Genomic DNA, 72,089 nt, shown 5'->3' with positions numbered 1-72,089 from the left:
TGTCTATGAACTGAGAACTCTAAAACTGTGCACCTCCAAATACACTTTTCCTCCTCTATTGTTCTTGTCAGTTCTTTTGGTCACAGCAGCAAAAAAGCTGACTAAAATGTGCATCATTTATCAAAATCACTTTAACTTATAGTAAATATAGGTACATTTTCTTATAGGAGAACCTATAGCAATAAAGTTGACTTTTGAAAGATAAATGTAACTTCAGCTAATTTAATCCTTTTACCTTTTTTCAAAAGGTTAAAAAAAAAAAAGAATTGATTAAATTTAAGGTAAAACTAAGAACAGTGTTTGAGAAATTTATACTTCACTCCTAGCAATAATACTTGAAAATCATAAAAAATAAAATTCAAAGGTACTGTCTTTTTTAATTTGTTTGGATTTAAACTTTTCTTATACTTCCATCTAATATTGGGGTTGGTGATTATCCAACTACTAGGACTATAATTTATGATATTTACTAAATACTTTTGTATTTTACATATGAGCTAACATATATGTTATGTCATTCAGATAATCTGCATACTATCTCTGAAAATGTTTCATATTTTCACAATTTTTTTTCAGATAAGGGTAATAGTTTCACGTGTATAACCTGATGGTAGCTTAAATATTTCATTGCCCCATTGGAAGCTGACACTCATTTTCAAATGCAGATATCATAGCGGAAAATTTTGTGACATTCAACTAATATTAATTAATAAATACAGGGAATTATAAATTTGAATATTCAAACAGTATATCTTAGAGTATTTTAGTGAGTTCAAAGTAAATAATACTGCAGTGGACTATTTAGTAGTGCTTTGAAGTGGCTTATATAGAGTCAAATGGTTTTATTTTATTTAAACAGTGAGATTGTGTTTATATTTCTAAATTATCATCATGTGACCCAACATTGTCAATTTCTGAGTGTCTCCCATGAAAAACACATCATTTACTGAACAGAAAAAAAAAATACACAGTTTGGTTATCTGTCAAAACACAGAATCATCAAAGTTTGAAAAAGAGCAAATTTGCAAAACACCTGACTTACAGCAGACTGCTTCTAAGTAGAAGCAAATCACCAGAGCTCAATGCTTGATTAGAGCACAGGATGGGTAAGACTTATCTGACCTTAATATTTAGACATTAGTGATGTTTTTCCCATATTAACTATTACTTTTGCTAAAACAATTCAATCAGGCACAGATAAGAAAATTAAAAGTGCAACTCTATTAAAGCAATTTAACATGGCAACTGAAAAAGAATTAACCCAGAAAATGCACTTACTGGAAAAGGGAGTTAATGAAGATGACGTGTGTCCTCATTAACATGTTTTGTGAAAATGAGAGAAAACTGAAATTGTTCATGTATATTTAAGTGTATTTACTTCTTACCATCAAAACAAACTCACAAACATCAATAAGGTGAATTGCAACCACTACTAAAATTGACAACAAAGATATAAATAAATAATGAACTAGATAATTTTGTGATTATGAGCATGTTCAGAATTCAGAATTCAGGAGTTTAAGAATAATAAAGAAAAGATATTTTCATTCAGTTTCTAAGTAAAATGATAAAAAAATTCAGATCTGCAAATGAAAATGTTATGGTTCAGGACAAAATAATCAATGTAATCATAAATCTGACAAAAATCACAGAAAAAGAAATCTTCCACAAATCTTTTTTCCTTTCACAAAAGTCATGTTTGCCACTTTTATTCACCCCAATATAGTTATCTAGTATAAATCAATGAGAAAGAAGAGTGATTGCACTCCTCTCAGGATGAGTGAAAGAGAGTCATCAGGGATTGGTTCTATGTCCATTAGACAGCCTAACACTGCAAAAGCAAGATGAATCTACATGTGATTTAGCCAAAAAAAAAAAAAGAAGAAGAAGAAGAAGAAGAAGAAGAAGAAGAAGAAGAAGAAGAAGAAGAAGAAAAAGAAACCACAATTTCTAGTCAGGCAAACATCACTGAAATCCCTTAGAGTGAATCTTTTCCCTTGAAATATCTGTAAGTGCTTGCTATGTTCTTTGAACTACCTTAAGTTTTACTTTAGAAAAACAGACATGTATTGTAATTCTTTCAGGCAGAAACAATTTTTGTTTTTACTTACATTTTCCTAAAACTAAGTCTGGCAAAAAGAACAAAATTATGTACAGTTGTTAAATGAATGAACAAACTAATGAACAGCATAAAGCAATTAAATTGAAATGTTTGAATTGTTAAAAAAAATAAACAATTTCAACTCTAAAACACCACTGCAACTTAAGAGATATAAGAGGGAAATTCCTCAACTTCTTTTACAAGGATCTTGTATTCATAATTCCAAAACCAACCAGGGAAAAGAAAAAACAATAGGCAAATCTTAAATGTACATTTAGATGCAAAAATCACATATAAATTAATAATAAATTGAAACTAGTTATATATTACATATAAATTAGTAGTAGCTTCAAATGGTGAAATCAAATATATAAGATATATTAGATATTAGTAAAATAGAAAAATAATATGCCAGTAATTAATTATTTTATTTGATAAATTTAATATATATTCATGATTTAAAAAACAGAAAATTCGAAGAATTACAGGATCCTCATTTATCTTTTAATACATACCTGAAGACATATAGCCCGGCTCAGTAGTATACAGCTGTAATCCCAAATATTTGGAAGGTCATTTGAATCCAGACGTTCAAGACCAGCCTAAGCAACCTAGAGAGAACCTGTCTCAAAAATAAATAAATAAATATGTGTGTATGTATATACACACACACACATAGAGAGAGAGAGAGAAAATTATATTTAACAGTTTGAAGGTAGAAACATTTTTTTCTCTAAACTCAGAAACCTGACAAGATTTTTTTTTGCTACATTTTTTCACAATTTTATTGGCATACTTATTCATTGAGAAAAGCTTTTATAAATTAACAGTACAAATATCGATGGGAAGAAAAATAATTTACTTTTCTCCAAAACATATGATTCTCTAGCAGAATTCTCACCATTCTCACATAGATTATTGGAAATAGTAATAGAGTTCATATTTTTAAAATATTCAAAAATAAACTGGCTACCACTTGTGGATATGATGCACTAAAGACCCCCTCAGAAAATGCCCACTAAAAAAAACAATCTAAAACCAGGATATAATACAAAAAACAAGCATTTGAAGATAATTCAGTGGAAAAGAAGCAAAAAGTGCATATTTTTGGGGAGGCTGAAACTTGGATATAGTCAGTTACAGTTTCCATAGCTGGTAGCCTAGAACTGACTGTGAGACACATACACTGGTAGCAAGAAGGCACACTTGGAAAAGATCATAGTGTTTCTGAGGTTGGGAAAATGAAAAGTATAGCTGAGAACTACAAAGATGGTAAGAGAAACATGAATGGGAAAGAGCCAAAGTAGGAATTCCCAAACCCCATAGTTATCTGTGACTGACTCCTGAAATAATGTTAATCTATGCCACCCATCACAGAAGTGCATTTTCAGTAAAAGTTTAGTTAGTATTCTAACAACAAAAGGTGTCTTTAATGGTTCCTTTTTATGAATTTTGTATAATTTTAAATTTACGTAGTCTTTTTCAAGTTTTGATATTGAGGTGACAACTATTTTCTGAAAAAGCTGGTATAAAATTGATAATATTTCTTCCTTAAATATTTATTAGTAAACATCAAGAAAAGCATCTAGGCCTGTAATCTTTTTGGAAAGCCTTTTGATATTTGATTGAAGTAGGAGAGCTACTATAATTTTCTACTTCATCTTCTGTCAGTTTTTTAAGATGTATTTTAGGTAATATGTATATTTCATCTAGTTCTCAAATTTATTGGTAACAAGTCTTCCTTATTATTTCACATCTATAGGATATATAGTGATATATCTTTGCAGTTTTAACATCAAATTTCTAATTACTACAGAAGATAATCTGGGAAAGAATTTGATTAGTTCAATTCTTCTAGCTTTTAAGCCTTTCATTCCAAATGGAAAATGATGAAATGCCATAATGGTGCCATATGTATAATTTTTTTGTATATTATTTGTTTACTAGGTGAGAAAAAGCTTAATAGACATGAATTATTATTTAATTATTATATTTATGATAGCAGTTTACTTAACCTGACGGTAAACTGTGCTCTTTGCTGAGAGACTTTTACCTCCCAAGAGAAATAATTTCTCACAGTTTATTGTTGTAAATTAAAATAAATTTAATGATTTAAATTAAAATTGGAAATTCTCAAACTACTTTTGGAACTGGCAATGATAATTTACAGGTATGTTGTCAATAGGATGATAAGCCAATATATACTCATTTTATATTCACTAAGAAATCAAAAATCACACAAGATCATACAAAGGTTTATAAACTTTAAATTTTTTAACAAAACAAAGCAAATAAATAAGAACCTCACATACAATATATCCTATACATTTTATGAGAACTGCCAAAATCCTTGTATACTACTGTTAACTAAAAAAAAGAAGACTTTAGCAGAATGCAAAATAAAATACTAAAGTTATTTTTAAATGAGAAAAATATATGTTTGCTCCTCTAATTTTTATCATAAGATGGCCCATCACACTTTTTAATTTTTACAAAAGTCTATCAATATCTTGCACTGTTTGGGTTCAAAAACCAATCATCTTATGGAAGAAATGGCCCATTTGGGTAATGGTGTTCCTTTCATAGGTGATTTCCAAACTTTAAGAAGCATGCATTCAAACTTAATGCCCAATTCACACACAGCAAAAAAGCAAATCTTTTGGAAAAATCTGTCTTCTGATGCTCTTGTTTTTTCCTAATCATCATACAAATTACTTCTTTCCAAGTGCTTCTGGGAAGATTAATATGACATCCAATACAAAGTACGTTTCTGAAAGGCATCCAAAAACCAAACTACATCCATCCAGCAGAATGGGCAATGCCAAGTGTGATGGGAGTTGGCACTCAATACCTGTCTTTAGTAATTATGGTAGGAACATGTTTTTGTCTCCAGTGCTCTAACACTTCTGAATAAACATAGAACAGAATCATTAAATGCAGGAAAACTTTTCTTATGCCTTGGGCATCTTCTCATTAAAATCAAGATAGGCCTATTATTCTAAATATTTTTTGAAAAAATCTATTTGGGTTGGGGCTTATCTTGAGTTTTTTGTTGAGATTTTTCCTGCTTCACTCAGCATTTCATATAACCAACAGATCAGTCATAATTTGCACACTTAGAGTAAATATTTATCTAATTGCTCTGGTAAAAACATGTATTGATTGTCCTGTAATAGACAAGAACAAAAATAGTCTCAAGTAGAGTTATTCTTATTATTTATAATCATGTTGTCTTCAGGACTTCTTTAGGTTGAAAACCTCCCAGAAAATAATAGAAAATTATCCAAGAGAGCTTTTAAAAAACTACATAAGTTCTACTTTCCACAAAAAAAATAAAATTTACCTAGATATATGAGCTTTTATTATATTTTATATTTTGAAAAGCTGAAAAATCAATCTTTACTATTGTCAAGAATGAAATGTAATGTGATGCAAATCCTATTGGTCAGGATCCCAACACCTGCTGCTGTTCTACACAGAGCCCACACCTTTCAGTGAATGAAGAGTAAATACCACTTTAACACTTGTGGAAATCCTCAACTTTAGTAGATTTCAATTACTTTATCATTGAATGATATCAGTCATCAATCATTTATTCTTTTTAGGCTAATTATTAGTAGGGAAATGTGAATTTTCATTAATGCTTTAAAAAAAAATCTCCCCTTTTGTGTTCAAAATGCTGATATTTTATTAGGTATGTGGCCTTCTAACAATGGCTTCTGCACTAAGCCAGGCTGGTAAGCAGGCTTGTTTTAATCAGCTTTTTTTTTTTTTTTTTTTTTTTTTTTTTGCTACTGTGACTAATGGACCCTACCAGAACAACTGTAGAAGAGGAAAAGTTTATTTAAGGACTCACAGTTTCAAACATCTTAGTCCAGAGATGGCCATACAAGACTCCATTCCTCGGGGCTCAGCTTCATTACTTGGGGTTTGAAGTGAGGTGGAACACTATGGTGGAAGAGTGTGACAGAGAGAAGTGGCTCACATGATGATCAGAGAGCAGAAAGAGGGATCTCCACTTGCCAGAGACAATTATGTATTCCAAAGCAACGCCCCAATTCCCACTTCCTCCAGCCACACCCTACCACTTCAATTACCACTCAGTTAATCCCTATCAGGGGATTAATTCACTGATTGGGTTAAGACTCTCACAACTCACTCATTTCTCCTTTGAATCATCTTGCATTGTCTCACACCTGAGCTTTTGAGGGACAACTCACATCCAAACCATAACAAGGCTCTGCTACATCCAATGTAAAACTTTCTCAGGCACACCTGTTTCTTCAGCCTCTCCCGACTCCAACACTCTATTTTTTAATTCCTTTTTTACCTTCAAGGGTTAACTATAGCTTAAAAACTAGAGACAGACCTAAGTTTGTTTTAGGTTGTTCAACAAATTTCAAAAACAAGTAAGAGGACCATACATTATTTTGTTCCGAATGTACTAGGAATTGTTCACTATTTCAGAAAATGTCTCCACCAAAATGTCTTCAGAAATTTTGGGTCACCAAGAGTGTACCTGTATTTCGTTAGATTTGTACCAGACTATATAGTAGCTCTAATTTGTTATGTCTTCCAGTGCAATTGAACTTGAGTATTTAAATACTGATATGTGATTTTATTATAAATTAATTTTTATTTTTTATTTTTTGAAAAATGTTATTCACCATAAACTGCCTGCTTTAAAATTTGGAGGGCAAGCCAGGCGCAGGCCTGTAATCCCAGCAGTTCAGGAGGCTGAGGCAGGAGGATCATGAATTTAAAGCCAGCCTCAGCAAAAGAGAGATGCTAAGCAACTCAAAGAAACCCTGTCTTTAAATAAAAATACAAAAATAGGGCTGTGGATATGGCTCAGTGGTCGAGTGCCCCTGAGTTCAATCCCTGGTATCAAAAAATAAATAAAGAAAAAAAAAATAAAGAAAAAAGAAACTAAAATTCAGAGTGCATAAAAGCAATCTCTTGTTATAATAACACAGTATAATTAAGAATAGCTTGAGTAACTCCAGAAGACATAAGCAATTGACATGGTGCTTAGACTCTACTGCATTAGCACCTTGCCTTCCACTCATACTGATTCACTGGTGAATGCAGGAAGAGTTTTCTATGACAAGTTGGTAGAGTAAGAAAGAATGCCAGGCCTGTTATACAGATAATATGCATAATATGCTACCACATTATAACTTCCATATGACCAGGAAGGACAGTAGTGAAGGGAGATCATATCAATGGACAAAACCTAAAATGATATTTCTGATTGTCTACTTTGGGTATAAGGATCATTAAATAAAACCATAGATTAATTGATTTATAATGGTATTAACTTTCTTTTTTTCAATTAGGGAAATGGAGAGATTGGAACATTGAGACCAGCCAGCCTGGATTAGGGACACATAGGGAAACCTCTCCCAATGGGCACAGTCTATACAAATATTTGTTTTTCAGGTGAACATTCACCAGAAGGGCATCCACTACCCGCCTATGATAGCGGAGACTTTTCATAATTAGATGGACAGAATGAAGCAGTCTATTTGTGACAGAGTATCTTTCTTTCCAAACACTTTATGACCATTTTACAGGGGACTGTGGACTCAATTATATACTATTATGGTGGCAGGAACATGGGTTATGGAAGCACTTGACAACATTGAACTCCTTCATCTAAAACAACATAGAATTCCCATTGTTAAGAAATTCAGCTGGGGATGTGGCTGGCGTGCGTGCGGCCCGGGTTCGATCCTCAGCACCACATACAAACAAAGATGTTGTGTCCACCGAAAACTAAAAAATAAATATTGGGCTGGGGATGTGGCTCAAGTGGTGGTGCGCTCGCCTGGTATGTGTGCGGCCCGGGTTCGATCCTTAGCACCACATACAAACAAAGATGTTGTGTCTGCCGAAAACTAGGAAATAAATATTGAAAAAATTCTCTCTCTCTCTCTCTCTCTCTTAAAAAAAAAAAAAAGAAATTCAGTGTATAGTTTATATAACATTATAATATGTTATAAGCATTACACTGATGAGTTCCCCACATGACACCAACATGAAGTAATCTTCCTGCCACCTGATGGAAGGTTAACAGAGCACCATGTATTTCACACTGTTCAATGAACATTCTATATTCTGGAATAGAGTGTTTCAACTTGAAAGAACGACATTCCCAAGTTGAGGCTTTAGTAGGCCATTACATTAGTTGATTATATCAACTGCTTCTTGATGATGCTTTTACACAATAAAATCTATTCATATTATGGCCATGTGCTCATTACTCCATATTCTCTGCAGTAAAATAGTCAATTTATCTAAGGCAACATTATATGGGAACCCCATGTCAGTAAAACATGGCATTCTTTTAAGTCCTCAGAAGAAGTACTGGCTGCAGTTTTATGAACTAGGAAGATAACCCATAATCGAAAGTTAGTGCGTATTGCAATAAAACTGAATCACTACTCTCTCCAAGGTGAGAAGAGGCTCAAGTAATTATTTTGTTTCCAAGTAGCCAGTTGGCACTCCCCAAAGAACAGTGTTCTATTGAGGAGTACATTTTGATGGTAAATGGTATGCTCACCAAGGATATTATGTAGATCAGCCTAGGCTATTAGGTGTAAGAGCAGCCTTCATCCTTGCCACCATAGGTTTATTCATGTAACCACTGCAGTAGCTAAAGAGAGACTAATTTATAGCAATCTGACATGTCATATTATCTCTTTGGTATCTGTGTGCTTTCTCCTTGTGCGAATGCTCTTTGGTAAAAACTAGAAAACATAACCCAAATCCACTAATATTTTGTTTGCTTTCATTATTCTTCATAAATGACTGGTAGTGAATGCTGTGGTATGTTTCTCGGGTACCCATCTGAAGACTGACATCGACTCCCTAGTGTTAAACACTTAGATGATTGGAGACTAGGAAGGAAGTCTCCATACCTAGAAATAGACGAAACATAAAGAGCCACCAGAATACAGCATTCGTACAATTTTTAAAATATTTATTGTTGGTGAATTGAAACATGATAACAAAAAAGGAAAGATACTAGTGGGGGCAATATGGAGACATTTGAGAAGTTTCAGTAAGTAAAAAACTTTACAGTATGTATACAATCAAATGGCTCTCTGTGGATGCTTCTAAAGCACTGAACAAAGTTAATAAAAGATTGAGGGTGATTACTTACAAATTAAAAGCATAGTTAAAAAGGAAAATGAGTTTTCTTAGCAATATGTAAATAGCCTATCATCTTCAACAGCCAGAGTTTGTGAAAAGAGAAGTATTTAACCCAGGAATTATCTATAAATAAATTATAAGAATAGTGACAGAGAGATATGAATCTTTAACCTTAACAAGCATGCTCTACCTAGTTCAGGGTGTTTAATGGAAAAGAGCAATAATTTGTAATAAGTACATTTATTTATTTTGGTTTGATTTTAAATCTTGAGTCTCCAGATCCTTCTGAACCCTGTGATCCTCATAAATGACCTACTAATTTCTGATAATGGTGGGTACCTTCTCCTAAAGATATTATAGAGGATTATGGATTTCAAGACAGAAAGCCTCTTCCTTAGGATTTACCCTATTATTTTTGTGGGATGTCAGGCCAGTAAATGTAGCTAAGCTAAACATAACATGGCCAGTGATGTTTTGGGTTTACTGAGAGAGGAAAGGGAAGATAGCTAAAAAGAACTTCAAGATGTATTAGAGTGTACTGGCAGGATCCTAGATTATGCACATGGCCTAAATCCTGAGGGGCTCAAAGTGAAAACTGGATAAGAAAGCACTTATTGGGACTCTCTCTCATGATACAGTATTGATCACCTTAGTAAGGACACAGGAATATGATATAAACATCCTATAAGGAAGGCATTTGGAAGTTTGAAGAAAGGGATAGCACACAGTAATTAAATATAAATGCAGGAATTGTCATAAAAGACTGTGGAATATAAAATTAACTATACTTTTTTCTGGTTTTTCTTTACTTTGGAGAGGTTATATCAGTATGCTAATACAACAGATACCCAAAACTTTTAATGACACAGTGGGCCCTAGATATTTTGAATTCTTTTTTCTGTTATTCTCTTGAGTTTCAGGTATCTTACCAAGATCCATGATGTATTTTCCACTTCTTGCTCATCCTGCTGAGTAACCTCACTGGTATTGTGAATAAATATGATCTACTATAGGGAACCCTGTATTCTATAATACTTAAACTGTTGGGTTTTACCTTTTCCCAATATATCTGAGTAACTGATTTCAAAGTGTCCTGGTAGCACATTTGACATTTGATCCTAAAGCCTTTTCAGGTTTTAGATGCAGCATATTCCATACTTGGCAATGCTACTCCAACTAATTTACTTGTTGTCATTAAAGACTTCTAGTTTTGAATGATACACTGGGCACAAAAAGGCTCTGCAGGAAATCCAGTCTATAGTATAGACGGTTTTGCCATTGGTGTCTTAAATCCTGCAACTCCTATGATGTTAAAGTACTGATGATAGAGAAAGGTAATATATGATGTTTATAATAACACCAAGAAAATTATCAGACTAAAGACCTATAGGCTTCTTGATGAAGCTCTTTCTGTCTTCAGTAAATAATTTTACATAATTTGAAAAACAGGTTTTGCATGCAACAGACCCCTGGTAATGATGAAAATCTAAACGTGGATATTAGAAGATTATGTATCAAAACTCTCCATAATTAGCTGAATTGCCTCAGACTTACCAAATCACAAAGATAGGTGAACCTAGCAGTATTGTAGAATGGATTGGGCAAAAGAAGAAATAGCAGGTACAGACATAGCTGTAAGGTGGTATATGGCTCTATGACAGTTAACACTATTGCACCAGCCCTCTTTTACAACTAATACCTAACAGCTTCATGGAGGGAGGGGCAATACTTCAGAACCAGCATATTGAGACCAAGTGTCAGTTAAAGATAGATGTCTGTATATGTTCATGCTGACTAAATATAGACTGCTAAAGCCCTACAGCCACAACTGGAATAGTTACAAAAGGTGAATAAACCACCCCCACTTACCACCATGACCAAAGGTATTTTGGTAAAACAACTGAGCAGCCATTTTACAGGTAAAGAGAAGAATCCACAGAAATATCATATATGTACATAAGAGCAATGTTGAATGGCTTGGCTGGCTCATCAGGAGACTAAAAGAAAAAATATTGGAACACAGAAAATGAAAAAGGGTGAGGAGGATGAACATGGGTAGATCTATGAAAAGTGGGCTCCAGGAATGAAGAGTTTTATAATCAAATAGAAACAGCTACTCAAAGAATACCCACTGTTAAAGACATATTAAATTGGATCCACCAATGGTAGCCATTCTCTGTTACAGTCTACTCCAGGACTGGTAAAATGAGTTAATAAGTGCTGTAGCTATGGAAATGAGAATAAAGCTAGTATAAAACCACCTATATGGACTCACAACTTCTAAAGTTTACTTAGCTAATACCGCTGATAAGGCAGTAATAGAGATAATTCTGAGTCCCTAATGTGATATTATTTCTTCGGAACCCAACCAGTTACTCAGTAGCAAGTTAATCACATTGTATCTCTTCAATGGAAGAGACAGACTATGCTTCATTTTCTGAAAGGCTTCGGGCAGAATTATATCAAGTTTTGCCTTTTATCCAAGATCCCATATAACATAACCCTACATTACAGCAAAGAATGTATATGAGCAGCACTACAGGATATTTTGATTCTGTTATCTATCTCATGTTTAGAACCTGCTGACCTGATAGAGTGAGAGAAACACATTTTGAAGAGGTAAATGATCTGCCAACTTGGATATCATAAAGGCAAAGATCAGGAGACATTTTTCAAGATTCCGTGTTTATCATGAATCAATGAAATTTTATATTCCTGTGTCAGAAAGAGGTAAAATAAAACAGGTTTGGTATCAAGAGTGAAAGTAATAGTTGCCACACTTACACATCAAACTCTATGACTCTTTGGGGAGAATTTGTACTTGATCTGGGCAATACGATTTTAGAGTGTAGAGTTCTAGGTTCTTAGAGACAAATGTTTCTCAGAGGACACTAGGAAAGTTTCACTTAACTTAAGCTGTACTAACTTGGTCACATAGGGCTCCTCATATAAGGAGAAAGCAGGCAAAAAAAAAAAATTCCATTGACTTGGAAGGAATAATTGACTCTGTTCATCAGAATGAGGCAGGGAAATTATTAGATTTAAGGACATTATATTTGGTCACTGAAAGTAGATGATGGAACAGTTATGGCTCAAAAAGAGCAACTCATGAACCTTCAAGTAAATTTACAAATATTTTGATCTGATGAATAATTAAATCATATAAAAATTGAGATAAATCTAAAAATGAACTCAGATGCATGCATACATTAGAAAAGAATAATATAATATAAGATCTTAATACCTTTGGAGAAGGTGAAGATTTCTTAAATAAGACACTGAAAGCAAACTACAATGAGAAACACTTTTTAATTGGACCTTAACACATTATCAAGAGATACCAATAATAGAGTAAGAGAGGATGACATAGACGAACAGAAGATATTTATAATACCTAAATCTCACTGGAGACTTAGTTCCAGAAATAATTTTAAGTTATAAAATTATTAGGAGAAAACAGACAACCTGACTAAAGAAAAAATGGAAAAAGTTCTTTGGCAGTTCTCAAAGATGACATCCAAATGCCACACTGGTTTGCAAAAATGTAAATTATAATTGTGCTGTCCCACTGCAAACCCACAAGAATGGCTGATTTTTTTTTCTTGCTGAAAAAAAAAACAGTTCAGTGTTTATAGAGTATAGGAAAAAGTGGGAATCTCATGAACTACTGAACAGTGTGAATTGATATAACCACTTTGAAAAACTGTTTGGCATTATACACTAGATGCTGAACATACCTGTATTATCAGAACATGGAATGTTCTGAGGCAGTATATGGAATAGAAGAGTTAAATCATATCTTACATATTAGAGACCTTAGCCAGCATCAAATTGCACTAATAATTCAGAGGTTACAGGTAACTGCAAGACACAGCATAACATAAATTCCAATTTCCTTGAACAGAATGAATCACTCTTGGATGCCTAACTCCAAGGAATCAGGGAAGGTGCCCAGAAAAAAAGAGAAAAAAAAAACTAGACATAAATGAGTTTCAAAATATTCATGAGCTAACAAAAATCAATATGTGAAATCCTTGGCAACATGTGGTAAATTGTGTCATGTTAATTTATTACAGATCTTAGAAAGAATGATCATAGGTCAAAGGGTCAAACTTTTACAAGGTTTTATCAAAATTCTTTGTAAAATTTCATTTAAGTATGTTGTATAAATTCAGGGTTATGGGATGATTTGGGGGGGAAAACAGAAGATGGTTGGAGTTTGCAGAGCCATTCAATATTTTCTAATACTTGGTTTGGAATTGCATATAGGAATAAGAATGTTTCATAACCTTTTTAGTCCACAAGATTGCTAAGGCTTGAAACCTTAAAGTTACTGGATAACATTAAACATTCCTGATATGTGAAGATGCATATAGATGAAAAAAGTTACAAGATCTCACAGTTCTGTGCAAATAGGCAGGAAAGTGGAAGCCAAAATTGAGGGTAGGAAAATTCAAAGAAGCATTATGAAAGCACAAAATTAAAATGGTGTGTAATGAAGCAAAACCCAGATACAGAAATCATAGTAGGCATCATTTATTACTAAGGCCACTTGTTTTTCTTTGCCAGCTATCCTCCCCCATCCTATGGCCATCAGCCCTGTGCTGGCACTGCCACAAAAATTAGCAAATTATTACACATTTAATGATAATACTAGGAAAAAAATCAAATATATTGTCATGAGTAAGTATAAAATAACATGCTTCTAGAGTATTATATGTACAATCATATAATGCATAAACATGATAGTAATCTTTCAATTTAAAAAGGTAGATATAGGATCAAAATTTGCATAAATGTGAATATAAATAAAGACATCAACAATGCATTTATTTTCCTGTCACCAATATAACAAGACAAGAGATAAAACTCTGAAACTGGGCAAAGTTCTCTTAGCAAAATATCAAGAAGTCCTAATTCATAGCAGGTAATAAACTTTTTATCCAAGAAGTGGTAGTGGCATGGAATTAAGTGGTTTTCATCAAGTTGATGAATGATTTAACTATAGAATGTTACTAAGAAAAACTGGTGTATGATTCAACTTTCAGGTTAAAGTGAGGAAAATTAATCCATATCACATAATAGCAGGTAACTTGTGGTAATTACTCACAACACAGTAATTGATTAGAACTGTGGTGCCCAATAGAAAGCCACCAGCCACATATGGTCATTTAAATTAAATTTAAATCAGTTCAGAAGAATAAAATAAAATTCACTTCTTCAATTTCAGCCTAAATAGTTCAAATCCATAATGTTTGAGTGGGAATAGTGACTTTTATATGGAATAGCACAGTTTAGAAGACATTTCTGTCATCACAAAAGTTCTACAATGACCTGGAATACCACCTAAATTTCAAAATATTAATAAAATATTTAGAAAAGTAACTTCATGAAATGGCTCACATTATAGACTCACAGAATAACGGGAATCAATATATTTTAAAAGATACAAATATATTCCCAAAGCCACACCCCAATTCCTACCTTCTTCAGCTGCACCTTACCACTTCAGTTACCACTCAGTTAAACCCTGTTAGGGGATTCAATCATGGAATGGTTTCAGACTCTTATAACGCAATCATTTCTCCTCTGAACCTTCTTCCTCTCTCTGTCTTTTAGGTGACCATCACATCCAAACCATAACAATAATCAATCAAATTTATTCTGTTTAAAAGTTAAATAGTATGAAAGACGAATGAATGACTGAAGTGAATTGATGAATTGTACATGAATGTCCAGTGACAATATGCTTTAGTGAAAATAAATACAAAACATTTACTCGCATGGCACCTTTTATGAAAACATGTTTGATCGATGGCCATAAATTGCTAAATCAATTATTTGACTCCAAAAGTTTTGTGATTTCTAAATCAAAAATATATTGGCACAAGTAGGGATATTTAAACAGTATTTTACAACATTCAAAAATATTTCCAAAGGAAAAATATTGAACAGGTTATAAAGAGTGTTAGAATCGTTAAGTCAGCATACAGCTTTCACTGAAGAAGGTACTACTTGGATATGTCCCATCATTTTTTAAAGTATAATTGATTTAGAAGTAAAATCAATAACATACACCAAACTAGCAGCTAACAGAATTGCTGAGTAGGGCTCTTTTATAAGTCTTGCCTGTTAAACAGACAAGAAAAAGCTGAACTTAGTACATAATATAGTTACATGTAAATCATATTTTAAATTTCTTAAAAATAGTTTATCTTGGGTAAATTAAGAATTAACCTCTTAAAAATATACATCATTGATTTGCAGATTCAGACCTTGAAAAATTGTTTATTAAATGTTAAACATGGCACATCTTATGTATGTCTAATTCATTCCACATACTAGTTTATTGAGGTCTGACAGATCATTTTTGTTTTATTAAGCAAAGGTATATTTTTAAGTTGGGAAACATATTCCTAATGGCACTTTGGTCTGTACAGTTGTATATTACAGGAAAAATAATTTGAACTTTTAAGTAAGCTGTTCTTTCGAACCATTTTTATTTGAAAGAAATAAGGCCATGACAGAGAAAAAAAAAAACTAAAAGAAAACAGTTTAAATAAGCACATTATTTTCCCTTTGCTCTTCATAGAGAGGCTATGTTTAAAATGCCATGATTTTAATGAACACTATACTTTAGAGTGAAACTGTTAGGGCAGTTCCATTAAATTCAGAACCAACAAGAAAATTCCAGTGTTACTTTCATTTTAACATAATTTCTTTTATATTGTTAATATAAAAAATGCTTATTATAAACAGATATTCAATTGATAATTTAATGTATGAAGATATATTAAATATGATGAGTTAGTTTTATTTAAACAGTAATAAAATACAACTTGGACAAATATCAGATATTTAAATGAAAATTATACTTATTGTTGGCTAGTGAAGCAGGTTGTCTTGGGCATCATATCTGAAATACAAATGAGTTTACCTATTCTAAACCCATTTGTCAGTTAATAGCAAGAAACTTTATAAAAATGCTGGCCCTTGTAACCAAGGAGTTTTATGTCTAAGAATTTACAATTGTAAAATAGTAAAATATGAGCTATAAAATTGTGAAATATATATTTACAAAGACATTAAAAAAAGATAAATTAAGAATAGTAAATGTTTCACTATAAATAAATGTATGATGCATCTGTAAAGCACTCCATTCATCTATACAAAATTTTGTTTTAGAATATTTAATGATATGAAAAATACCCATAATATATAGAAAGTGCAAAAGGGAGAATATTGCATAAATTATATAATCAAATTTAATAAAAAATTATAAAAAAGAAGGAAACACATCTACCACATGTATAAAAACCCATAAATTAAGAAGGTCTAAAAGAATAGGATAGATGACAGAAATAGGTAGATAAATAGGCAGGCAGAAAGTAGTTAGAAAAGCAACTATTTCTTGTTAGAATTACAAGTAAATTTTATGATGAACATGTTTCAGCTTCATTATTTTTTAAAAATGTTTTAAAACTGAAAGAAACATTTTTTTCATAATCTCATAACATTTCCATTGTTTAAACAGTAACAGCTTGAATTTTAAACTTAAATATTTCATTTGAGGGGAATTTAACTTAGTTTCTATTTTGTCCTCTCATCCCTGGATGTGCTTTTAAAACATCATCTATACAGAAATCAACGGAGTATAACCATTAAATAATGATATTGCAATCACATGCCCTGGTTCAAAATAAAGTGTAGGTTAATAAATTCTTCATAAAAATGACACTATCTTCACAGAAGGGCACTACCGGAGATTGCTGGTTGATTAAACCTTCAGCGAGACACATTTGTTTTCTAGTTCTATACTTATTGATTCTGTAGTAATAACTTCAGTGCCGAGTTACTGCTTGCACTCACCTCAGCTCAAGAGCCCTGTTGCTTTTTATCAGAACATTATGTTTCCTACTTTACTTTTCAATTTCCTGGATATATCAAGAAAAACAAAATGAGTCAAAAAAACACAAAAACCTGGCACCTGAGACTCCAATTTATATCATCTAAAAATACAATTAGAAATATAACAAGAGCTTCCATGAAAAAAAAATGCAATTCTAACATATCATAAATTCAAATTACAATTTGTGCTATGGACACAAATCTATTAGTGTTTTCACTTGTACATCTGAATAATATATACTATTTGGATACTTTCACCTTATTTCCAAAGTATCAATCTTCTATGTTTGTTAAGAGGAAAATGTTTCTAAGTGAAGCAATGGCAATTTCTGTATTATACTTCTTATTTTTGGTTTGTGAAAATATTTTACTAATATAATTCTGAATCATAAATTTCTGCTTTCAGCAATATAAGGATTCAATGGTGTAGAATTTTTATTTTCAAATGACATGAAAAAGTAGCCATTTTTCTAACTCTTCATTTAGTAATCTAAAATACAATGGCAAGGTGACAGTAGTAATCATGTTTTCTGCCCATTCTGGTTACAGTCACAAATTAATTTAGAGATACCTTTCAGCTTTTCTTTTCCTTTTTTTGCATTAGGACAAATATAAATTTAAAATATGCTTTAAGTGCCATCAAAGCAGTGTTGAGAAATATAGACAGTCTATTATTTCTAACTGTATTTTAGTCTAATGTTACCTTTCACTTACTACATAAATTTTGAAACTGTTAAATTCAATTTGAGCTTTTTAATTGACACCTAAACCAATATAGTTTAGACCACTTTAAATTAATATATTTCTTAGTTGCCTAGGATACCAATTAGATTTTATAGATTTTATCTTTTGTGTTAATTAGTGTAGGGTACTATAGGAAAACAACTGGATTCAAATATGTAATAGATCAACACAAGGAAAAGTGACTTCTTGCTCCTGTAGTCTAAGGAATTTCTACATTCACAGTTCAAAAATATTTCTATTTCCCAAATCATGTGAGGATCAAAACTGCAGGCAACTTTTCTACCTTTAGTATATAGTTTCCATGATTTCCCTGGGTGCTTCTCCTCCCAGTAGTCAGATGGGAAATAAGCAAGGAGGGATGTATTTAGGAGACTAAGGTAAGTGGGAGGATATTCTTCATAGAAAAGAGTACCATCATATGCAAGGACCAGGATGAAGAATGATTCTTAGGGAACTACAAATAGCCATCACCAAACTTGGCCCTTTGCCCATGTGTAGAATTTTCCCCTTGAGAACCCAAGTGAGACCACTCTATAACCCTCCACCTACAGAAGTCAGCTCAAAGTCCATTAGATTTAAATTTGGTCCTCAGGCTGTACTGACCTCTGAATGAATTGGAAGAAAAGTGATGGGTACTCTTCCACCATGCTCCACATTAGGTCAAGGGCAGGATGGTTATATAAAAACAATCATGAGAAAAAAAAAAAAAAAAAAACAATCAGAAAAAAATGGTAAATGAGAAAACAGAGGATGGTCCCTGGTCTGTGGCAGGACAAAATTTTGCCAATCAGGCACTTGAAATGCTCCTTCCCAGGAACATGGAGAAAGTTCTTTATTATATCTGGTGGTCTGGTTTAGATATAAAGCATCCCCCTGAAACCTCATATGTTGGAAACATAATATACAATATAGCAATGTTCAGAGATGAAATAATTAGATCTTGAGAGCTACTACACTATTCGTGGATCAATTTGCTTGATGGATTCATAATTTGAATGAAATATTGGGTGGTACTATAGACAGGTGGGATGGGGCTGGAGGAAATGGGTCACTGGTGTCACCCCCTTGGGGATATTATATTTTGTTCCTCTCTCCCCTCTCTTTCTCTCTGCTTCCTGGCTGCCATGAACTAAGTTTTCTTCCACTATTCCCTTCTATCACAACATTCTGGCTCTTTTCAGGCCCAGAGCAATAGAGCCTACCCACCATGGATTGAATCTCTGAAACCCTGAGACTTAAATCAACTTTTCCTCCTCTAAGTTGTTTTTGTCAGTTTCTTGGTCACCTCAATGAAAAGCTGACTGTTCATTTGCAGTTGTTCTCTAGGGAGTATGTTCCCCTTTAACCCTCTTCAATGTATCTTGTGGCCCTTGGCTTCCCCTTGGTAAAGTTCCTCCTTTTGTTTTCTCTGGGCTCATCAGAAGTGGACAGGGTTGAACATGCCTTACTTTGAAACTGACCAGTTTAGATGACCATTTTCCCACTGGTGAAATTTCTGTAATTTAAATATTGTTTTATGATCACGTATTCTTTCCCACATTCTATCTCCCTCTTTGTCACAAATACACACACACACACACACACACCACACACCACACACACACATTTCTGCTCTTAGTCTCACTCTTTTTTTCTCAGGTGGGGAGTGCAGATTTAAAAAAAAAAAAAAAAAAAAAAAAACTTTTCATTTTAATATCTAACATACAGAAAATTTGTAAGAGTGATCCTAAAGTTCCCATATTTACATCAAAGTTTTGATTGTTAATAATTTTATAGGCTTAATGTTTCAAGCCTATAAAATGTATATGCTTCTGATAAAAGCCATGTTCTAGTTATTTTTGATTTCAGCAAATGTTGCCAAAGTTTTTTTCTACACATAGTTTTTAAGTCAGTTCTATTAAATGGGCTTTATTTCTTAGCTTTTCTTTTCCTCCATATGTGCTTCATTTCTCTTCCTGGTCCTCCTCCCTCTCCCTCCCCCTCTCTCCAACCCCTGTCTCTCTGTTTCTCCCCTTTAAGGACACATGAAATAATATGAGAGGATGAGAAGACAAACCCTCTTAAGCTGATTTTTGCACAAACTGAAGCCCTTTGATTATACTGTCTTAGTATGCCTTTGGTTCTTAGAGCCCTTTTCTGTCTTATCTCCTGTTATTCAGGGTTCAGAGCAGTTGGGTTTTCCAGCCCTATGATGCTTTAATCTCTGGCTTTTTTTATTCCCTTCAATCTCTGTTTAAAACCCACTAATTCTTGCCTGAGCTTAGCTCTTTCTTATAATTCATGGCTCAGTGCAGCAAATAACAGTCACACATTTATTAACACTGTAGCTTTTATCATCTCTTACCCTAGAGCTCCAGGTCTAGTAGGCACTTGATCTACCTTCCAAGTAATTGCAGGTGAGAGGTTTTGAAATGTTTTGTCCCTGCAAAGCCAAATCTCTACCCCTGCAACTTTCTGTATATATTTTCTCACCATCTACTACAGGATCTCCATTTCATTTTTGTTAGAGCAAAAATTTTCTTTACAGAACATGTTATTTTTTAAAGCAGTACTCTGTTTTGATATCGTAGTTTATTAGTTGAAATCAGCTGGGATATAGTCACAAGAACTAAACAAATAATGATTCAAGACAATGGTATTTTCATGTAACCATCTAGGGACATTCAGATCAATGATCAAACTTGAGGTCACTCTGTTAAGTTTCCTGTTAAGGCAGGAAAAGGGGAAAGCAGTGTAAGAGTGCTCACAGGCAACTTTTGTAGAATGAACCTAGATATATACATTCTACCTCCTCTCACTTTCCATTTGTTAGTTGGTCACAAAAATCTCCAAGGACAGTTGAGAATATAGTGACCTATGTACACATGGAGAAAAAAAAAAAGAGGCAGTTGGGCAGGACCCTGCCTCACTTTGGAATTTGTTGAAAATAACTATATAATTCGTGAGTAACTGAGTAAACTGTGAAAACATAAAAGTCAGTAAGGAAAAAGAAAACTAAAGTAAAATAGTTCTAAGGATGGAACAGCAACAACCACTGATTTAACAGTCATATTGTACTTTTCATTTTATCAATCCAGGGGCTTCTTCCTTTAGTGACTTGCATCTATCTATTCCTTGAATCATTATCCACTCACTTTTACAAAGATGTTTTGATGATGATGAAGATAATTACAAATTAGACTAAAAAGTGTTGTGTTTTATTTCATAGAGTAATTTTCAACTGGCATAAAATGATCAGAAAACAACTATTTTTCAAGTTTCAATAAAACTGATTTCTGATCATTCTGAGACTTATCCTTGAATACGTCAATAAAAAGGCAAATATAACTTTCCCAAGAAAACCAATATTTTTTAACAGCAGGAAGGATTTTCTACATCTGTATAATTCATTTCTATCAGTGTTGTCATGTTTGCTTTCCTAATGTAATTCAGGATTTTGTTATAGAAAGAGAGGAGAACTCTGGACTGCAGAGTAGATGGCATATATTATATCTTTAATACTGAATCTAGGGTATATACCACTACTTTTTCATAGCTGGTATATCTACAACAAGGAGTTATTATATCCTGAATTTGGTCAAGAAAAATTAACTATTTTATTGTGTGAATGGCATTCCTTGTATACAAATAATTGAAGACACTCTTCATTACACATTGACTATGTGTCAGAACTTATTTCATCTTGTGAAACAAAGTTAAATAGCTTCTATTATTAAGACTATAGAAAGGAAAATTGCGACTCGATGTAGTCTCATTACTTACCTGAGAGCCAAAAAATAAATGAATAAAGTAGTTATGGTGTCTGCAGAGATACAATTACAAACACCCACTATATGATCCTAAAATTCAGTTATAACAGCTAGTATGTTCTCCTACCTTATAATAGCAGATGTTTTTATCTGGTATTTAATCGGTGTTAAAAAGCTTCTAGGAGTTTTACATTTATTAACGCATTTAATGAGGAACTGAATGAGGCAAGTAGTGCTTTTGTTATGGAAGAGGAAACACTGAGTTGATTGGTCATGTGTCCATATAAATAGTGAGGGTGAGGGGCTAAAATTCAGGTGATTTGGCTCCAGGGTCTGCATATTTAAATAATTCTTTATGCAGGATCTCCCAATGCTGAACTTCTATTGAAAGGAAAGTTTATTAGAGGAATAATAAACACACTGGTATGAACAAGAGCAAAGTCTGCAATATATGTTTTAAAATTTATTATATTCTTTGCCTTTTTGTTAACTGTTACTGACAAAATACATAATGTGGTTCATCTGAAAAATAACCCCATCTATGGATCTACAAACTTCATATATACATGTATATACATATATATGTATATATATATATATATATATATATATTCATAAAAATATACATATATTCATATATATATATTCATATACATATATATTTGTATATATAAAATCATGGCTTAAAGTCTATTTTATTCAAAATAATTAGTATTAATCAATTGGATATAGCATTCCCTCTCTATACACATGTTCTATTCTGAAGAATCACTAATATAAATTTGAATCACCCAATATAAATTTGCTCATGAAAACAAAGTAGTGGAATATCCCTTTTTCTTATCCATTTATTTAATCCAATATCTTAAGAAAATTAATCATAAATGAATATAATCTCCTTATTCTATATTTATGGAAACCGAGACATTGATAGATTAATTAAACAGATGGCATAGGTAATTTTAAAAACAATTCTCTTCAGGGCCAGGATGTACCATAAAGTTATAAAATTATTTTGTTCCCTTAGGTGAAGTTAAAAGAGAAAATTAAACAAATTCATTATTAGTGTTCCCTTAAGATGTCAGTTACCAAAATGGAAATGGGATGGGTGACTGCATGTGCCTTACTCAGTTCTTCTACTTAGAATCTTTATAAATGGTTTACCACTCTCATTAATGAGCACCAGCTAATTTTAAAGCACTTATTTCCTATTGGATGTAGTAGGCAACATGAGTTGATGAGATAGATTCATACCTAAAGCCTATATTAGAGGAGAAGCGGTTACTAAGCCATAAAAGCATTTGGTCTTCTAAATCATATCCAGGGGTTATACTTGGTTATATTCCATTCTTTTTACATTTCTATCACTTATTACTGTTGCAAAACAAGTAATACATGTAAAAGAAGAAAAATGTTCCCCAGAGAGAATAAAACATTTTAGTATGCACTCTTTTGTTCTCAGGATACTTCCTTTAGGAAACATTCTTCCTCTTAAAAGAGTGTGAATAGCAGGCTGAGAAATGGTTAATGACAATTTATCTTATTGAACTACTTATCCAATCTAATGACAATGGCAAACACTTATTTCAGAAAACTTAACACATTTCTTTGATTCACTTTTATTATATCATTAATAATTATGAATAGTTTCTGAATGAGGCATGGTTATATCTTTTGGTTAAAACAAAAGATATATTTCTTGACCTGTTCTCCCAGATGCAGCATTTTCCAGTTTATTCCATGCTTTCCCCAGTCACCTCTCTCAAGGTCAAAAAAAAAAAAATACAACAATGAAAAAATAGAACAAACAGCAGCTAATGGCAGGAGCAGTTCATAAAAGCTGTAATGGCAATTCCACACAGGCAGCAAAGGAATGCAACATTTTCACTGAGCACTACCTGACAGATTCAATAATCAAGGGAAAGCCTTAATTGATGACACTTCATTAGCATAATGAGTCGAAGCTGGGAAAAGAGAGTCCCTTATTAATTAATCAAGCAAAGCACGAACGGTTTCAGTCTCCTACACTCTGCCATTTTCCATTAATCAAGAAAATGTGTATTAAACTCATTTGAAATCTCGGCATGTGGATTATCATTCCAAGGAAGAGCAATGGCAAAAAGGTTTGCCCAGCTGTACACATCTGCTCTGGATTCACTTATGCCTCCAATTCAGATTTACAAGACTAAAACCATGCACAGAGGGCACAGAGATAGCACTTCTCTAAGACATGTAAATCACCAGTTCATTAAGAAAGCAAACAAATCCCCATCAACTTCACTAGGAAAAACAGATAAAGAAAAAATGAATTAACTTCATTTGCCATTGCTTTGCATGTTGTCCAAATGTCTGTACATGCAATGTCATAAAATATAAACATTTACAAAATATTTATAATAACCTGGTTAATGACCATATCTAATTTCATATTTATTGTTTTAGGTTCTATATATTTCATTGGGACATAAAAGAAATTATTTTCGGGGGTGGGCTCAGGAACAAAAGTGTCAAGCTCCTTAGGTCCCCAACTAACCACAGACACAGGTGTTGAGAATCAATGCTAATGAGGTTAACAAGCCAAGATCAAAACTGTAGAATCCCTACAGCAGAGTGGACTTGAAGAGAGACTGAAACTGGGACTTTATTATTGTAAGGTCACTTCCCTGTGATGTTCCATGTAATCTTCAGGTGAGAGGTGGCTGTCAACACATTAATAAGCTAAAGAGAACTAGAATGGAATTTTGGAAAGAGAACACTGTAAAGGAAATCTATATCCTTTGGCTCTAGTTTTGATACCCATTACTATTATGTAGATTAGCACAGCCCCTTGATACCTAGGAACTTTGGTTTTCTCCTAAACAGTAGGATGTTTGGACTAGAGAAACTTCAGTCAATTATGATCAGAACTCATTAGGAAAAGTTGCCATTTAAAGTTAAGGGTCTGATTTATTCATTCAGCCAATTATGGACACATTATGTATTTTTAAATGATGGTTTAAACAAACTTCTTACTTGCTTTATATTTATCACTACTAGGGACTCCATGTATAGTACACTAATTTTGCACAGAGTGAGAGCCTAACCAAATTTCATCTTTCCTTCTCATCTCTTACTGTGTCTCTCTCATCTATTACTATGTCAATTTTGCACTCTCGAGGTACAGGAAGGCCATTCTTTGTGAAAACCAAGGATGACCAGTTGTGCAATGCCTAAGCTATATGACCATACATGGCAGCTATGTAAACCCAATCATCTAAAACCAAGGTTAATTGGCCAGTATGTCTTGTCTATATATTTCATATTTGTGTATACCTATTTCCATTCAAGACAGATTTGAAGCATTACTCAAATTTAGTGGTTCCAGTCTAAGTGGAAGAAATAAAAACTCTGATCAAACAGAACACAATTTTATCCATTGCCTGTTTATCAGCATTATTTTTAAGTGCTTGATGATCAAAAGAAAAATTTGTTTGACAGAAATGTAACTCATCTAAATATTCAAGTGGGTGCATTAAGCCTAGTAACAAGATAAATTCACATCCGAAGTACTTGTGACATTCTAGAACTTAAATGTAGTGATATACAGATCACCAGTAAAGAGCCATTACTGCTCCAGGGGCTCTTTCATGTGAGCCAAATTGGTCCCAAGTGCTGAACATTAACTGTTTGAGCTCTGAGTGGAGACAAGCATTACATCCTTGCAGGGAAATAACCTCTATCAATTTGAAAGAGCTCAGCTTTGTGGTGAAGATGATTTTATAATAATAAATTGTATTTTGCAACTTGAAGATAGCTGAAGCCATCACCTGTAATGTAAGATGATAACCAGGGACTATATGTTCTCAGTAGCTACTTTTTCTAATAAAAATTTTATTGATTTTTCAAGCTCTCAAAGATTCCCTGTTGTCATAAAGTTGGCTTAATGTATACAACAGAATCTATTCTATGCATACAAAATGAAACCCTCTCTCAGGTATAGTGGAAAAGGAAAACATACCTGTCATATACAGGTACCAACTGTTTCTGAGTTGCCCCTATTGACTTTCCAGGAATATTTTCTGACCTTTCCTTATTTTGCAATATGTTCTTTCTATTTATGAGGATCAGCAGTTAAAAAAAAAAAAACTTCAAAACTGATTTAAAAGCGAGGATACATTATATGCCAAAGTCAAAAGTGAACATAATGAAATGCCAAAAAAAAAAAAAAAAAAAAGGAGAGAGACCAGAGGAGTGACAGTGATTCTTTTTATTAGATAATGAGAAACTTTCCATATCAGAAATAGATGCTTATTTCAATAAATATCAAACAATTGCATTTTGGTAAAGAATAAGTCTTTCTTAATATTGTGAAACGTAGGTCTTGAAAAGGGAAGAGTACGAAATAAGGCTAAAAGAACTGCTTCATATAAAACAGATCTAACTAATATATGAATATTTATATATTGCTCATATATATATGACTTATATATGTATTTATTACATACACATGTAATATATATTAGAGAGAGAGAGAGAGATGGTTAATTTAATGAATTTAAATTTTTCCAAACTCTAAAGCAATGCATTTATTTTAAAACACAGACTAAGGTTTTGAGAGGTGCTAAGTTTAAGGTGTTGTCCAGAACTTTGCTCTTTAGAAAAAAGTTCAAAATATTCATCAGTCGGAACTCAGTTCTAGTTTGAGGATAATGCACTACCCTTCTCAGGCCCCTCAGGATACTATTGTGTGTGCTGTTGAGCGATGCCATAAGGAATGAAAGACATTTAATAACATCTAAGTACAACTGAAGAGAATGAAAAGTATACAAAAGTTCCAAGAATGTTATTAAAGAATGGTAACTTTGGGATAATCTTACCATGTAGAAGTTATAATATACTTAACTTTTATTTGGTATTTTACATAAATGTGTAAAAATAGTGGGAACATAGGAAAAATGAATGAAGAAACACTTTACATAGTCAATGAGACAGAGACAGATATAGATGTCTGATTTCTAAGTAGATGTTCTTCTGTATATAGCATTAACTCAGCATTAAACAAAGAATAATAAACTGAATAGACTTAAAAGAAAAAAAAGGATCCCCTTAATAATTTCAAAGCCTTTTATTTATGTAATCGCAAGACACATTCTGTAGTCAATAGTAAGAGGCAACATTTATCATTACCACTTATCATCTTTTAATATTTCCTCAGGATTTTGGAGTACATTGTACTAAAAAGATACTTGTAGAGGAGAAAAATCTCAGGATATAGAGACCAAGTGATGCTCCTGCAACAATATAAACAAGTAATAAGGACATAAGCTAAACCTTATCTTCCAAATGCTAGATCACTGTTTCATGCTGATTCACTTTTATTGCTTTGCTGAGGCCAAAAAATGTGCTCAGTGATCTTCAATTAGAAAGTTCTAAGCTAGTTCATGCTATTTTAAAATGATTATTGAGAAAATGACAGGAAATTGGATTTAAATTCTAGATTTTTTTTAATCTGTTGAGTTAGAAGAACAAGGAATTACTGTAATTGTAAAAGACATACAAAAATTAAAGTTTGATCTATTTTAATAAATACATTTATAAAAAAGTGATTCAACATAATTATAATAGAATCCTACATCATTATAACTAAACATTATTTTATTAAGGAAAGTTTGTAATTTTTTTTCCTTGGATTGCATTATAATTTGAAATTATTGTTATAATTAATTATATTAAGGAAACTTACAAGGAATTCATATTTTAGGAAGCACTTATTCTAGGAAGTTTCTACATAAAGGGTCAAAAATGAAAACTAAACAGAGTTTTATGAAGATGCAGCTGATCATTTTTATACCTTAAATATTTCAAAACAAGAGTAACTAACATTAATTTTAAAAATATAGAACAATTGAGAATATCAATATTTATGTAAAATTTTTATATGTACAAATGTTCCTGAACACCCAAGTCAGGGAAATACGAAAAGTTTAGAGGACTCCAAGAAACAGTGCAAGAACTAGAATGCTTTATTATCCATAATGGGATCATCTTCACTCTAGGCAAGCCTAAAGGCAAGTGCTCTTCCTCTAATGTCTGTAATTCCAAGTCATCTCACTTTCCTCTGGGAATTTTACAAAGAGAATTATTCAGAATTCTACATCAGGTTATAGTTTGAAAACAGTACCTGAGGATGTTACAACGTAAAGAACTGAAAGAAACTCAGTGCATTCATCATCATTTAGGGTCTTTATTAACGTGTTTAGTTCTAATGCTCCGAAAATGAATTAAGGATATTTTATTACAACACTTTAAAAATTTGAGTTTAGAGTTCATTTGAAGTAGAGAAAGAATATCATCTTAATCAGAAGCCATGACTAATAATTTGATAAGTGTACTCATGGAGAAAATGGCATACAATTTGAAGACAAGACTGTTCCAGGAAATTGATAGGCACTCACTTGCTCATGGACACTGGCCGAATAGGAGTGGGTAACTGATTTTTCAAGATATTTTTATGCTACTAATGTATAGCAATTTTAATTAGTGGTTTGCCTTCATTGGTGCCTTTCCACAGTCCTTTATCACTGCACTCTTCCACGGAAATGACATAAGGCTGATCAAAAAGAAATGTCTAAACACAATCTTTATTTTCAGGAAGAAGTTATCTCATGTATTTTAATTTGTGAATCCTTCCACTTTGTAACAAAACATAAAAATCTATGATCACTTTTTGTTTATCCATCTGTGTATACACTGAAACCATATTATACCTTCAAAACTGTTAAATCAATGAATATTGACAATAAGTAGAAGCCAACCAATTTAAATTCTGCTTACATACTTCAAATTGGAAAAAAAAAATCATGGCCATCTATCAATTCCAGAGGGGAATCCAGTAGGTTAAGTCAATTATAACACTTTGAGTTTCTTAAATAAAAGTTATGTAATGGTAAGTAAATGTTAAAAAATACAAAAAATGAAAAACAAATCTGATATTTTGATGACTCAATAGGGTGGATAAAATATTGTCTGTCATATATTTGGATGAATTAATAACCACTGGAATATGTAATATTTAATCACAGCCATATGAGTTCATTTTGAATTTTTTAAATATTTCTATGCAAGGTCTTCCAGTTACAGTGATAACATAGTATCAAAAAAATAAAAAGAAAAGAAAAAAGAATCATTGCTATCATAAGGAGAAAAACTGAAATTTTATTATCAAGGGGAGTATATGAACTCACACAGTTTTAACTAGAGCATTAAGAAGATTTTCTACTAAAGGTAAGGGTGGTAAAATCACCCTTCCATTAATAACATCACTGGGCTCCCATAAATGCATAAGAATGCTCACAAGTGAATAGAAAGCTGCAATGACTTCTCCAGACCCAATCTGGGAAGGAAAGGAAGTAATTTGTGTGTGTGTGTGTGTGTGTGTTTGTGTGTGTGTATGTGTGTGTGTGTGTGAATTCATCAAAAATCATAAACTAATGTCTCTCCTCTTACTTCTGCCAGTTCCATAAATGAAATCTCTACTTTCCTGAAAATGTGCTGCAATTTTTATTGTATCCTCTGTTTTATTTTCCAAATGAAATCAGTCAATAACTCCTATTGATGTTCCTCCATCCCATTCATCTATATCGTTCTGATCCCATATCTGTCTTAGTTCAAACTGTCTTTATCTCTGTAGAGAAAGAGAGAGAGAGAGAGAGAGAGAGAGAGAGAGAGAGAGAGCGCCAGTGCAATGGGCAGTTGCAGAATTCATGTCCTGAATCCAGGACGTACCTGACAGGTTTAATTGGAAGAGAGATTCTTTATCCAAAGTAACAGAGGGAAGATTTTTTTTAAAAAGTGCATAGTTACAAAGCAGATGAATTGACAATCTTGGTGATATGAAGGTGAAAGGGTACATGTTTGACTATATCTAATTTCTCAGTGGAGTACAAAATTTGGTTCTTGGTGGAAGGCAATGTGGAAAAAAAAGGGCAGGGATAGAGCATTCAGGAGAGAGAGAGAGTGTCAATAGTTGATTTGAAGCCTACTGAGTGTTTTACACAAAGCAAAATACCTATAAATCCTAACAAAGATGTGAAACAAACTCTTTTTTGTTTCCATTCTTTTTCAAATTAAGCAACACATTCTTTAGAACTCCACTTTGACCCCCATGTGTTAAAAAGATGAATCAATGTGCTAAAGGAATAATTGCAAATAATGATATTGTTAATGGTTCATGGTGATTCCCTATACACAATCTCTCCCCTGTCGTCCTTCTGTCAAAGACCATGGAGTTACAAGGAAATTGTATACAAACTACCACCATATTTCTGAATAATTTTATCTCTATTTCCAATAAGAAACATTGCAACTCAATGCAATCTCTACCTTGGGCACTTTATGTACTGGCCAGATATTACACTCTTCTCTGGGTCCTTGAAAATGAAACTTTCTAAAAACTCTGAACATAAATAAAACTCTTCACATAATCACACATGTGAGTCATATATCCTACTTTGGATCCTACATAGACATACTAGCATCAACTGAATTCATCATGAATATAAAAGGTGGTAACTATTAGACTGAAATAGAAGGAAAAAGTAAAGTAAAGCCACTATATTCCTAGAAGGAAAATAGAATAGCACCTGGTAAGAAGGAGCACAGACGGGAGTCTAGTTCTCATGAACTTGGATGTAAGGTCTATTCAAATCTATGAGGAAGCATGATTTGATGCTAAACCAATAATTTTGATATGCTGTCTCTTCAGCCTTTCCATCCCTATAATGTTATAATATTTTAGAAGTCTAGGTTGTGGCTCAAAACTGTTGACATTTTCCTCTAGTAACATCTATCAATGTCTACCAGGTGAGAGTACTACTAGCATCTAAAAGGTAGACACCAGCAAGTTTACTAAACATCCAACAAGGCCCAGGACAGCCCCAGAATCATCTGGCCTGAAATACCAATTCAACCAGCTACTCTCTTCTAACTAATGGTCAACCAGCTACCATTCTAAGATCACTGAGGTGAACTTGGAAGATTTACTATTGCCATGTACTCAAGGTTTGTCTTCCTAGAGTTATGTTGTATTTTGTGTCTTCACATAAACCAAGGAGGGACAATCTCTTTTTCATGGGGCTATTTGGCCATTATTTCAAATGTTTTCTCTTTCCAGTTATCTGAAGAGTGACACATTTTTGGTCATAATTATTTATTATTATTATTATTATTATTATTATTATTATTATTATTAATTATTTGTACCAGGGATTGAACTGAGAGGTACCATTGAGCAATATCCCCAGCTTTTTTTTTTTTTTTGAGACAGGGTCTATTTAAGTTGCTTATGTTCTAAGTTGCTGAAACTGGCCTCAAACCTGCAATCATCCTGCCTCAGCCTCCAAAGCTGCTTGGATTCAGGCATGTGCCACTGTGCAAGGTTTGGTCATATTATTTTGATTCCTCTCTGAAAATCTATTCTATTTTCTTCCTACTCCATTTTCCCCACTTTGTAGCTTTCTATTCCTGAAATAGTCCCACATTCAAGTCTTTTTATATAACTTCATATTTTGTTCCAATTATTACTCATTCAGTCACAAATAAATCCTTTTGGTCTGAACACACCCTTCCACTGTTTTTGCCATATACCAAGATGTTCAATGAAAATTGCAAATACTATGTCTTTGTATCCCTGGGATATTTCACTAATTACTGTAGATATCACTTCAACACTTAATGAAGAACTACTTTGAACTAAAGCACACAGACCCATATCTTTCCCCGCCTTCACATTTCAGAGATCATTTGTCAAATATAGATTTTAATCATCAAGAAAACAAAAATACACTTCCACCGTTGCTTACCAGTCCTGAAAAAAAGTCAAAAGACTGCAGTTCCACAGTCACTTTTCCAGAAGCACAAAGGACAATGTATTTATTTAATTATGTTATGATAGAAATTCACAGTATTTAGCTGCTTTCAACTCATCTGCATAATAACAATCACAGAGAATCAGTTATAGCGATGAAAACACATTCACTCAGGAGCTATTGTTCTTTCTTCCTGCATCATATATCTCTATCCATATACATGCTTTAGATTCAGCACATGCTCAGATAATCCTCTTTGTGACAACCTCCACAACATCTCTGAGCAGAAATAAAAATAAGAAGAGAGCTTGGAAACACTTTATTTCTCTTAGTTTATAAAGAATTGAAAATGCAAAGCAGTTAAAATTTAAGGATTTAGAACTCCTGATAGGCATAAAATCTTTTCCAACCATACTATTTCAAATTCTAGAGGGAAATAATAATGCAATAATAAATTAGTCTGTAGCATGTGGAGTAGCTTTAGAAAACAAGTTTACTTTTTTCCTACAATATGCCATTGAAAGTATCTCTTCCTGATGAACTGTCCTCAGTTTTTATTGCACAATGTTAGGTTATTTACTGCTCTTTCAAAATGGACCAGCTTTCATCATATATTTCCTGCATATTTTATTATGAATAATAAAATTCATTTATGTGAGTAGAGTAAAAAATCCCACATCTTTCATGATGAACTAACTTTTGCATAGAGGCATGATTCTCTTTTTTCTTAAAAATACTAAATTTGATTTGCTTATTTTAATTATGTTTCTGCTCAGCTCTAAATTTATATTATCTTTTGACATTATGCAATACATCAGTTAGCACTTTTGCAAGTAAGAAATATTGTCGGAAATAATTATCTTTCTATCTGTAAATAAGTTTCCAAAATTTCCACATACCCAAGTAACTAAGAAAATCTTTCAAAAGAATGGGGTGTGGGGGGGATATCTCTCCCTAGAGATATTTTTTAAGCTTTCAATTGCTATGTGCAAAGAAAAAAAAAACATTTTCATCAAAATATCTTAGCATTGTATAAGACTTTGCAGAATATTTCCATTTTATTTGACTTATATACTTTTGTATTCTTTTCTTCATATATTTTTGCCCATTTTTATGTCAAAACAAGTGCTGGTAAGGTGGTGATGCAATGGGAAGATCTGGATCTTACTGTCTGGAATAAAAAAGAAGGCAAAATATGCATACAAGTGTTATAGGGTAGTCTGAGATGTCACAGCACCAGTGCTAATGGTTATAAATAAATTGCATTTCCTTGAAAAATGATTCTACTTGCCCCAAAATTTATGCAAACACTGAAGTCAGTATCACATGGATACCATAAAGTCTCATGTACAATCTATGCAGACGTTTTGTGTTCTGTGGCAGCAGAAATCTAGGCAAGAGGTGCTGAAGAGGGCTAACTGATTAAAAATTGGTCTTCTCTGGATAAGACAGAAAGTCTACTTTATTACAAAACAGAACATCCTGGATATGTTCCTTATTCTGATCAAAATAGACAGTTCTCAAATTTCGTGGAGTTTTAACTCTTAACATCCCAAGAGCTAAGAAAGTAAACCCTTTGTTAGTTTAAGTCATGTTTATCAGTAATTCTGGAATAATGCTACCACTTATATTTTTTATTTCCTTAAACAAAGACAAGCAAGCTGTATGTTTACTTATTTTGAATAGCAACTCTATATAGCATAGCAAAATATGAACTTCAAAACTATAGATTAATAGTTATATAGCAAATAGTGACAACTATGGTTAATTAAAGCAAATGAACAAATGACAACAAAACAGGAATGCCTCCTTTATAAAGGATTCAGTGTAGGTCTTAAAGTCAGTGAGACTCAGCCCAGTCTCCTAACCAGACCACAAACCCTATCACAATGCATGATAGATTCTTATCCTATACAGACGACCAGAAAAGTTGACAGACACAATTTCAAAACATTTCCAATAAGGCTTTAAACAAAAACAATGTGTGTCTCATTTGGAGGAGGGAGAACAAAACAGGGATTTCAATAATTAAAATAATTATGATTTATTACATTTGACATGTTTCTCTCAAGGCACAAATTATCCTGTAAAACTAATGAAACAGCAGTTAGAATGTACTGGACTTGAGTTTCCCACTATGTTTTAGACATTGACAAGTGGTGGTTTGTCTTTGACAAATAACATGGAAAAGAGGAAATGTTGCTGGTAATTCTTAGTTACACTATTCTCTCACACACACACAAAAAGATATGTATGTTTTAATCAAATTCAAATTATATTAACATTTTAAAGTATGTATGAATTTAGGTTATTCTTTCACAGTGGACAACCTTCTTGAGAAATTCATGATTGAGACAGGAAGGAGAAATAAGGTCCTATCAGACAAGGACAAAGCCAAAGCCATCCATCTGTGTCTTAGAGGATCAAACAATGCTAACTGGAGTAATTAAACGGGTAGGAAAGAGAGAAGGTCATTATATGAGAGAAAATACAGACCTGGAGGGAATTCAGTAGGCTAAGGTGAAGGTAAAAGCTAGGTTTTGTTTTTCCTTGTTTTGTTTATTTCTACTTTTTAAAAAGTCAGAATATAATTTCTATTATTGAAGATATGCATGTGATTTCAGTAATTAGCTCTAAATACAAAGACCTAGTCACAAATCCAATGGTCAGAATATTTTTTCAATACTCCAAAGCAACATTTGCCAAATATCCTTCACTGAAGATCATTGGCCCCCAAAACAAGCATGCTTTTAAAGTCTTAGCATGCATTCTACCCAAGAATTAGGAGGAATGGGCTATTTCTGTATTACTGCCTAAAAATTCCACCCAGTTTTTAAGTTTACGAGTATTCTATATCTATCTTAGTAAACAACATGCCCTTAATTCCTGAAATGTGTATTTTTGCTACTAGCACATCCAGTCATTACCATCTTAATCTTAATGCTTTTCTAGATTGACAGAGGTCAGTTTTAACTGTTTTAGTCAGCTTTTCGCTGCTGCCACTAAAAGATCTGACAAGAACAACATAGAGGAGGAAAAGTTTATTTGAGGGCTCTCTGTTTCAGAGGACAGCCAGCTTGTCCTCTGGGTTCAAGGTGAGGCTGAAAATCATGGTGGAAGTGTCTGGCAGAGGAAAGTGGCTCAGGAATCACTTCACAAAGCAGACAACATAAACCCTAAAGGCATGCCTCCAAGGGATGCACCTCCTTCAACCACACACCACCTGCTTACAGTTACCATCCAGTTAATCCGTATCAAAGGATTAACACACTGATTAGATTAAGACTCTCATACCCCAAACATTTCACCTCTAAACCTTCTTGCCTTGTCTCACACATGAGCTTTTGAGGGACACCTAATATCTAACCTATAACAATGAGCAAAACCATTTACAAGTGGAATTGCAAATATTCTTAGAAGTGAGATGATTTTAAAAAAGGGATAAATAACTCATAATAGCCATTACTTTATGGTTTGAGTAAGTGATACATGTATGTGCAAAGTCCCTGATTTCTAACTTTACACTAAGCCAATCAAAATCTAGGTAGCAACCAAACAAAGCTTACAACTCTAATTCTTCCTCTTCTTACAAAAAAGATTTCCAAGCAATGATCTGGAAAACCTCCATACTAACTGTACAAATTTGAGGCCCAGCACTGTATTTAATAAAAGTTCTTCCCTAAACATTTTTAATGACTCAACATTACCTTCACAATACTCAGAAAGACACATATTATGATCCATGCGGCTCCATCCCTTGTCTGGCTTCCATCCTGTGCTTTGGTCTTACTGAGTTACTCCAGCTTTGCTTTACAATTTGGACCATATTCTACCCCCCGCCAAAAACACTTCTTGTCTTCCTGAAATATTCTTATACCACCTCACCTGATTCATGCACACCTAACTCTCAGAGTTTAAGGTAGATGTCATCTCTTCCATCAGTCCTTTCCCTGACCTCTTCTTCTGGGTTAGGCACCTCTTAAAATTGTTTCTTATGCACTTTGTCCTTCATCATAATCTTGGTTATATTTTATTTTTTCTATGAGTTTGCACTTCCAAGTATAACAGGCTGCATACTAGAGGCAGGGAGTGTGGATTATATCTATGTATTTTGAATTCTCAGTACCATTTTTTGGTCATTATTAATTGCTTTATTAATGTCTATTGAATAAATAAAGTAGAGCTATCCAGATAAACATTGTTTCTCCCTCCCTTTATAAGACCTTTCTAAGGTTGGCATAGGATTGATGAGTTATTTTCCCTCAGTCTTCGACTTGAGTTTTTATTCACTTAATTTGTGTGTTAAGAAAAAAAAAAATGGTCTTCTTGTCTGACTTCTTAATTCAGCAGTACAGTTTTGACAATGCAAGAGCCTGGTAGTTTGCTTATTTGCTTTTATGTGCTCTGAATGGATTTCATTGGTTTGTTCTGCTCTGTTTTCTATTGTAAGCTGAATCTTAATGAGAACTTTAAAATGTCATAAAATATTGTGTGTGTTTGTGTGTCTGTGCTTGTGTATGTGTCTGTGTGTGGATGTACATATGCACATGTGTATGTGCATTCACATATGTGTTATTTGTGAGGGGAGAAAGCCCAAGGTTAATGGGTTTAATATACATTATTCTTTGCTTTTTTCCTGGACTAGTTTATGCATATTATTAGATGTGTATTTTTGTAACAATATCTGAAATTATTATAGAATAAACTCATAACTCTGGGGGTTGTTTACACATTTGACATAAAATGAAAAGCAAAACCACCAAACATCTGTTAGCTTATTATAAACAATCTAAAGCAATCTTTTACAATAATAATAAAGTCTTGCTCTTGTGTAGCTTTAAAAAATTCTTTTGCCATAAAATGTCTTTTAATTTTAGTAAAAAAAATAATAATTATTAACTATCTCTACCTTAAAAAATGATTGCATAAAGAGGCATTACAATAGTTTTCCAGAGATCAAATTGATGGTGTTAGAACACATTTTTTTTGTCTGAATATCACCCTTAGAAAGGGTGCTTGGAATTTACTAAATTAACATTTCAAACAAAAAATTTATAAACATTTGACTAAATTTCCAAAGATGACTGCCTGTTAAATTGTGCTTCAATTGATTCGAATGGTTTTTATCCTGTGAATGACACAGGATAGCCCAAGGTACTGTGATGTGATCATAAAAAGAAATCAAAAGAAATAATTTTATAAGGAAAAGTATAAAGAAAATTAGAAAATCTTTAAATGGATAAGACATAGCACATGAGCAGATGGAGGTACAAATTTCTAAGTTCTCCCAAAGTCCCCACGGAAAGCTTTCTACTCACGAGAGGGTCAAGCGATATAAAGAAGCCCAGTTTTGACCTTCTTTTGGATATTTAAATAGTTTTGCTCTCAAGTTCATCCTACCTCACTGTGTATCTTGACTGAAGATTGGCCATGGGGCTTGCTCCTCTATCAGAATACATAACTGGAAAAATACTAGCCAATACCATTTTTCCTAAATGACCAATTGAAGCAAGAATTAACTGCCAAGGTGGAGAACACCCTAGGGTGTTTCTTGCTGGGCTGTGTGGCACTATCAGCATTTGAAGCACAGTGTTTGGCATTCCTGGATCCTGCCCAATAAGCCTAGTACTAGCCTTTGGTCAGTGTGCAATGAATAATACCCGATTCATATTTACAAATGCCCTAGTTCAGTATCATTAAATAAGAAGCCTGAGAACTCTTCCTATATCAAGTGTTTTAGGAAATGTTTTCCTTATACAATCCATCATTTGCTTACCTATAAACAAAAGTTTTAATTTTGACATCTAGAGACACATATAAAACATTAATATACTCCATTCTCTCTTAGGACAACTGTTTAGAAATTAGAGTCAGAACTTGATATCATTCAATATCCCCAGTTCCTTTCATCCTTCCAAACATAGCATAACTTCTTTTATTTTTGCATTCAGATCATTTTGGTTCAGATACATTGCAGGTGATTATTGTGCCTCTAATATATACAGATTCCCAGTGTGAACACAATAGGCCACACTATGTGACTAAGGCAAAATATTTAGGAATATTATTACCTCCTATGTTTTGGATGATATAGGGCTTCTACTGATAAAATTTGCAATAAAGTTTATCTTTTATAATTTGATCCACTTAGCTTCTAGTTCATCTATCTACTCACTTTAATTTGTAAAACTGTGAAAATAATGTTATTGTCTTTAATAATATATTAATGATTTATATGTATAATAAGTTATGTTACAAAATAAAGTGTCAATGACACCTACATAGCAAACACTGAATAGCTTTCATTTTCCTTTCCTTTCTCATTTTCACCTTTTATAATATGTTTTTATATCTATTTCACTTGTTATAATATGTTTTATAATATCTGTTCAAGAGATAAAGATAAAAAAATCCATGATACCACCAATAATTCTCTCCAGATTCAATATGATCTATTAACAATATACTTAGAAATGGTGATTAATTCACTATTAATGTGACAACCTATAATTCGTTCAGTGTGTGATCTTTTCATATTGTTTTAAGTAGATTACAGTATAATTCATCTTAATGACTTACAGAAATCAAATACATTATATCTACACTATTCACCTCTTCTCAGAGTTTTGCAGTGTTGTGGCCATCAGAATAAAGATTGTATTCCATGGTCTCCTGGTAACTGTATATGGACAAGGGACTAAGTTTTGCATGTGGAATATAAGTAGAAGCAATATGGACAATTTTCATATCACTTCCCTAAAAGATTTTTGTTTTCTGCTACATCTCTAGTTTCCTTACCTTGGGCTAAAAAGGGATAAATGCTGCCTAGTTTAACTATACAGGGAGGCAAATACCCATGAGAATGAAAAAGTATTCTATTCTCCAGGTCCCTGCTTGGCCTTGTGGAGCAGAAATGTCTACCTCTACACTCCATGTAAATGATAAAAGGTTCTGTCTTGTTTTTATCTTCTGCATTTGGGGTCCAGTTTTTAAAAACAGATTAGTTCATATCCTAATTATATCTTTCATGTTCAATGATGAAGTTTTAAATATTAATTTTTTTACCATATTTGCTTCAAATATTTTTATTTATTAAAAATAGAGATGCTGCCAAATCATTCTTCTTCTAGTCATTATATTTTCCTTTCTTCTTCCACAGAGGCAATCACCTTTCTGAAGTGAGGTCTGAACCAGACCAGATCTCAAATACTGATAAGAGGACCACTTACTGCTTTTACTCTAATTTGCTGTTAAACTAATGAACTAGCTGTGAAAAACTAGCACCTAGAAAAGACTACAAAGGAGTGTAACACAGCTTCTCAATGCCTACCTACATGTTCACAGAGGTGAGCTGACAGTTTGGTGAGAAATGTAGTCTACATATAGGGGGAATTTGCTATGATGAAAGCTCCCTAAAGCTTTTAAACTACTAGGATTGAGAACAGCATTTAAGTACTCATGATCTTCCTGACACACTAAAGGAAACTTTTTGCAGCATCATAATATATTTACTCATTACTGCATCCTCAGACTTTAAGAAACCTTAGGCAAGGCCTGTCACCTACATGTTGCTACTATGTTCAATGGCATTTTAAAAATCCAGCATTGAATCTTTACAACCCAGTAATGGCATGTGGGATGAAGAATTGTTTTACCAACACCCAGTTATACTGCATTATTACTTTGTAAACATTTTTTATTATAACTTTTTAGTTAGTTACACATATTAGTTGGGTTCATCCTGAAAAGATCAGACATGCATGGAATTAGATTTCAGTTCACAATCCATCCTTTTCCCATCATCTTCCCTCCCTCCCCCATTCTCTTTCTGCTACTCTGCTAGGCTTCCTTTTGCTAATTTATTTATTTATATTTGATTGGTTCTTTTCACTTATACATAAATGCCGCAGTCCGGCTGCAGCAAAATAACGGGGAGGTGACAAGGAACTTGTGTAGATTGATACAGCAGGAGTGGGAGCCGTTTATTGTAGGACAGGAGGGGTATATATACATTACTGAATGCACACAGCTTATCTTAATTAACATAAACTAAATATAGCAGTCAACCAATAAGGAATCTCCACACTTAATGGCTCGCTGGCATTACTTCACAAACCACTCTCTCTGAAAAATGCCAGGCGCCATCTTGACTTGTTTACAGACTCTAACATTTCCCCCTTTTGTTTAATTTAAATAACGACCATAGTGGTTTTTACACAAACACCATAAATAATCTGCTACAAGCAGAAGGGGAGGATACAAAATGCCACAATACCAAGCCAATTGATGGCTCCATGCAAGAAGCCCTTGGAAAAATCATACCAGCAATGACACCGTTTGCAAAGATACCAAGTTACAATTTGTTGTAGATTACAGTTTGTTGTCTCAGTCCAGGTAAAGCAGTGTCTCAATAGATTAACTCACAGTCCAGGTAAATCACAGTCCAGGTAAGTTCTGCAGGCAGCTAGCTTGATCAGAAGTCTCGTCCGGTTCTCAGCAACACTGGAAATTCTTCCACCCTCGTCCTCACCGGCACTGGGATGAAGGCAGAACTTCAGCAATGATGCTAAAGAAAATCCTGTAGCATTCCACTAAGAAAACAACCTTCTGAACAATTTAGTACATTATCTCAAGGTTTTATACATTTGAAATAGCCTTAATAGTGCTCATTACTCATTAGCTTCCAGGTGTGGGAGAACCACTGTAGTTACTGGCCTTGGAAATGGTCAAACTTCAGGGACGTGGGGCCTTCTGCCTGCAGCATCCCAGGCAGCCCCAGATGGCCCTGGGGAGTGTTCCACACTCAGACTGCTTCCAGGCACAGGGAGCAAGAGCCTGGGAGACTGTGCCTCTAGGTCAGGTGTGGATTTTGGATCTCTGCCGCTGCTAGGAAAGTCCTTGCTGCGTCATGACCAGCTCGGGCACATGGCAGCCACTGCGCTGATTCACGCACCCTCCAGTAAGGAAAAGTATTCAGTAATAGCCTTTTGCTGCAACTTTTTTCCTGATAATCCTTCCTCCTCTGAGCTTTCTTCTTTCTGACTAGAGTTCCTGGGCTTCCATCAACACATGCCCTAACTATTCTTGGTTCCACTGGGGTGCGTCTTTCCCTTATCAATTTACTTAACACCCCTTCCATATTTTCATCACAAAGACAATAAAATACACTGAGACAAAACAAGACACAAACATACTGTATCAATCTTCTCCATTTTCTCGAAATGGCCATTTTTCCTCTCACCCTATCTAGGGACGAGCAGATTTGCTCCCGTCCTATCTATGGACGGGCAGCTTTATTTTTCCTGTCACTTACCTCCCGAGGGTCCCGGGGCTCCCCATACAGGCCACCATCTGCCGCAGTCCGGCTGCAGCAAAATAACCGGGGGGTGACGAACAACTTGTGTAGATTAATACAGCAGGAGTGGGAGCCATTTATTATAGGCAGGAGGGGTATATATACATTCCACACAGCTTATCTTAATTAACATAAACTAGATACAGCAGTCAACCAATAAGGAATCTCCACACTTAATGGCTCGCTGGAGTTACTTCACAAATCACTCCCTCTGCAAAATGCCAGGCGCCATCTTGACTTGTTTACTGACTCTAACACATAAAGGTGAAATTTCCTGTGGTATATTTATACATGTACATAACATGAATTTTTAAGAATTCATTTAACATTTCCCCCCTTTCCCATCCCTCCACTCTACCTCTTGATTATTAATTTTCCCTATGTCTTTGTAGTATCATATCCTTCCCTCCTCTTTTCCTGTATTTTACTCTATCTTCCATATATGAGAGAAAACATTCGACTTTTGAATTTCCAAGTCTACTTCATTTGACTTAGCATGATGTTCTCCATTTCTATCCATTTACCAGTAAACACCATAACTTCACAGTTCTTTATGGCTGAGTAGAACTCCATCTTAGATGGGGTTCTTAATTCATTCTTCTATTGACAAGAACTGGGTTGATTTTATAATTTAGGTATTGTGAATTGTGCTTCTATAAACATTAAAGTGGCTGCATTGCTATAGTATGCTGATTTTAGTTCTTTGGGGAAAAAAACAAAGAGTGGATTAGCCGGGTCAGATGGTGGTTCCATCAGTAGTTTTTTGAGAAATCTCCACATTGTTTTCCAAGTAGTTTTATAGTCTGCAGTTACACCAACAAAGTATGAGCCTTTATCTCCATATCCTCACCAGAATTTATTATTGTTCATATTCTTGATCATTACCATTCCTACCAGAGTAAGATAAAATCTTACTATAGTTTTGATTCACATTTCTGTGATTTCTAGAGATTTTAAACATTTTTTCACATATTTGTTGGCTATTTGTGCTTCTTCTTTTGAGAAGTTTTTTTTTTTTTTTTTTCCCATTTATTGGGTTATTTGTTTTGTTTTGTTTTGGTGTTAATTTTTTTTAGTTCTTTATATATTCTAGATATTAATCCCCCATGGGAGGAGTAGCTGGCAATGATTTTCTCCAATTATGTAGGCTCTCTCTTCATGCTCTTAATTCTTTTGCTGTGCAGAAACTTTTTAATTTGGTGGCATCCCACTTATTGATTCTTGATTTTATTGCTTGGTTTGGGGGTCTTGTTAAGGAAGTTGGTGACAGCATCAATATGATGGGGTACTGATCTTATATTTTCTTCTTGGTATTTGTAAGTCTGATCCATTCTGATTTGACTTTCATGCAGGGTGAGAGATAAAAATCTAGTTTTTTTCCTTTTTCTTTTTTTTTTCTTTTTTACATACAGCTATTCAGTTTTCCCAGAACCATTTGTTAAAGGGTTGTCTTTTCTCAAAAATATATTTTTTGCACCATTGTCAAGTATCAGGTAGCAATAAATTTGTGGTTTGTCTTTGTGTTATTCATTCTGTTCCATAAGTCTTCATGTCTATTTTGATGTCAATACCATGCCATTTTTGTTACTGTAGCTCTGTAGCATAATTTCACATCAGGTGTTCTTATGCCTCCTGCTTTGATATTCTTAGTATTGATTCATCTCTTCTATGTCTCTCATTCTTCCAAATGAATTTAAGGATTTTTTTTTTACAAATTTTATGAAGAATGTCTTGGTATTTTGATGGAGATTGAATCTGTATACTGCTTTTGATAGTATGGCCATTTTGACAATACTAATTCTGACTATCCAAGAACATGGGAGGTCTTACCATCTTCTAAGGCCTTCAATTTCTTTATTAAGTATTCTATAATTTTAATTGTAGAGCTTGTTTACCTCCTTGGTTAGATTAATTACCTAGTATTGTTGTGAAGTCATTAAAATGGGATTTTTTTTTTCTAATTTCATCCTCAGCTGAATCAATATAGGCATATAAGAGAGCTATTGATTTATGGGTGTTGATCTTGTACCCTGCTACTTTCCTGCACTAATTTATAAACAGTAGAAGTCTTCTATGGAGATTTTTTTGATCTACTAGATATATAATCATGTCATTAGCAAATAGAGATAATTTGGTTTCTTCTTTTCCTATTAGTATCCCTTCAATTTCCTTTTCTTGCCTGATTATTCTGGATAAGAGTTCAAGGACTATATAGAATAGGAGTGGTGAGAGTGGACAGCCTTGTTTACTTCTTTATTTTAGAGAAAATGCTTTTAGTTTTACTCCATTCAGTATGATGCTGGTTTTGTGTTTGTAATAAATAGCCATTATGAGCTTCTTCAGCAATTTTAACATGGATTGGTGCTGGGTATTATCAAAGGCCTTTTCTGCATTTCTTGAGATGATCATGTAATTCATTTCCTTAGTTCTATTTAAGTGGTAAATTATATTTATTGATTTTCATACATTAAACCAACCTTAAATCCCTCAAATGGAACCCACTTGATATATTATCTGCATGATGTGTTTTGAATGCAATTTAATAATATTTTATTAAGGACTTTTGCATCTATGTTCATCAGTGATGTTGGTCTATAGTTTTCTTTCCTTGATGTGTCTTTGTCTGGTTTTGGTATCAGGGTACTGGCTTCATAGAATCTATTTGGGAGTATTGTCTCCCTTTCAATTTCATGGAATAATTTGAGAAAGACTGGTGTTAGTTCTTACTTAAAGATCTGATAGAACTCAGCAGACAATCCATCTCATCCTGGCCTTTTCTGTTTGGAGAAGTCTTTCAACTGTTGTTTCCGTTTCATTATTTGATACTGGTCTGTTTAGGTTTTCTGTTATCTTCCTGTCTCAACTTGAACGGGTCATATCTTCCTAGAAATTCATAATTGTCTCCTACATTTTCCAGTTTATTGAAGTATAAATTTTCAAAATAGTTTCTGATGATCCTCTGGATTTCAGAAGACTCTGTGCTGATATCTCCTTTTTCATCTCTAATTTTATTGATTTGGATCTTCTCTCACTTTCTTTTGGTAAGTTTAGATAAAAGCTTATCAATCTTGCTTTTTTTCTTTTTTTAAAGAAGCAACTCTTTGTTGAATTGATCCTGTGCACTTCTTTTCATTCTCAATTTCACTAATTTTGGCTGGATCATAATTATTTCCTTTCTTGTTCTGATTTTGAAATTAGTTCATTTTTATTTTTCTAAGTACTTGAAGTGAAGCATAAGTCTATTTATTTTTTAATGTGGGCACACAGTGCTATAATTATTTAGAGCTGCTTTCATTCTGTCACAGAGGTTTTGGTATATTCTATCTATGTTCTCATTTGTTTCTAAGAATTTCTTGATTTCTACTCTTGTTTCTCCATTGATCCATTCCTCATTTAAAAGAGTATTGTCAAATCTCCATTTGTTTATGGTGTTTCTATTACTTTTATTGCTGTTGGTTTCTAGTTTCATTTCATTATGATCTATTAGGATGTATAGGACTGTATAGATTTTTTTTTGTATTTACTAAGATTTACTTTGTGACTAGAATGTGGTCTATTCTGGAAAAGGTTCCATGAGCTGCTGAGAAAAAGATAAATTCAGTTGTTTTAGGGTGAAATAATCTGTAGATGTCTATTAGACCCATTTGATGTATACTTTTATTTAGATTATAAATATCTTTATTGATTTTACATTTTAATGACCTGTCTATTGGTAATAAGGGTATATTCAAATCACTCTGTATTATCATGTTGGGGTCTATTTGAGATTTAATGTTATGTAGTATTTTTTACATGAAAAAATGAGTGCAATGATATATGGGGGATAAATAATTGCTATCATTAATTAAGATATAATCTTCTTGTTGGATTATTCCCTTTACCAGGATCTAGTGGCCTTTCTGCCTATTAAGTTTTGCTTGAAATCTGCTTTGCTAGATATGAGAATAACTACTCCTGCTTGTTTTTATAGTCAGTTTGTCTGAAATATTTTTTCCATCCTTTTATTTTCAGCCTTTATGTGTCTGTGCATATGAGTCTCTTGCAGATAGCACATAGTTGGATCTTGTTTTATGATCCATTCTGATAATCTATGTCTTTTAATTGGGAAGTGGAGACCATTAACATTCTGTGTTAGTATGGATATGTGTTTGTTTCCTACTATTTTGATTTTTTTGCTATGTTTAATACTTTCTTGATTTTCATTTAAGAGACTACTCTTCTATTGATATTTTTCTGTTTGGGAGCTTTGAGGTTTGTTTTTTGGTTCCTGTATGCAGTTTATCTTGGTTCTTTGTGGTACTGGCTTGGTGGTCATGAGTTATTTTAGTTTATTCTTGCCATGAAAAGTTCTTATTTCCCACTCAAATTTGAAACTGAGCTTTGCTGGATATATTAACCATTCCTGGCAGTTGTTTTCTTTTAGCTCTTGGAATATGTCAATCCAGAGCCCCTGATTTTAGGATCTGAATTGAGAAATCAAACATGAGCCTTATTGGTTTGTCTCTAAATGTTAGCTGATGTTCCTCTCTTGAACATTTTACTGTCCTTGGTTTATTTTCTATATTAGGCATTTTGATTGTGATGTGCCTTTGAGAACTTCTCATTTGATTAGGTTTATTTGGGGTCCTGTATGAATTATGTGTACTCAAGTTTATATACCCTGTGTTCAAGGCCGGAAGTTCTGTCTTCAAGGGCTGAGTTTCTACTTTCTACAAAATCTAATCTGTTAGTGATGTGTTAAAGTAAATTTTTAAATGTGATTAACATATGATATGTTTATTTCTAGGATTCTGATTAGTTTCTTTTCAGTGGTGTTTCCATTTATTTATTGAAGTGGGAGATAGTGAACTTTGTAGGGAGATTTCTTTGCCTATTTCCTCATGTTTTTGGAGTTCTTGACCTGCACACCAATTGAGATGGCTGCCCCTTGCTCTTTTGTACACATGTCCTTTGGTGTGTAATTCTCTTATTTGTTCTAGGGCTTCCTCTTCTTTTTGACATTTGAGTAGATGGCAAGGGGTAGGACCTGTTTCTGATTATTCCTCCTTAGGCCCATGTAATTGGTTTGAGGTCTTTGCCTTCTCAATTCTTGGAATTCAATTAATGTTAAGACTCAGGTGGTGCTAGATTGTGTGGGTTTTAAGTTTCACTGTTGCTTATTTGATATGTGTTTCTTGGCAATAGGATTTCTACTCTGTAATCTTGAAGTGTCCCAATCTCTTTCTAGTCCCTTCTAGAAGGAGGTGGGAGGCATGAGTGGCATTAATGTCAGCAACTGAAATACAGACTTAAGATAAATGTCTCACTTCTCAGAGGAGGACATACAATCAATCAACAAGTACATGAAAAAATGCTCACCATCTCTAGCAGTCAGAGAAATGCAAATCAAAACCACCCTAAGATACCATCTCACTCCAGTAAGATTGGCAGCCATTATGAAGTCAAACAACAACAAGTGCTGGCGAGGATGTGGGGAAAAGGGTACACTTGTACATTGCTGGTGGGACTGCAAATTGGTGCAGCCAATTTGGAAAGCAGTATGGAGATTTCTTGGAAAGCTGGGAATGGAGCCACCATTTGACCCAGCTATTCCCCTTCTTGGTCTATTCCCTAAAGACCTAAAAAGATCATGCTACAGGGACACTGCTACATCGATGTTCATAGCAGCTCAATTCACAATAGCAAGACTGTGGAACCAACCCAGATGCCCTTCAATAGACGAATGGATTAAAAAAATGTGGCATTTATACACAATGGAGTATTACTCTGCATTAAAAAATGACAAAATCATAGAATTTGCAGGGAAATGGATGGCACTAGAGCAGATGATGCTAAGTGAAGCTAGCCAATCCCTAAAAAACAAATGCCAAATGTCTTCTTTGATATAAGGAGAGTAACTAAGAACAGAGTAGGGACGAAGAGCATGAGAAGAAGATTAATATTAAACAGAGATGAGAGGTGGGAGGGAAAGGGAGAGAAAAGGGAAATTGCATGGAAATGAAAGGAGACCCTCAGGGTTATACAAAAGAACATCCAAGAGGAAATGAGGGGAAAGGGAAAAATAATACAAGGGGGAGAAATGAAGGTCAGTAGAGGGGGTAGAAAGAGAAGAGGGGAGGGGAGGGGAGGGGAGGGGAGGGGGGATAGTAGAGGATAGGAAAGGTAGCAGAACACAACAGTCACTAGTATGGCAATATGTAAATCAATGGATGTGTAATTGATGTGATTCTGCAATCTGTATATGGGCTAAAAATGGGAGTTCATAACCCACTTGAAGCAAAGTGTGAAAGATGATATATCAAGAACTATGTAATGTTTTGAACAACCAACAATAAAAAAAAAGATAAATGTCTCATGTCTACTTTGACATTTGTAGCACTAATTGCTTCCTATGTAGAAATGGTGGGGTCTACATTTAACAACAGTACAAACATGATCAAGATCAAGTATTCAGCAGCAGGTGTCTCCTATGCTTTCCACTATATTAATAGTCACAACAACTTGAATGGGGTAGTAATTGCACAATCTATGTAATTTCTATTCTTTAATGGGATTATAGTTTCTTAAGTAAGAGAAAATAGGGTACGAAGGCAAGAAAAATTTTGCAATGTTTGAAAAAGTGATCAAAGAAGAGGAAGGATATGGGGAGCAGGTGTCAGTTGTAATGCAGAAATGAATAGTTAATTGAAAGTAATTTCAAAAGGGAAGAGGAGAAAATAGAATTTTGGGGCTGCTACTGAAAGGAGAGAATTAAGAAGGGAAGATAAGTGGGCCTAGAACCCAGGTTTGAATAAACCAGCAAATCTAAGATCAGAACAACTTGAATCCCCATACAATTTTACCCTACGTGAGTTAGACACATAGATTTTGAAAACAATCCATATAGAAAAAGCATATATAATCATACATGAATATTCATACACAAAAAATCATGCAAAGTGAAAAACAGTAAGTAATAATACAATGAACTCATGTTTGAAAAAATTGGAAACTAAAATTTAAAAAGAATAAAAATGTGAATATGAAGAAAAAAAGAAAAGAAAAATTGAAAAAGAAAAAAAAAGAAACAATCTTAATGAGAGACAGAGGGCTTGTTTCCACTTCAGTGGTCAAATCTGTTAGCAGGAATGAATTTTAAATCTTTATATTTATTTTTGGCTCTGCACTTTTGGCCACTGTCCTTGTGTTCCTCACCTAACTGCCAGCCAGTTGTAGTATCTCTTAGCTTCCAATTTCCCAGTACTGAGTGGGATTGATCGTAGAGTGCTAGTGAATTGTATAGTGGAGGTGAATTCTATAGTGGGGTTGATGTAAGGTTCTACGTTGACGTTTCTGGTTGTTGGGGTTTGGAATTTACAGATTTTCGCAACTCTATTGGTCGATATTTAAGATATGGGTCACTCCCCCTATTGGTATGAAACTTCCCATCTCTGCTGGGCTTCTGGATCTCTGGGGCTTCTACAGGAAAAAAATAAAATAAATCCATCTCTAGAGCACAGGAGCTAAGTCTCTATAGGTTTCACCTTCATCACTATGGATATGACTTACCAGGTATCTGCCCTTACCAGATACACTTACATAGCCACAGTGAGTGTCTTTACAGTAGCTCATAGAGAGTGCCAGTATGATGGGATTTTCTCCCTTGGCATCCAGAGGCTGATAGTCCATTAAGAGGTGCTCTGTGCCTGTGTCAGTTTCTCTGGTTCAGGTACTCTCTAGAAATTTTTTTGTTGGCTTCTTGTAACATCCTTTATGAGTTCCCACTCTTATCTCTGTGTGAGCTGCACCAGTCAGCTTTTAGTGCCTGGAAACATTTTCCTCATGATGCCTGTGGAAGGCTTTTGGTGCTGTGCTCACAGAGGGCTTGCCACCCCCATGGAAGATTTTCACCCCAGCAGACTGTTCTGGATTTGTTTTCACTGAGATACTTACTCTACCAACTCTCTGTCCATTAAAATTAGTTCTCTTCGGTAAACTACAGGTTTCCCCAAGTTGATTTTTCTTTATTATTAATTTCTTTATCTGCCCACCATGAGTCTCTTTTGTCTGTGATCCCTGATCCTTTGGGATAGAAAGAGGGAAAAGGAGCTGGTGGCCTGAGCCCATGCATGCCTATGGTATATTTCTTATGCGTAAGTTATGGACTTTCTGTAGTTCTATATTTTTTTTCAGTTCAGTATTATGTTGCAGTGAGGTTCCTTTTTTATTCATCTTCTTGAGGGACAGTCTTCCTGCTTTGTAAATCTTGTGAGTAGGAGTTGCTAGGTGGTGCTTCCTTCCTCTACTTCACCACCTTTGACCTGTAAATAACTTTTAAATTACATTAAATTCATAGTAGAATGCAATCCAGTCAAAACTAGAAAAATTCAGGTATAAATGCTGAGGAGTTTAAAGATTTTGCTATAGAATTTTTGCAGTGATTTGGGGCAGTGTGCTTTTTATTATACATAAACAAAAATATAGTAATAGAAAATGTGTGCCACCTTAAGAATGTAATCATATTAAACTAGCTTGTTACCATCACAAAGCAGCCATTTTTCAAATAAAGCAGCTATGTTTACTTCAACAGGAATAAACACTAACAACTAGTATGAAAATAGACCATCCTTTAATTACTAGTTTCTTAAAGAGTTTTAGGCTTGTACCACCTTTTCCTATATCAACAAGTCAATAGCCCTACATATGCACACTTACAATGTGTGTTGTTATGGTTTGGAAGTGCGGTGTCCCCAAAATCTCATGTGTGAGATAATGCAAGAAGATTTAGAGGAGAAATTATTGGGTTATGAGAGTGAATTACTCCCCTGATGGGTGGTAACTGAAGGCCTGGCTGGAGGAAGTGGGTCCCTGGGGGCTGAACCTGGGGTATTTATTTTGTATCTGGAGAGTGGAGTCCCTCTCTCTCTCTCTCTCTCCCTGCTTCTGAGCATCATAATGAGCTGTTTCCCTCTGCCACACATCCAGCTTGTAGGAATGGAGCATGCTGTCCAAGGACTGATACCGCTGAAACTGTGGGCCCTCAAATAAATTTTTTTCTCCCCTAAAATTGTTCTATGTCAGGTTTGTCAGTCACAGCAGCAAAAAAGCTGACTTAAACTGTAGCTTAAGCTATTCTCAGAATACAATGGTGATTAGAGTTTGGTCTTAACCTTAAAGTCAAAATATCTTTCAATTAAAATATCCAAAAGTTTGTCTCAGTAATTTTGTGTTATCTAGGAATTCCCTTCAAAATAGAACATGAGGTAAGGCTTCAGACTCAGAGCACTTGTTGGGTGAAGTGATCTAGATAAGGGAGTAGGAGGTCAGTAGAAGGAAACAAGCCAAAGGAAAAGCTGGAGTAAGGCTCCTTTACTGATCTGCTTTCCACATGGACAGCTGTAGCTGACTCCCACTGGGGATGCCCAGCAAATCTTTGGAGAATGTGTCCCGTAAGCTTTTGTCTACTTTATAGAAAAAGGGAGTATCTTTTATCTTTCTTTTTCCTGTGTCTTTAACCTCAAGCTAAAAGCAATTTTAACTTTATTCATTAAATACTGTGAATAATTTACTGAGCACTAAATATCCACAACTTTTCTAAATATTATTTAGTATACATTTCATATGAACAAAATAATAGTAAATTAGGTAAATATATTAATATTAGAAACAACAGCATTAGCCCTGTGCACTGGCTCAGGTCTATAACTAATGACTGGGAAGGCTAAGGCAGACCGATCCCAAGTTCAAGGGCAGCCTTAACAACTTAGTGAGATCCTCTGTCAAAAGTCAGTGATCTAGCTCAGTGGTAGAGGGCCTCTGGGTTCAATACTCATGACCACAAATGTGTATATATATGATTTTCCAAGTCCATCCAATAGAACGTGGCAAGGCCAAGACTTGAAAATAGATCTTTCTCAGAAAAATATATGGCACAATGAAATTAGTATTACACAACATAGCTTATCAAAGAGCTATAAAGATATAAAGTAGAGAAACCACCAGGGATAGTGCAGTGCCCCAGGAATGGTACTGGGAAAGATGAAGCCACCTGCATGTCTGAAGGAGTAAGGAGAAGTCATTATAGGAAACTGGAAGAAGAGCCACACAAATAGAAAACAGCATTGAAAGGAGTAATAGCCTTCAAGTTGTAGAACAGAGTATGTGTAAATGAAGAACAATGGCACTTTAGCTTCCTGATGCAGATTAAAGCAGGGTGGGAATGAGTAGATAAAGACAGATGATATCCAGTAGAAACACAGCACTGGGTTCTAAAACCATATTTTTAGTCACTGGGATATTAGATCATTTTTAAAAGGACATTATGTCACCTGTTTGTTAAAAAAAGATTGATTCACAAATTAATATATGGAAAATTAAGAAGGGAGTTAATAATTCAAGTAGGGCAATCAGTTGGATAGTCCTGATGACAGGGAGGGTTCTGAGGACTTACAATGGTTGCTGCAGTGTGTCTGATGTTATCATGGTTGTGTGTAAAGGTAGGATCAACAGTACTTGCAAATTAACTGCTGTAAATACAAGGAAAGGGAGAGTCATATTTGCAGAATTGGTGACTTGTTACTGGAAAAAAAAAAAGACAACTTCAAAAACCCAGTAGAAAAAAACAACCCAATTAAAAATTGTTTATATTCTTAAATAAATATTTCTCAAAAGAAGACATACAAGTAGCCAGTAGGTATATGAAAAAAAAAAAACTGCTGAAAATCACAAATCATCAAGGAAATGCAAATCAAAACTAAAAGGATGTATCACCTCATTTCAGTAAAAAAGGCTATTATCAAAATGGCAAAAGATAACAAGTGCTAATGAGGATGTGGAGAAGAGGGGGACTTTGCACACAATGTGTTCATATCCAAAGAAAATGATATCAATCTGTCTAACAAACATCTTCACTCCCATGTTTATTGCACCATTATTCACAATAGTCAAGATATGGAAATAACCTAAGTGTACACTCCCAGATGTACAGATAATGTGCTACACATATACAATGGAATACTATTTAGTCATAATAAAGAATGAAATCCTGATATTTGTGAAAATATGGATGAAACTGGAGATTGTTAAGTGAAATAATTCAGGTACAAAAAGACTAGTACCACATAATCTTATTCCTTTGGGGGTAAACAAAAGTTGACTTCAATAATTAGGGTTATCAGAAACTGGAGAGAGTAGGGAAAGAAGGAGGGATAAGTGGAGTTTGACCAATAGGTACTCATAATTACGGAAAATTTAGAAGTTCTGGTGTGCTATTGCATGGTAGGGTGATTATAATTAATGATAATGTATTGTATATGTCCAAAATCTAGAAGAAAATATTTTGAATGTTTTCACCACAAGGAACTGATAAATGTTTGATGAGATACACATGTCTAAAGTAATTTAAACATTTTAGAATCTATGCTGTATCAAAATACCACATGGTTACCCATGAATACATACTATATGCACATAAAAATAGTTTAAAATTTAAAATTGGAAAAAAAAACAATTGAAGATGAGCAGGCTAAAGAAGGAACATAATTATTTAATTTGGGGACAGCCTATATTTGAAAATCTAAAGAAAATTTCTAAGAACAATTTCTAGCAAATGATTGGAAACGCAGAAATGTATTCTGAGGGGAGTTCAGGATGGAGGACATAGATGAAGAAGTCACCTATAAAGAAATGGTATTTGTAATTTTAAATTAGGTTAAGAGAGAAAGCATTCAATACAGAGAAAAGTGCTTTAAATAGTATGTACAATTTGAAAAGTTACATTTACTTGAAAGAGCAACAAATGTAACATTATAGCTAATAACTTCAAAATATAAAAGCAAACAATAAAAACAAAATATAAAATGAATAATTCATCTTTAGAAAATGATAGTTTCACCTATTTGAGCCATATAATAATCAATCAAATGATCTTTAAATTTATAGATAATTAGACTGAAAAATATAAATGAATGTAATCTAATAGAGGTAAAGAAAAATACTGCACCAATTCTGTAGTCCATGGATTTTTTTCAAAACATTTGGGAGGAAAAAAACAAATGCCAAATGTTTTCTCTGATATAAGGATGCTAATTCATAATGGGGTTTGGGTGGCACATGGGAGGATTAAATGAACTCTAGATAGGGAAAAGGGGTAGGAGGGGAAGGGAGAGGACATGGGGGTTGAAAAGATGGTGGAATGAGATGGACATCATTACCCGAAGTATATGTAGACAAGAATGGTGTTGACTCTACTTTGTGTACAACCAGTGATATGAAAAATTGTGCTCTATATGTGTAATAAAAATTGTAATGTATTCTGCTGTCATATATAACAAATTAGAATAAATTTTAAAAAAATAAGAAAAAAATATTTGGGAGGAATAACCAAAACGAAACTCGGTATATTTGCTTTCCAAACATCACATCTTAAAACAAACAAAACATAATTACATTCAAATAAAGTATATGTAAGCAGAAAGATTCTAAAACTTGGGCTGGGGTTGTGGCTCAGCAATAGAGCACTAGCGCTCACCTAGCATCTGCAAGGAAGTGAATTCGATTCTCAGCACCACATAAAAGTAAGCAAATAAAATAAAGTTATTGTGCCCAACTACAACTAAATCAAATATTTTTTTAAATTCTAAAACTTTAAGAAAATACCATGTGAAATTATCTTTCAGAGTTTAGGACAGGGGAATATATTTTTTTAAATCCCATAAGCACAACCTGTTACAAATTATTAATTAGGCTAAATTTCAGTTGTATATATCAAGGACATTATAAAGGAAATGCAAGGAAAACCCAATAACAAGAATATAGTTGTCACATACTGAAAAAGTTTAATATTTAAAATATGTATTTTAAAACTACTATATATTAGGAAAAAACTACAATGTTAGAAATATTGACAACACAGGGGAAATGTGTATGATGCTCTTACGTACTACATGACAGAAATATGCAAAAAGAAAAAATCATCAGCAAACAGAGAATACAACTACAGTGAGTAACCACTCACACCTCAGACAACCAAAATCAAGAGTCTGACAATACCATTTGTTGGCAAATGTGAATCTAAAGATAAGACTATTACACTATTGATGGTTACATAGATTGACACTACTTGTAACATAAACAATGTATGATTGCCTGCTATGAATTTGAGCATATGAGCCAACAATTTAACTTATAGATTCATGCACTAGAAAAATGTTTGCCTTTGTGCCCAGGAGACATGTAGAACAATATAAATAGGGATATTACTCATAAGAAAAGAAAATGGAAATAAGCTAAGTTTTCATCAATAATGCAATAGGCAAATTGTGCTACAGGCATAAATGAACACATTGGACCTGTAAAAATTATATTGCGATGCTAATCTTTGAACACAGCAGTATTGTGCAGCCGAGGTCACATGTCAGTGTGTTGACTGGTAGGCACACCAGAGATCCCAACCAGTACTTAAAGAGGCTCACTCATTTAGAGTGGTAACACAAATATCAGAATATCTAAAAATAAACTTAAGAAATACTCATGTTAAATATGAAGAAAATTTTGAAATATTTATGCATTATACTCCCATAAATAGAAAAATAGCAAATAATGTGCTTAAATAAAGATAATACTATAATGATTTTGATTCTCCCTAAATTAATGCATGAATTCAATACCATTTCAATTGTAACACCAACTTTTTTGTTTGATATTGGTTATTGATTTTATTCAAAATAACAGAGAATTATAGTTTAGTTAATTATAAAAGAATAAAGTAATTATTACTTTATTATTATAATTAGTAGTAGAGGCAATTCTAGTAATGGCAATGTTCACATGTATAAATTATTTTTAAGTGCATATAAAATTAATAAATAAAATAGTCTAATGTATTATTAACTTAAGATGATAAAAAACAGATGTGTGAAATAAAGCAGAATTTAAGAAAAAAGTTAAATGATTTTGAAGATTTAGTATATTTTATATGTAGCTTTCTATTCCCATTTGAAAAAGCTGACTTTACAAGAAATGTTGAGGGAAATAAACTAGACCACTACTTTCACCTTGATATTAAATTCATTATGGATAATTTAATCAATAAATGTGATGAAATTAAATTAAAAGTGACATGAAAAAATATCATTTTATAATTTTTATTCATCCAATAGTAAGGCTCTTTTTAAATATTATACAATGTCCAGAAACCACTGAAATTAAAAAGACTAGATCAATTATGATTACATTTAAAGTTATCTTCATGAGTTATTGAAAAATATTTCCTACTTGTATGACAAATTGTTATTAATTGTAAAAGTAGCTACAAAGCAAGGATAATCAATCACACAATATTTCATTTACTCAATTTTTTAAAAATATCCTCAGCTATCAGTCTGCAAATAGTTATTAAGCATCTACTGTATGAGATACAGATGTCAACATGAAAGATAAAACTGCTGCCCCAAAGGAACATTCATTATAGAAGAGAAAGACAAATGTTAAAGTCACACATAAAAAATAAATGCGATAACCCTAAAGTACAGGAGGAATAAGAACATGTAATAATGTGATAGGAACTTGTGAGAAGCAAGAATGTAGGTGGGCTTGAATGTGCTGGAGACTTTTGGGTTGGTCTTAAATAATGAAAAGGAATCATGGCTGTAGACATATGAAAACAGGGAGTGACCAATAAGTACAAAGGTATCAAAGTGTGAAGACCTTCATGGAGATGAAGGATACCTATATAGATAAGTAGAGTAAAAAGACATTAGTGGAAGAAGATGAGGTCAGATATATAGACCAGGGCCCAAGTGGATGGAGCTGTGTACATCTCTGAAAGGGGTTTACCCTTTGACTGTTGCAATGGGAAGGTAATAGACACTGTCCCTCCCCCAAAAGAACTATAAAAAACTTCAAAACCAGAAAATTTTTAAAAAGCCCAGAAAATTAAAAGAAGGTTTTATTAAAGTCAATATTACCTCCACTTAGTTCACCAATCAGAGCATATTAAAATACAGGCAGCATTCACCTTACAGTATGCTTCTTTAAAGGACAGAACAGGTGATCTTCACTATCAGGGGGAAAATTTACAATTGTGTCTCATCACTTATTGCCGCAGTCTGGCTGGGCACAAAATCAGGAGCCACCACACAGCTTGTAGATTCAAACAGCAACTCTTTATTCCCAAACTCACACCAGCCGTCTACAATCACGTTCTGGGGAAATCCACGTTATCTGCCCAAATCCACACCCACTGGGCTTCTGTCTCCCAAAAAATACTGTCTGAATCCCGTGAGAACTCAAGGGGAACTCAGGCAGCAGGATATGCCCTACTCCCATCAGGAATAACCTTAAACCTGGAACCACCCTAAACCCGGATAGTCCTAAACCGGGAACATCCTAAACCCGGATCCACCCTGGTCCTTGAGCAAGGTCACCTTAGATGCAATGTCACTGCAAAATGTCCTATTTCCACGAGTCCTTCCACTAAGCAACATGGGGTACTCTGGCAAGGAAACTGTCATACCTACTTGGCTAATGGCTCCCAGCAACTTATTTGTCAAGACATGAAAAACTGCCTTACTTTTACTTAGAAATATATAGAAAAAATTGTAGAACTAATATTTTACTGCACTGTAATTTAAACTGTAAAGTAAAACATTAGAAACTTAAAAAATTCAGATTTAAAAGGTCTTATTTCTTTGTAAAAAGCTTTTCAACAGTTTGAATTATGCTGCCTCTTCCTCTTCTAATAATATGAGTTGGCAAATTATCATACTTTCTAGGTTTGGATCAGCTTTCATCTTTTTATTCTTTCACTTTCAATGCCTGAAAATATCACTGAGAATTGTTTTAATGTGAAGTTTGGGTTTGGTTTAAACCGTTTGGTGTTTGTGTTTTTTCTGGTATCCTTTTCTGTATGACATTGTCACCCACTTTGCACATTTACATTAAGCTTGTCTTCAATAATTTTGGGGACATATCCTAAAGTCTTTCAAATGGTGGCAGTGTCAATATTCCCAATAATAATACTTCTATAACACCTGTTTTGTTTCTATGTTGTATGTCCATCATTCTTGGTTAATTTCTTCTTTTGATTACCCAATCTTAGAAACTGTCATGTAGGCTTATCCCTGGAAGTCAAAGAAGCATTGCAACTCACATGCTTTGTGTCTTGGATAAACTGAACAATAAATGCACAGTGGTGGATCACCAGCTGACTCTATGAATAGTGATGCCACCTATCATAATGCCCCCATCTATTAGATATATAGTATTTTGTGGACTGACGAGCTTAGCAGGGAATTTTTTTACTTTAAATATTTAGACACAATTAATGGAGAGTGGTAACTAAAATTTAAATCATTTTGTTGCCAACTGGCCAACTGGAGTTACTCAAGGAAATTGAAAAGTGTTCATCTTGAGATACATTTCTTTCTTTCTTTCTTTTCTTTTCTTTTTTTTTTTTTGGTTTGGTACTGGGGATTGAACCCAGGAACGCTTAACCATTGAACTAGATCCCCAGCCCAAGGCAAGGTCTTGCTAAATTGTCCAGTATGACCTTGAATTTGCAATCCTCTGGCATCAATCTCTTAACCTCCTCAGTACCTGGGATTAAAGGTGTGCATTACCACACCTGTCCTACTACATTTATCTACCTTTATTTCTGTATTTTACATTTATTTATTTCTGATTCATGGTATAATAAGTGCAGATATTCTGATATATTGGTATGAATAATTTCAGCATAAATTTCCTAAAATTGTTTCTAAAATAGTTTCTCCTATGTAACCTCAATATCATTAACAAAACCAAGAATGATAACCAAAACACCTTCATATATTGCATTTAAAATAATTTCTGTAGTTTTTTTTTTAAAAAAAAGGGCTAAAAGTTCACATATATTTGTGATAATATATCTTTAGGCTTTTAATAGCTTCCTAATTTTTGTTCATGATAATTTTTTGAATGTTCAAGGTCGGTCACCATGGAAAAAGACCCACATTATGGATTTGTCTGATTTTTTTTGTTGTTGTTGCATTGAAAAAGATCCTTATTAGATCCAGGTTAAAACTTTTAGGCAAAAATACCACATCACATCACATTAGAAAGACACAATATTAATTTGTCCCACTGTTAGTGGTTCTAGGTTTAATTACAGCCATATCTTTGCCTACTCGGGTTAGCTTTTCCTTTTCGATGAAAAGTAGAGCCCATGCTTCTCAGCTCAGTAAGTCTGAACAAGTCAATTATTCTTGTAAAGCAGGGATAGAAAAGCATGTAAAAATTACAAAGAACATAATTTAAAGGCATTCAAGAGCTCTGAAGTGGTGAGAGCTAAATAAATTAAAATTTTGAAAACTGGTCAGAAGTAAGCTGATCATCAGCAATTGTTTGTTGTTGCTTCTATTGTTTACTCTAATTTACCCTCTCCTGGGATAGGGGAAGGGTGGCATTTGATTTTTCTAGAGGCAGGTTGGGAATCAAAACCTAGGCCAGATGGAGGAAAACTTCTGGGGAAAGAGACATCTAGCAGAGCCTTTGGTAGTCACCAGGACCTCAGGTGATGAAATTGGAGATGTGGGGAGTCTGTCAAACACTGACATTCTTTTCTGCAAGCAGAGGGCTGAATTCAGCAATTGTGTAGGAGAGAAGACATTGAAAACAGAACACTCTCAATGAAATGTTTTTATAGGGTCCTGAGGAAACAGCTGCTGGTTAAAAAGGCCCTGAGACAAAGAAAAAAAAAAATCAAGAGATGAAAGCCCCAGATGGGGCGTTGGATTGTCCCTGAGTGTGCACAGTATCTTTGCATATGGCAGTATGGTGCAACACTGAGTGCAGGTAGAGATGAAGAATCCACTGTTGACCCTGACAGAGACCATCGTTGGGTATAGAAAAAGAAGGAGGAATTTTGGTATTCACAGGAGGTTGGAGTGATGAAATTGACAACTTCAAGAACCTCAAACACACAGCCCATCTCCATTTCAAAACATTGCCCAAATTATAAAACTCTATCTTGTAGAAGGCTAAGAAGCTCAACTGAAAAGCTCTAAAGGTCAGGACTTAAGTCAATATTTCAGAGCTGAGCAGACAAAGACTCACTAAACTCACAATCAAAACACAAAAATAACATGAGCAATTCTGATGTAGAGTTAATCCCACAGGAACTGTAATCCAGCTCCCACTCAGTTTAATCCTTGAATGAACTGAGGTGATGTCACCTAAATGACCCCAGCAAAGTCCCCTGCAACACCCCCTCTCCCATTTTCATACAGGCCTAACCTGCTCTGGGAGCTGTTAAGGCAGAAAACCAAACCCCAAACTGTCTCAAATGAGAAATATCCAAAATGGCCATGGGTGGCCTCCCAGGGCAACTTAGAGAGACTCTTCTCAAAAGAAAAATTTAAAAGGGCCAGGAATGTAACTCAGTGGTAAAGCTCCCCAATACCCTGTACTGGAATACTGGAATAAAGACAGAGAGAGAGAGAGAGAGAGAGAGAGAGAGAGAGAGAGAGAGAGAGAGAGAGAGGAGATAAAGAATAGTTAGACCTTATGATATTGGTGTAAAGATGGACAAAATGAACAACTGAATAGTCATTGCAGGAAAAGACCAGCACATGTACAGTTTCCTGATTTATAACAAAGGGAAACTAAAGTACAGTGAGGAAATAGCAACCTTTTATGTAAAGTCTCAGAATAATTAAAATACAGGAGAAAATATATCTTAAATTCTGTTTTTGGCCTCATCTGTGTAACAAGATCTAGAATAATTCTTCAACTGTAAACATCTATAATACGCTATGAAATATGTAACAGTTACTTTCAGGCAATGAAGGACCATGATCTTTCCTGAGAGGAAAAAATTAAATAAGCAGAGCTCTGAACTTGTCCAGGCTTTTTGCTGGGAGGCAAATTCAAGATTGCAGAAATAAGGCAGCATTCAAGGTCTAGAAATTTGACTTTGTTAAAGAGAGTGAAGTTCAAGGAGATGATGTACTGGGTTGTAGACAGATGCGGCTGCGTTAAAATGAGATCAAATAGCATTTTGAATAATTATTATTACCAAGAAAAAGGAATGCTTCATCATCATAAAGAGGTCAGCTCATCAAAATTCAGAGGAACCTCAATGTATATGAACACAATAAAAATGCTTCAAAAGACATGAAGTAAATTTAACAGGGTGAAAAGAAGAAATAGAAAATTCCATTATAGTAAGATTTTAACATACTTCTGACACAATAAATAGAACACAAAGAATACAGCATTATTAATACTTAACTTTTTTGACATGTATAGAATCATACAAACAAAAAGTTCAGAATTCACATTATTTTTGAGTGGACATGTAGAAATCACCAATATTCATGAAATCTTGAATAGTAATAGATTTCTCAATAAAACTAAGAATAATGAAATAGTAGATGAATATTCTCAGAGAACAGAGGAAAAATGAAAATTTAATAACAGGAGGATGTGGAATAACCTAAATTATTTAAACATTTGAACTCCACTTCTGAAGTTCAAAAGACAAAAAACTTTAAAAATTTTTGAGTGAAGCGCAAATGAACCCACAAATGTGGAATGAAGTTAAAACTGTACTTAATGGGAAATGTAGAACATTAAATGCAAATATTAAAAAATAAGAAATAAATTGATTAATTATGAAATACATAAACAACTTTATGTGATACAGATGCTCTGAAAGGCAAGTGTTGCCAAAAATAACTCAAAAAGAAATAAAAGACCATTGTGGCTCTATATTTACTTAAAGAAAGTGATTTTTTATGAATCAAACATTTCCATAAAGAAAGTTGTAGATTATCACATTTTTTTAACTAATTTAAGGAGGAATTAACACCATTTTTATCACTTATATATAATAGAGAAGAAGGAAACACTTCTCACTTCATCTTGAGTCCTGAACAAGATTAATAGCAAAACAGAAAAGAAATATTAAATAACAAAAACACAAAATAATAACCCTTATGAATTTAGATGTGCAAATCCTTAAGAAAATTTAACAAATGGAATCTAGCATCTGATTACACCAAGTCTATGTGAGATAACTCATAAATTCAAGATTGGTTTAGCATTGTAAAAATTCATAGTAATTCACATAAAAATTGATGATAAAATATTAAATTTTCAATAGATGTAGGAAAAGAATTTCACATAAATAAACACATTTAAAATTAAAACTCTCGTTCCAATACCACATTCTTTTGATTACTGAAACAGTTAATAGTAAGGCCTTCAGATTTGTTATTTTTCAAACTTGTTTTGATAGTTTAAAATTTTTGCTTTCTTAAGTATATTCTAGAATATCAGCTCCTAAATGTTTATCAAAAAAGACTCCTGGAATTTTGATTAATTGTTATTGCACTAAATTTATAGATCTATGTGGGAAAAATTGACATCCTAACATGTATTATTTTGATTGATGAATACTATCTATCATGTCATTTATTTAGGTCTTTCAAATTTTTTCTTAGCAATGTTTTTAGTTCAGTGAACAGGTCTTGTTTTATTCTGTTTTTTTACTGCTTCAACCAAAAGACCTGACAAGAAGAATTAGAGGAGCAAAAGTTTATTTGGGGGCTCTAGGTGAGGCAGAACAACATGGCAGAAAAGTATGGTGGAAGAAAGCAGCTCAGGACATAATGCTATAGAAGAAGAGAGGGAGCTCTGTTCAACAAGAACAAAATACAGACCCCAAAGTTATGCCCCCAAAGACCCATCTCCTCCAGCCACATTCTACCTGCTTTGAGTTATCAGTTAATTCCACTCAGTGGATTAAAACATTGATTAGGTTAAGATTCTCATGACACAATCATTTCAACCCTAAACTTTCTTACATTATCTCACAAATGAGCCTTTGGAGGATACTTCACATCTAAACCATAAGACATTTTGACACATTTTTCCAGAATTACCCTTAAGTATTCATGCTTTTAGAGCCTATTAAATAAGGTATTATGTAAAATTTCAAGTTTCAATTTTTTGTTTCCAAGATATAGAAATTGACTCTATATATGTTGACCTCGTGTTCTGCACCCTTTTATATTAATTTATTATAACTTCTGGTGGTAGTTATTTTTCCTATAAGGTTTCTTACTCCTGTGTGTGTATTTTTTCTCAACTAAAATTTACTTCTTTCTTTCTCATATGTGTTCCTGATATTTATGAACAGATAACAGTAAATTTGCATTGATATGACAGGATAAATGACAAATTTTCTTTATTTTAATACAAAAACACTGTACAGACCATATTAAACCTGAGTAACATGTCTCTGTGGCTTTTAAACATTTTGAATTATTGTAGCCCAAAGTAAAACATATTTTTTATATTGCAACCCAGCATACACACATATATACACACACAAAAGAACGCATAACTGAGACAAAATTTTCACAAAATATTTTCATGAAAAATGTGTTATCCAATATTTTCCTTCCTTTCTATAATTAAAAAAAATTTCCTTTTGCAATACTAGGAACTTAACCCAGGGCCTTGTGCATACGAGGCAAGCACTCTACCACTGAGCCATATCCCCAACCCATTTTAAATTTTTTGTTCTGAGGAAGGACTCTCACAAAGTTGTTAGGCAGGCTTTGAACTTGTGATGCTCCTGCTCCAGCCTCCCATATAGCGGGGATTACAGGTATACACTACCATAACTGGTTCTTTATTTATAATTATATTGAATTGTGTGGTGTTTTATTCCATTTTATTTTCAAATATTGCTAAAAAAATTATTCAAATATTCATAAATGGGTCTCCATTCACTCCTCAAAAAATAAACTATTATGAAGTATAAATATTATAAATTCTTTTCAGAAATGACCCAATAATGAAGATAAAGCATTGTAGTGAACATAAAGGCTACAGATGTATTTATTCATTTACAGTCATCCAACAAATATTTACTGTGCACTAACTGTATTAGTTTCCTAGAGCAGGATAATAAAATACACAAATTTTATGTACTCTCATGGTTGTCAAGGTCAAAGTTCTAACATCAAGGTGTCACCAGTGCTAATGCGCCCTCTGAAGGTTCTAAGAAAGAATTGTCTCCCTCTACAATCTGGTAGCTCCTAGCATCCCTCTGCTGGTACAAACATTACTCCAGTCTCTGCTGCTGTCTTCACGTAGTCTTCTCCTCCATGTCTGTGCTGTCTGCTTTCTCATAAGGACACCAGTCATCAGATTTTGAGCCCACCTTCAAATCAGGACTATTTCAATTGAGACCCTTTACTAACTGTATCTACAGAACTCTAATTACAAATAATGTTACATTCTGAGGGACTGAGGATGTAGATTGATGGAAGAGCACTTGCCTACCATGCATGAGCCTGTAGGTTCAATCCCCAGTACTATAAAATAAGAAAAATTGCACTCCAAGGCTGCAAACAGACATGAGATTCTTGGGAATATCACTTAAGGCAACCCACTACACTTGTACTAGTCTGAGTCTACAGTAATACATAGATGAGAATCTTGCCCTGATTCTAATAACCAACAAAGAACATGTAATAAAGGAGTCTCTTACTAAACAACACTCCAAGAATTATTCTAACCAGGAGAGATAGAACTCATAACTGTGTGGAGAAAATAGAATGGCCTTCCAGGACAGGCAAATTACTAGCTCAATGAACTAAGAAGCTCAAGTAGACAGGTTGTGTGCTGAACAAAGCACTTTAGTCACGTTGGGCTGCTGTAACAAAATACAAGTTCCAGCTTAAACCACAGATATTTACTTCTTATGGTTCTGGTGATGGGGAAGTGTCCAAGATCAAGAGTTGTCAGATTCAGGGTCTGCTGAAGGTACTCTTCCTGTTTTGTTTTCTATAAAAAGAGTAGCATGCAATGTCTTCGCTTCATATTCAAAAGTCTTCATTTTTCCCACTCATTGAAACTTAGTGATCCAAATTCTTATTTGAATTGATTATATATTTTTTTTAATTTGGAGACCACTTTATTTGCTGCTCAGGGATAAAGTACAACTTAATGTAGCCTCCATAATTTTCTGACCTTGATGACAATGTTTCTCAATGGTTTCCTGGTTGTTTATATCTGTTTATATTATTGTAGATGAAATATTTCAGGCACTAATGACATAATCTTTAAGAACTATGTTTCTATCATATAAAGAAGAACTCAAAAAACATGGTATGCACTTTCTAAAGGCATTTTATGAAAACTCCACACCTGTCTTCCTGTTTGATGGGCTCCTCCTCCATCACTTACATCTCTGTTCTTAAATCCTTAAGGAAGTATTATTGTACAAAACTTTTCATAGGAAAGACTTTTGTCATGGACAAATAGTTAAATTGATGCCAACTCTTCCAAAGCCAATGCTTGTTGATGCTTTCTCCCTAGCTGGCAAAAGAACCTTTTGCACAAATGCTAAGAGGTTTGTTGGCTCTACTATGCACTATAATTCACCCTGTTATGGAGGAAAACAGCTGTTTTGTGATCATGTTCTGGACATTTGCCATATTGGCATACTGAGTTAAAAATCCCAACTTGCCTCTCAGCACTGCAGTTTAGTCTCTAGGCTATTGGAAAATAGAACAGAGAATCTTTGGACTTTGTCTTTTCATTCAATGACTTTGGTTCTTCCCTCTAATTTTTAACGTGTTTTGTTATTTATTAGTGGCCAAATTTGTAACAATATTTTGCAACAAAAATATTCCCTAGAATTTCAGTCTCCAAATCAAGATATTTAAAGATAACCACAGTCATTATAAGTGAATCCCATAGACTGCAGTCAATGGTGACATATAACTCCACAGGCTCACGAAGACTGTTTTCTTTCAAATCGTGTGCATAACTCAGTGCTCTGTGTCAGCAGTTGGTCTGCAAGCAATCTGAAGTCAATAAAAAGCCCTCAATACTAGTTATATTACTTGCAATGTACTCAAATACAGATTGCTGCAAGGGAAACATCTTTGAGAATTCCCTTACCTCCACAAATGTAAAACCTCATAAAATGAAAACTATGTTTAAAAATTTTAATCTTAAGGGGTTTTAACATTAAGTACACAAAATGCTATTGGATTCTGTATAATTATTCTCCAGAATAACATAAGTATGTATCCTGAAACAAATCACATGGAGTAGGCCATTGATATTCAGATAGTATCTCATTCTCTTAATAATGGTATGTACATTTAAAAAGTAATATTGTGATGAAATACATGGGGAAGAATAAAAAAATACTTTTTTTTGTAAAGACGCATCAATTTCCAGGTTCCTTTGGATACAGTTACTGAACTGATGTGAGATTTTACTAATTTAATCATTACTCTATGGAATAATCTATTAATAACTCACTAAGGATCATCAAATTTCATTTAAGGCAGTTAATGGTTTATCAAAGGGACAAAAGTGTTATTTCCACTCTAAATGGACTCCCTGGGCATGCAGATCTGCAAATCCATTGTCTACATGAGAAAAACATGTATATGTGTATGTTTTTCAATTGTTCAGTATAAGTAATAGGTCATTCCACTAAAACTCACAATTTCTGTTCTGCTCTTGCTTCTTTCATACTCAAAGCTTGGGTTTGTTTTTAGGATGATACTATTAAGATTTTATTAATTAATCGTGATGCACTTTAGAATGTATTTAAGTTTTCAGAGCATGAAATATGTCCGCAAACTGATTATTTTCAGACATGGATGAAGAACACCCCGGTTTTCTTGCAATTGTAAATCATCATTTTTCTACAGGAAATTGAGGTACAAGTCTCAATACTGAATATTTGTAATGAAAGAATAGTAAAAAGGCCTTCATCCACTTTTCAGGAGATATCTTCTTACAGAGAAGATCTGAGCAGATTACAACTAATGGCACCAGAATGGGTTCCTTAGATGCCACACAATTGCAGCGACAGAATTATCTTCTTGTGTATGTACACAATAGCAAATTGCAGGCATAATCTCTAAATCATATTTCTAACACTTAGAGAAGAGGATTACCAAGGAAGAGATGGACTTAAATCTGAAACAATACCATCGATTGTTAAAGATGACTTGAATACAAGACACTAATCAATAGTTATTAATTTTTAAATAATTTCAGAAAATTAATTCTGCTCATATTTATTTTATGTTGGATGACTTTTCCTTTCTTTAAAAGTCAATTGCATGTAAATGTGGCAAATATTAAAAGGATAATTATTTCACAGGCAATATTCATCAAATTTATTAATAAAACATTTTAAAGCAAAATATTTTGTGTCATGAAAATAAAAATAAGTCCAATAATAATATGAGGTGAGATTTTTTTTGAATATATATTGTCCCCCCAAATTCTCTAGCTTAAAGGCTTTCTGTCTTATACCTGAAAATATGCCATTCTAAAAAGGGACTTTACAATATATTTATGTTTAACATAAAATATCTAATGCTAAGGCAAACATAAAAAGCAGTACTAGCAGTTCTTCAACTCCCAACATGAGCTGATGCTTGAGACAAGAAATGTGTTTGCTTTATGCAGTACTATTCACAACCAAATTATCCCAAAGTGTTTTACAAAGCAATTAGTTGAAGACTAGGATGAGAGTACGCAGGCAAACACAGGAGCCATTAAGACACTCAGCAATAGCTCACACACTGCTTTGGACATAAGAACCTATTTTATCAAGAGTGGAGATGTTAGTTCAATTACAGAGTAATTTAATAGAATAATTGGAATTCTTTTGGGTCTGGTTTTACAGATCATCAGAAATGATACACTAACTCTATATTTTAAAAAATATGAAAATATCCAAGAGTGAATTAAAACTTGCATTTTCCCTCAGGTAATTTATTTACAAGAAATGATTGCTGAGGTTGATTTATAACAGAGAAAGACTGTGATTCTTTTCAAAAAACAGTTTAAAGGATTGGTAAAGAGGAATTTTGTGGATTCCTTTCTTTTTTGTACCTTTTGTTTTGCAAATGTTTTACTTGTTTTTCTCTGAGCTTTGTTTACTCAAGTAGAAATCTTTTTCTGTCTTTTCAACATACTTAATCTCTATCCTTTTTTTAGGCCACGGGTTAGATTTAACCTCTTCCATTAAAAGTTCATCAGCTGAAACACTCACTCTACTGATTCTGTATCTTGTTTCTTGTACTTACCACTTGGCCTTGGCTCAACGTACTTTTGACCATCATTTATATATCCAACATGAAATCAATGAGGGCAGCAATAATATCTATCATTTAATTCCTTTCCCAATACTTTGGGCAGGCAAGTGTCATGATCAAGTGTGTGGTTTCTGAAGCTCATGTAGATAACAGTCTGGAAGATGCATTGGCAAGAGCAGATGGCAAGCATTCCATTCTTATCTAAGAAATCATCACATCTTGATGGAGCAGTTAACAAACTAAGTTTATGACTTCTATGCTTCCCTGAGCCAAAGGTTTTTCCTCGCTCATCCATTTTCCAAATTCCTTTGATGAAAGGGCTCTCTTTAGATGCCATTTCACACATCAACAACTACTTATAGGTGGATGCGGTAACATAACTGCTCTCTTGACCTTTCAACATTTGAGTGTCAAAGACCAGGATTAGCTCAGCAGCTGTCAGATCATGTCTTTCCTGCCTCTGGTCCTCATGTCACAGCATGGACTGCCCCCAGCTGGCCCTTCTTTTTCCACAAAAGAAAGGAAACTATCAAATATGGAAAGTGAATTAAAGAATTAAAAAGGGCAGTTGGATTTTCACCTAAAATACACCACAAAATGTTAAAAGTCCTTTGCACTACAACACAGACTCTTTTTCACCCAATTGTTGAATATGCAGAGAGGTCCTAATTTCAGTGTTCACTGAATAAAGGCAGAAAACAATGCTTCCTGTTAAACAGAAGTTTGCTTCCTCTATCTGAATTTTCCCTGTCACTTTTTCTTGGGGCGGGATGGTTCTGGAACAGGAGCTCATCTGGGATCTGGGAAGTCTGTTTGGCTGTGAGGCTTTTCTTAGTAACAGATGAAGCCTAATACCAGTGAAACTAGATAGGTGTCCTCTACACAGTCTGTAAGACAGAACTGAGTTTTATCTCTGTGTTTACAGCTTGCACTTCAGTAGCTGGGCTAACTCACTAAGAAATAGTGTCCTGGACCAGAAGCCAATCTATCACATTTCAAGGCTGAGTCCAGTTGCCTGGGATGAACCCATATATCCCAGACACTGAGGGAGTATGGAAGTTACATGATACCTAAGTATCAGTTTTAGGCTCTCTTGTTTACCAGTGGCAGGAGACCAACCCAAACAAGCCTTGCTGTATTTAGAAAGGACTCTATTAGCTCACACAGAGCAGTTGTGGATAAGCTTGCCTTGTTCCTGAGGCTCATCTGCTGTCACCAAGCCTGATTTCTCCCAAGCACTAGCTCCAGGTTCTTTGTGTGGGCTCCATTCTTTGATAGGCATTCCCTTCCTGGTGCCAAGATGGATGCAACACTTCAGCTCTGCATCCTTTGACATTCAAGTTCTGTAGTCCCAGTGGATATTTGATTACAACTCATTAGCTCTGTCTGTGTCAAATGCTCCTCCCTGAAACAATTACTGTGGCCAAGAGAATGCAATGCCTAATGCCAGAAACTGGAAAGGAGTCAACAAACGTCAAATCAGCGAGGACGGAAACTAGCAGAAGAGTGGTTAACTGAGGCAAGTTGGAGTCCTATTGGGGAGAGGGGAATATACAATAAATGGCCCAAACTGTAAATGATAATTACATCATAAATAGCAGAGCATCTTATTTGTTGTTCTACTAAAGGATTGCTGTAGTGCCAATGACATTCTTTATGAAATAATATTCATATATTTCCCTTTAGGGCTACTTTGGATGAAAATTTATGTAATTGTCTATGTAGAAAATATTATCCTCATAGTCTTGTCATAAAATTTGCATATTTATAAAATTATGTTTATATATGTAATTATATATAATGTCTTAAATATCCATAATGTGTGGACATGTATGTGTATATATATATATATATATATATATATATATATATATATATATATATATATATATGACATATTATGAGCCATTCATAGTATTTCAATTCTCTAAGCTCTGGAAGTGTCATTGTGACTTCCATGATCTGAAAGAGGCAGAATAGTTTTTTTTCAGTTAAGTTGAAGTTTCATGATATTCATAAATAACAAAATATTTCTCCCAAATTTACAATTACATTATTTATTCATTCAAAATATTTATTACACATCTATTTTGTGTCTGATTCTACATTAGTTGCTAGAGATATAATAAACTGCACAAAGAGAACCTCTGTTCTCTTGAAGTTTAAGCATAGTGGTAATATGATAAGATTTGCTTCTTAGAGAAATCAGTCATTAATTTTAGAGAAGTGGCAATAGAAGTATGAGCACCATATGCAGGGAGACTAGTAAGATGCATGTTACAACACTGCAGGAAAAAAAATGAAACAAAATTTAACTATAACAGAAATAGGAGAGATTGAGTAGTGTAACAAGGATAGAAGGTGTGAGTTTACTACCAGCTTGCTAATGAATAAGAATTAAGTAGAGTTAATGTTGCATTCTATCTGTCATGAAAAAAGTGAATAGATGTTTTCTTTTTCTTCTAATAAGACAAATTAGGACCAGGTTAGAGGAAAACTCATTAAAATTACTTCTCCTATAACATTAACAGTATGCCTTATATTCTGCTTCGTTCTGGGTCTATATTATTCTTAATTATAATACTATTGCTCAGTGACAGATCAAGCCTTAACTTTCACCTTTAGAGGCCCCATGTTTATCTCAGTAGTATTTATTGTGCTCAATCTACTTTTGTGGACTGACTAAATAAGTGGATAAGCAAATAAGGATTCATGCATTGCAACTCCCATAATTATACCATTACATTTTATTCTATTCCACTCACCATTGTCTTCTATAACAAGCTTATTTAGAAGACAAAATTCTGAGACTGTTTAATTATAAATACCTTTTAATATATGATCTGAATTATAAACATTCACAATAATTCATCCCCTTTTTATAGGAAGTATTTAATTAGAAGGGGGTAAGGGAATGATGTCTATCAATGTCTTCTTCTGAGGTGAATAAGGAGACCACCACATGCATCTTTTGTGCAGATCTGCAAAAGGCTTAGTCAGGAAGGTCAATTTCAATTCTTAATGCTCCCTTTCCCTCTCAACCCCCAGGATAAAAGCTATATTAAGTGGGAAGTACTAGACAATGAGACTGAAGAAGCAAGCATAGGAGAAATAAATTAGAAGTAATATTATTTCCTTTCTCTGAATTCACATACTTAGATTTTGGCTTGACCATCTTTTGGGAGCCTTGGTTCTCCTTGTCTCTTAACTTCCCACAGTACTTATTTTCTTTTTTCTTTATCTTATTGGTTCTTTTTAGTAATATATAAAGTTGAATTCATTTTTATTCAATTATAAAAGCATGGAATTATTCTAATTAGGACCACAGTCCCTCTCCTTCCCTTTCCTTTTTCCACTCCCTTTCCCTTTCTTCAATTGATCTTTCTGCCATTTACAATAGTTATTTTTATCTACTTATTATAAATTATTTCCTTGCGGATATACACTATGATGAGATTCACTCTAGTATATTCACATATGTACACAGAAAAGTTATGTCAGATTCTTTCCATGGTCTTCCTCCTTCATTCCCCTTTGTCTAATCCACTGAACTTCCATTCTTCTCCCCCCGCTTATTATGGATTAGCTTCTGCACATCACCTTTGGTTTTTTGAGATTGGCTTATTTTCTAAACATTCATTTGGCCACACAAAATTTCTTAGTATTATAGCATTGACTATGTATTATATAATTGGATTGTAACATTTCATTCTGCTATTTGTTTTACAAGCATTTGCTATATTTGGATAATATTTATGCCTTGAGTTCCAGGATTACCTTGGTTTAAGGAGTCTAATCTCATTCTTCACACATCACTGACTGTAGCAGAAACATGGTTGATTTCTTGGCTTCCTGTTAGTTGCATTAATTTACTAGGTGGTTCTTATTCTTTCAGTGTTAAATGATTAGCCTTTAGAATGTGAATAAAGAACATATTCTCTCTGACAATGTCCCTATTGCCATTTCTACTCTGCTCTAATGTTTTTCCCAGGTTGAGGTTATTTCTGATCAAAAATGATTTCAACTCTCTCATAAATCTCCCATATATCTTCAGAGGAAATTGTTCCTAAAGCACACCCTCAGGGTTATTTTTTAATCTTCTGATCTTGTAATCACTAGAGCTCAAATAGTTCCCACATTACTCTATAACCTTTAGACAAGCATTGATTTATTTTCTGAGTTTCTTCAAAAATGAGATCCATGTTACCTTATATTGGCTGTTTCCTTGATACATGTCCTATATTGTTAACTGAATATGTTTCAGGAGCTTTGAAAACATATACATAGCATTTTCTATGCTAAGCATTAAATTGATCCTAATATTATTTTTTTTTCTAAAAATTACCTTGGGTTAAACAGTGCTCTATTCCTGGGATAAAGGAATTGCAACATTTTATAATGGAATCTTCTAATGGCCTGATGTAGTTCAGTCATATCTCTATCCATTGCATCATTTGAGAAGAAGTTTAAAACATATGTGTGATACACATTACCCCCAGAGATTCTAAATTTAATTTTCTGGAGTTGTGCCCAAATGTCAGTGATACTAATAATCAGCCAGGTTTGAGAATAACTATACCAGTCGATAAAATAAATATATTGTTTTCTTTTATTTTTAACAAAACAAGTACCTGAATACCTAGGTTCTAATGTTTTACAACTCTGTCAGTAATTACCCTGTGAGTTTGGGTGAGCTATTCTAGCCCTCTAAGACTCAGATTTTTCAGCTCTAACATAAAAAGTTTGGACAAAATGACTTAATCATTTATTAAACCAATCTGTTTTTATAATCTACTAAACTCTAGGCACACTAAATTTCAGGTTGTGATACAACCTGTATAAACCTATCACTAGCCTTGGTCAATGGATATCTAAGAAGTAGCTTTTATAACTGGTTTTTCTGTTTAATTTATAATTAAATTCTTGCTAAAGTAACTTTCTAATTCAACAAAAACTTTATTGTTATTCTAAACACCTTTTTTCTTTTACTTTTCTACTTATTCTTATACTTTTCTAATTAATTGCTTAATCAAGAAATCAAATTGTTACATTGCTTTGAAGGATTTTTGTAGATGGAGGTCAGAATTGGTTTCTCATAATTTAATCTCCATTTAGTCTTGT

The sequence above is a fragment of the Marmota flaviventris genome, chromosome 2, assembly GCF_047511675.1.
Source record: "Marmota flaviventris isolate mMarFla1 chromosome 2, mMarFla1.hap1, whole genome shotgun sequence".
NCBI classification, from domain to species: Eukaryota; Metazoa; Chordata; class Mammalia; order Rodentia; family Sciuridae; genus Marmota; species Marmota flaviventris.
This window is presented reverse-complemented; position numbering follows the sequence as displayed.